The sequence below is a fragment of the Pleurodeles waltl genome, chromosome 4_2 (assembly GCF_031143425.1).
Source record: "Pleurodeles waltl isolate 20211129_DDA chromosome 4_2, aPleWal1.hap1.20221129, whole genome shotgun sequence".
Taxonomy (NCBI): domain Eukaryota; kingdom Metazoa; phylum Chordata; class Amphibia; order Caudata; family Salamandridae; genus Pleurodeles; species Pleurodeles waltl.
In genome coordinates this window covers 75,344,265-75,416,353 of record NC_090443.1, presented here as the reverse complement: position 1 = coordinate 75,416,353, position 72,089 = coordinate 75,344,265, and the positions used below count along the sequence as shown (strand labels likewise).

Here is a 72,089-nt window from a genome sequence, read left to right as displayed (position 1 = left end):
TATGCACTCCAGCTCCTATTCAGGGATATGAAGCACTTCATAAGTGCAATTGCAATATAATTCAATTGATTGTTGACTTCTGCAAACTGTAAAATAAAGACTTGCTTTTTTACTATGGAGATCAGAAGTGCTTATGAAAATTAATTAATCATTTGGGTGCTCTCTTAAGGTACATTTAGAGGTTCTAAAAAAGGGGCATAACAAGCACAAAAAGGAAGTATCTGTCTTGTATTATTTACCCAGAGCTGGCTAAGTGGCTAGTGGCTCTGATAAATAATAATCTATAGTGCTGTTTCCATGGCAGAAGCTTTTTCATATGCATAAGTTATGGTGTACTTACTTATGCAACTGATATAAAACACAATGAAAATTTGCACATCATGGGTGTGACTGATAAAGAATCAAGCAGGACTGGCCTGAGCATGACTGGTATAGTATGTGAAAGGATATGAGAAAGAAGTAGGAATAACATCTACCTCGCCTTTCTTATCTTCCCATCTTACGCCTGTAACATGGAATTCCAGCCAGATTCTGCCAATTGTGGCGTGGAAGGATTTTGGCATCCCCTAGCACAATTTCCTGTTGCTAGGAGGACATCTGGCTAGATTTTTTCAATGTGGGCAGTCATGACCATTCATAGTCAGAAGCTTGAAGCTCGAGTAGAAATTTCTACTCGAGAGGCAGCAAAATCAACTCAAGTAGCCCTCTGGTGCACCTCGCGGTGCCATTCACACTGATTTCTCAGCGCACACCATGCTCCCGGCTCTAAATCAGAATGCAACATACCTATTTCCACCTGTTGGCAGAACTTCGTTGAATCTTGCAGTTTTTGGTAACTCCGCAAAGTCCAATTCCACAAGTACCACCCACCTGAGTTAAAATAGCCATTTCGGGTTGCATGGAATACTGGCCCAACTAACATTGCTCTCCACCTAGTTGACACTTACAGCAAGAAACATGTGTATCCCACCTAAAAGATGGCATAAGTTACTTAGCATCTGTTTGTAGAATGTAGTGCGCTCGATTCACGTGCTCTGCATATTTCTGCCAGCTAGTGTTGGGCCTGGATGTTACAAGTTTTTTTTGTGTTTTTTTTTACAAAGTCCTTTCAAGTCACAAGATATAAATTGACTTTGGCCTTATTAGGAAATGCCCCAAAGCACCAGCTCCATTGTTAGATTGTTTTCCACAACTATAGATTAAGTAACAGTGAAAAAGTGAGGGCCATCCCAAGAGCGTTTAAAGATAAAGTATATACTTAATGTTCCAGAGATGTGTGAAAAAAAACACTGGCCTTAGGAAGGAGGTGGGTGCAAGTGAATCTACAGCACTACAAGCTAGAGATAGATGCTTACAGGGTAACATATTCCATTTGTAGCATGAGTGGCTAAAGATAGCCGTGGTCTGAATATACTGCAAAGCAGTATTCCACTTAAAAATGTCTACTCAGGGAATGATGCAGATGTCTGAAACAGTTATAAATACTGTTTGTACTGTCAACGAGCCTGCGGATGAGAGAATATCCACACAGTAGTGTTTAGTAATGTTTCCTAGAAATGCCTTGGTTGCCCCCCTTCTTCATAGTAGAATGAGGGGAACCCTTTTTGGGACTCACCTAAGAGATGCACATGTGCTGTTGCTTGCAACGCTCTATTATCTCTTTACAAAAAAAACAAACCTCTACAAGGGTTTTTAAGTGTGTCCATTACTTAACATTGGTACTTTCAGCCCACCAATTACTTTCCATTAGTTGACTTCATCCTCAATCATATTTCCTTGCTTTTTATTGGTCAGCGCGTCAGGTACACTTTCTTCTTTTATGTGCAGTTTTCCATGTGACGAAGTAACAAGCACAGATTAATTGTGTTAATAGTGGTGTTTAGCTTCTTGCACTCTGACTGAAGCACTTTTTTTTGCTGCTTCTCTTTTGTAGTTTGTTGCTTCTTCATTGGTGTTGCTTATCCTTTGATGCTTGTTGCTCCATCACTCCAATTCTGTTGCTTGTTGCTCCGGTCACTTGTTATTTCAAATGTCTCTCATTCGACTGCCTCCTGCTGTACTACCTCACACAACAGCAAAGTGTGAGCCACCTAGATCAGCAATTAGAGCTCCCATTCTTGACCTGAGCATGGCGGAGAGTGTTTATGTGTGCTTGTTCTTTAGCTTTCTGCTTTTCCCAATAGAAATAAATAAAGATTTCTATCTTTTGCAAAATACTTTGATCTGATTACGAGCAGTGTCCGCAGCTGTGTTAAATCAATGTTTTTAGAACCACCTCACAGTTTTACAGACAGCTCCCTCTAAACACAGAACGATTCCACACAATATTGTGATCCATAAAGAGATGTGGACTTTCTGCTCACAGGAGCCTGTGCTATGCAGGGAGGTCTTGCATCTCGTGTTTGTATTCTTGGATGCCCATTATCTTCTGTTGTTCTGCTTGCGGCTGTTTGGAGACTGTGCCTGTCCATTTGTGCACGTGGTGTTTATTAGGCCAAAGCCATAGCTAACTTGCACACAAAATAATTGACACCGCTTGTTCCTAAATTTTTTTTAAGTGCTCCGCTGGATGCTCATCTGATTTTGTAGTATACCTTAAACTAGATATATGGAGGTTTTCTTTATCACTACGTGAGGAAATTCTGGTTTACTTTCGAATTTCACTGTCTAAATTTGTGCGTATTTACTGGTAAAATCGGAAAGAGAGGAATGCAAAATTGCCTCACATTTGTGACAACCAAGTGCTGTTTTGTGCATCACCTGGGGTTTTGGTGCTATTTAAGCAGTTAACGTAAAGTAACATGGATAGTTTCTCAATCAAAACAAGAATGAAGTACATATCTTGATTGTGTTGCATCTGCTTCAGTTCACTTGCTGAAATCCAATCCACCAAATGGGAAGATGAGTCACTGGACCAGAATACTATATTTGTTTCTGGTAAACAACTCCACTCCTTTACGTACATTACTCTTGGTATCTTCAAAAATAGTACTGAAATTGTTTTGAGGTGGCCACTCCAGTGTGATGGTTAATTAAAACAAGATTTTGTAATGCAATGGGTCTCACATTTGCTCGAGTAAGAGCTATTAGTGTTGTAAATTCCTAATTGTAGGAAAGTACCATCTTGCCTGGCATGTTACCCCCATATTTCACTGTATATATGTTGTTCTAATTGTATGTGTCACTGGGACCCTGCCAGCCAGGGCCCCAGTGCTCATAAGTGTGCCCTGTATGTGTTCCCTGTGTGATGACTAACTGTCTCACTGAGGATCTGCTAACCAGAACCTCAGTGGTTATGCTCTCTCTTTGCTTTCCAAATTGTCACTAACAGGCTAGTGACCAATTTCACCAATTCACATTGGCATACTGGAACACCCTTATAATTCCCTAGTATATGGTACTCAGGTACCCAGGGTATTGGGGTTCCAGGAGATCCCTATGGGCTGCAGCATTTCTTTTGCCACCCATAGGGAGCTCTGACAATTCTTACACAGGCCTGCCACTGCAGCCTGAGTGAAATAACATCCACGTTATTTCACAGCCATTTACCACTGCACTTAAGTAACTTATAAGTCACCTATATGTCTAACCTTTACCTGGTAAAGGTTGGGTGCTAAGTTACTTAGTGTGTGGGCACACTGGCACTAGCCAAGGTGCCCCCACATTGTTCAGGGCAAATTCCCCGGACTTTGTGAGTGCGAGGACACCATTACACGCGTGCACTGTACATAGGTCACTACCTATGTACAGCGTCACAATGGTAACTCCGAACATGGCCATGTAACATGTCTAAGATCATGGAATTGTCACCCCAATGCCATTCTGGCATTGGGGAGACAATTCCATGATCCCCCGAGTCTCTAGCACAGACCCGGGTACTGCCAAACTACCTTTCCCGGGGTTTCACTGCAGTTGCTGCTGCTGCCAGCCCCTCAGACAGGTTTCTGCCCTCCTGGGGTCCAGCCAGGCTTGGCCCAGGAAGGCAGAACAGAGGACTTCCTCAGAGAGAGGATGTTACACTCTCTCCCTTTGGAAAAAGGTGTCAGGGCTGGGAAGGAGTAGCCTCCCCCAGCCTCTGGAAATGCTTTGATGGGCACAGATGGTGCCCATCTCTGCATAAGCCAGTCTACACCGGTTCAGGGATCCCCCAGCCCTGCTCTGGCGTGAAACTGGACAAAGGAAAGGGGAGTGACCACTCCCCTGACCTGCACCTCCCCTGGGAGGTGCCAAGAGCTCCTCCAGTGTGCTCCAGACCTCTGCCAACTTGGAAACAGAGGTGCTGCTGGCACACTGGACTGCTCTGAGTGGCCAGTGCCAGCAGGTGACGTCAGAGACTCCTTCTGATAGGCTCTTACCTGTGTTGCTAGCCTATCCTCCTTCCTAAGTAGCCAAACCTCCTTTTCTGGCTATTTAGGGTCTCTGCTTTGGGGAATTCTTTAGATAACGAATGCAAGAGCTCATCAGAGTTCCTCTGCATCTCTCTCTTCACCTTCTGCCATGGAATCGACCGCTGACCGCTCAGGAAGCCTGCAAAACCGCAACAAAGTCGCAAAGACGACTACTGCAACCTTGTATCGCTGATCCTGCCGCTTTCTCGACTGTTTTCCTGGTGGTGCATGCTGTGGGGGTAGCCTGACTCCTCTCTGCACTAGAAGCTCTGAAGAAATCTCCTGTGGGACGACGGATTCCTCCCCCTGCAACCGCAGGCACTAAAAGAACTGCATCACCGGTCCTCTGGGTCCCCTCTCAGCACAACGAGCGTGGTCCCTGGAACTCAGCAACTCTGTCCAAGTGACTCCCACAGTCCAGTGACTCTTCAGTCCAAGTTTGGTGGAGGTAAGTCCTTGCCTTCCCATGCTAGACTGCATTGCTGGGTACCGCGTGATTTGCAGCTGCTCCGGCTCCTGTGCACTCTTCCAGGATTTCCTTTGTGCACAGCCAAGCCTGGGTCCCCGACACTCTAACCTGCAGTGCACGACCTCCTGAGTTGTCATCCGGCATCGTGGGATCTCCTTTTGTGACTTCGGGTGAGCTCCGGTTCACTCTTCTTCGTAGTGCCTGTTCCGGCACTTCTGCGTGCTGCCTGCTTCTGAGAGGGCTCCTTGTCTTGCTGGACGCCCCCTCTGTCATCCATCCTCCAAAGGGGAAGTTCCTAGTCCTCTTGGTTCTTGCAGAATCCACAGCTTCTACCATCCGGTGGCAGCTTCTTTGCACCCTCAGGTGGCATTTCCTGGGCATCTGCCCAATCTCGACTTTGTTGCGACTCTTGGACTTGGTCCCCTTGTTCCACATGTACTCTCGTCTGGAAATCCATAGTTGTTGCATTGCTGGTGTTGGTCTTCCTTGCAGAATTCCCCTATCACGACTTCTGTGCTCTCTGGGGAACATAGGTGCACTTTACACCTACTTTTCAGGGTCTTGGGGTGGGCTATTTTTCTAACCCTCACTGTTTTCTTACAGTCCCAGCGACCCTCTACAAGCTCACATGGGTTTGGGGTCCATTCGTGGTTTGCATTCCACTTTTGGAGTATATGGTTTGCGTTGCCCCTATACCTATGTGCTCTCATTGCAATCTATTGTGACTGTACATTGCTTGCATTGCTTTCTATTGCTATTACTGCATATTTTTGGTATTGTGTACATATATCTTGTGTATATTTGCTATCCTCATACTGAGGGTACTCACTGAGATACTTTTGGCATATTGTCATAAAAATAAAGTACCTTTATTTTTAGTGTATCTGTGTATTGTGTTTTCTTATGATATTGTGCATATGACACCAGTGGTATAGTGGGAGCTTTGCATGTCTCCTAGTTCAGCCTAAGCTGCTCTGCTAAGCTACCCTTTTCTATCAGCCTAAGCTGCTAGACACCTCTTCTACACTAATAAGGGATAACTGGACCTGGTGCAGAGTGTAAGTACCCCTTGGTACGACTACAAACCAGGCCAGCCTCCTACACTAACTGGACTTTTCTTGCCACAAATTGAAAAGAAAAAGTAAGAGAGTTGACAAAAGTGAGCCGATTCAAAGTGCCACACCCGCCATGAGCATCAGCACGAAGGAGACACACACAAAAAAAGTTTGCTCACAGTCAAACGTATCGGCAAAAGTGCAATTTTCTATGTAACAGGGTCGATGGCCAAGGCAGTAACAAAACTGCCCCAAGGAGGGACAAACGTAAAGCATTTACCAAGGATAATAAAGGACTTTTAAAAGACAAGCCCATGAACGAGTGATGGGCGTGCGGTGGGAGTGGTTAAAAGCCCACAGATAGATTTCAACACGGCAGAGCCCCTGCGCGCTTGACCTAAAAAAATATATGTATTGCAACTGCTTATGACTGCCATATCTAAGCGGTACCATGTCTTTTTTTTTTTTCAGTCTTGCTTTAGCCAAGATCTTTTGTCTTTGAGAAGAAAATAAATATATACAATACATAATTACGAATAGGGGGCTTTCAGTCTGTCCTCTGAACCAGTAGTCTGCTGTAGTGTTATCCACAGTTTGCTTTCGTCCACCACAGAAAAGGACAAAGTCAGCCCACTTCAGCCATTGGCCTACCTGACTGCTGCTAACAAAATTCTACTGTTGCACAGACACACGCACCTTGGAAATTGTGGAATCTAATCTCTCAGGCGTTCTGAACAAGCTAGGAGTGTTATGACAACCGAAGCAGCTGTTGTAGTCTGTTACACCATAAATTCTCACCCATACTTTAAACATAAGGAGTTTTAACTAAAATCTAACTGCTATGGTGTAACTGAGGGAATGTAGACATTGAAGTCTGCTATTGCCATTCACCCTCTCCCAAACACCCCCTTGTGTTGCTTCTCACCCTGCCAGCAGTTTAAAAAAAAAAAAGCCAATGCTGACCATATCATAGCACTTTCTTTATATTTTCAACCATGCTGCTATAAAACAAATACTGCTAAAGAAAACAACACTGGCAAACCTATTAGTGCACTCGTAGGCAAGACCTGTTGGATATGTCAGTGCTTGCTGCTTTAAGGTAACATGAATAATTAGATTTAGAGCTTCATCTGAATTTGCCAGCTTTTGATATTGGGTGTCCATTACAAGTTTAGCTAAGGTGACAAAAAGTTGCTTAGTTTTGAAAAAAGGTTTAGTTCTGTCAATGTAGTACTTTAAGGCTCTTTTGATATCTAGGGTGTGAAGAACCCTCTAGACTACAGAGTCGGGTGAGGGGAAAAAAAAAACAGGTAGCTCAACTGTCTGATTAACCCTTTTGGTGTGTCCGACAGCCAGGAGCCGTCCAATGCTACAGTGCTCATGTGCATCCTATGGTTCCCAGCCGTTCTCACACATGGTGTTTGAAACCCATCCGATGAGGGTAACCAGAGATATTTATTTTTCAAAAAAACATCCTCGTGAGATAGGGGAGAGATTCCTCATCTCCTGAGGTTTTCTTTTTTTGGGGGGGGGAAATGACAATCCACTCAGCACATAAAAGTCATTTCAAAGAAAACGAAAGTAAAATGAGGCGATCTTCTCATTTCACTTTCTCTGCCTCGGAGCTCATTGGGCTCTCTCAGCCATCAAGCACCAAGGCAGGCGGGAGAGGTATCATTGGAAAGGGGAGAATGTCCCCTTTCCAATGGTACCTTTCCTAAGTGGATCCTGCTGGGATCCACTACCTAGACACCTAGGAGGGGGGCTGCCCAAAATGGTCTTACCAATGCCCCCCACCCCAAATATGTGAATAGTCTTTCTGCCACCGCCTCCCCTGTGGGCAGATGGGGGCAATAGCCCCAGATCTGCTCCCCCCAGGGGGTGGGGGAGACCACTAGGCACTAGGGATTTTTCTTTTCAAACTTTAGGGTGGGGGGCTACCCAAAATGAGCTAGGCAATGCCTCCACCCACCCCAAACATGTAAAGTCTTTCTGCCCCCTCCCACCCAGGGGATTGATCAGGATTATTACCTCCGATCTGCCCCCCTCCCACTTCAAAAGACAAATTGAGGTTTTTATTTCAAGTGTTACTTTCTATAAAAAGATTTTGAAGCATCTACACAAAATATCCTGTGCTGAATTCAGAATTTTGTCCACTTTTCAGAAATGCATAGATTTACAGGATCCGCCATTGGTTTCACACCTATTTGTCACTAACTGGAAGAAGGTTGAAAGCACAAAAATGGGGAAAAAAATGGGGTATCTCCCAGTAAAATGCCAAAACTGTGTTGAAAATTTTTATTTTGCGATTCTAGTCTGCCTGCTCCTGAACGCTGGTGATTTGAGCACCGCAAACCCTTTGATGATGTAATTTATATGGGGGAAAAAACAGATGCTTTCTTCCGCAGCATGCCTTTCCCAAAATGTAACTGTATTTTGGCTAATTTCTCAGTCCCCTCCAGGGGAATCCACAAACCCTGGGTACCTTTGGAATCCACAGATGTTTGGGGAGGGGGGGAGAGAACGACACAAATTTGCCATGGATAGCTTATGTGGGCAAAAAGTTATGGGGGGCCAAGCATGAACTACCCCCCCAATAGCCAAAATAAAAGGATTGGCACGGGGAGGCTTAGCAGGGAAGGTGTTAACAAGGAAGGTAGAGGCCAACTTTTGAATACATTTTGGATTAATTCTGAGATCCCTATCCAGATTGACCTGGTTAAAATGGTCCTGCAAAGTGAGGACTTACAATTCACCTAACCACCTTAATGAAGTGATAGCTATGAGAAAATAAGGAAAGCTACTTCCAAGAAAGAAACAGCAAAGCTCATGAATGGAACTGCTCCAATGGGGGACCTGAGAACGTAGTGAATACGATAATGTTCCATAGGATAGTTGCACAGTAGATGGAATCATTCTTTTAAAGACTTCCATAAAAACCTTAATAACAGGGATTTTGAAAAGAGAAGAATGATCTTTATTTTGCATGTGTGCGGCAATGGCTGCAAAATGTAGGTGTATTTGAAGACTGATTTCGAAGATGAAGTAAATAAACTAGGTCTTGGACTGCAAATTTAAGAGGGTCTAGATTTTTGGAGCTACAGTAATGGACAAACGTTTTCCACTTTGCATAGCAGGCTCTAGTAGTAGGCATACATGCTCATTTTATGAAAGATTTAAATAACCAACTTCTAGGACCCTATGGGTAAAATGTAAGTTTCCTGGTGCCTGCATATCTGTTTCCCATGTTCCGGAGTGGAAAAGCCCAGTCTGTTGGTGAGCTTCTCGTGCTGGTTTACAGAGATTTCTAGTAGGGTGGAGAACCGTCACTATCTGGCCCATGTGGTGGCTACCAGGAAAAGAGCAAAACAGATTTGCAGCAACTTCCTGACCACATATGGAATCAGTGGAAGGGGAAGAAAAGTATAGACAAATACCCTTGGCCAGTTCATCAATAGTGCATTGCCCATGGACTCTGGGTGTACAAACATGGAGGCAAAGCTCTGACATTTTGTGCAGCAAAAAGATCTTTTTGTGGATCCACCCCATCACCTATGAAAAGAAGAGAGTAGGACTTGCAGGTGGAGTTCCCACTTCCAGACCTGTTGGAGCGTCCCTCTGAGCAGATCTTCAAAGTTGCAGTCCACTATTGGAAGTTACTCAGACAACACCAAAGTCCTCATCCTGGGCTCTAACCCCACTGCCTGGGACAACTCCTGCCCCTCCCCCACCCCAACCACACACAAATCCTCTGCATCATCCTTGACTCATCGCTCACTATGAACCACCAAACCAATGCAGTTTCGCCCTCCTGCTTCCACGCACTCACCTGCTTCGAAGATCTTCAAGTGGATCCCTACCAAACTCAGAAAAACAGTCACCCAAGCGCTCGTCAGCAACAGGCTCCACTACGGCAACGCAGTCTATGCCGGCACCACCAAGAAACTCCTAATGAAACTGCAGAACATCTAGAAAACGTCTGCCAGACTCATGCTGAACATCCCAAGTCGCAGCCACATCACCTGCCACCTGAGAGACCTTTAATGGCTAACCATCAACAAAATAATTAACTTCAACCTCCTCATGCATGCCGAAAAAAGCCCTCCACAATGCCAGATCTGTATACCTCAACCACCACCTCTCCTTCTACACTCCCACCAGACATCTACACTCCTCCCAACTGGCCCTGGCCACCATCCCACAGGTCCGCAAGGCCACAGTTGGAGGACGATCTTTCTATCTAGCTGAGAAGACCTGGAACTCCTTGCCTGTGCACCTCAGGCAATCACCTTCGCTTCTGCGATTCAGGAAGGACCTCAAGACCTGGCCCTTCGACTAAACTGCAGATATCTCCCCCTCCCTCCCCCCCACACCCCAACGAACCCCCGATACATCCCCCATGAACCCCCAACACCACACCACCCCCTCCAACACAAGCACCTTGAGATACTTACGAATGAGTAGTCACACTTTATATATATATATGTATATATATATATATATATGGAAAATGTCACTTACCCAGTGTACATCTGTTCGTGGCATGTTGCGCTTCAGATTCACATGCTGTGCATTATCCTGCCATCTAGTGTTGGGCTCTGAGTGTTACAAGTTGTGGTGGACCCATGAGTAGTGTTAATACAATAGTGAGGTTCCATGAGGGAACTGGTTGTGTTCTTGGGGGTATGATTTTTTTAGACCCTCCATAAATGCTTTTATGACTGGGATTCTAAAGAGTGATTTTGAATGTGTAATCTGCAGATATTGCTGTGAGATGTATTTTAATGGACGAAAATGCTAACTTCGATTTTTGTAAGTGTAATAAGTAGCTTACAATGTTTTTTGTGGTCGCATGTAGTGGTTGAATTTGATTATTATGGCAGTAATAAACAAATCTTTTCCATTTATTTGCATAGCAATGTCTTGTAGTAGGTTCCCTAGCTTGTTTAATGACCTCCATACATTCTTGTGTAAGGTCAAAGGGCCAGATGTAGCAAAGGATTTGCGCCTCGCAAACGGCGGAAATCGCCATTTGCGAGGCGCAAATGCCTCTTTGCAATGCAGAAATGCATATTGCGAGTTGGGACCGACTCGCAATATGCATTTCAGAATCGCAAATAGGAAGGGGTGTTCCCTTCCTATTTGCGATTCCGAGTGGAATGCAATACCATTTGCGACCGCATATGCAGTCGCAAAGGGTATCGCAGTTACCATCCACTTCAAGTGGATGGTAACCCAATCGCAAATTGGAAGGGGTCCCCATGGGACCCCTTCCAGTTTGTGAATGGACCCAAAACATTTTTTTCAGGGCAGGTAGTGGTCCAAGGGACCACTGCCTGCCCTGAAAAAAAACCAAAACTAAAGGTTTCGTTTTTTTTTTTTAAGTGCAGCTCGTTTTCCTTTAAGGAAAACGGGCTACACTTAAAAAAAAAAACTGCTTTATTGAAAGCAGTCACGAACATGGAGGTCTGCTGACGACAGCAGGCCTCCATGTTTGCGAGTGCCTAGACTCGCTATGGGGCCGCAATTAGCGACCCACCTCATGAATATTCATGAGGTGGGTCATTGCGACCCCATAGCGAGTTGCAGACGGTGTCTGAGACACCGTTCTGCATACCAATTTGCGAGTTGCAAATTGCGAGTCGGAATGACTCGCAATTTGCAACTCGCAAATTGGATTTTCCTACATCTGGCCCAAAATGTCCAAATTCTAAGACTTCAGGAGCCAGATTGCTAGATTGAGCGATGCTGGATTGGAGTGTCTGATCTGTTGTGTGTGTTGAGTTAACAGATCTGGTCTGTCTGGTAGTTTGATATGAGGTACTACTGACAGATCTAGTAGTGTTGTGTACCATGGTTGGCGAGCCCAAGTTGGTGCTATTAGTATTAGTTTGAGTATGTTTTGACTCAATTTGTTTACTAGATACGGAAGGAGTGGGAGAGGGGGGAAAAGCGTAAGCAAATATCCCTGACCAACTCATCCATAACGCATTGCCCTTGGAATGAGGGTGTGGGTAGTGGGTACCTGGACGCGAAGTTTTGGCATTTTGCGTTTTCTTTCGTTGCGAATAGGTCTATTTGTGGTGTTCCCCAGTTTCGAAAGTAAGTTTGCAGTGTCTGGGGATGAATTTCCCATTTGTGTATTTGTTGGTGATCTCGACTGATATTGTCGGCTAACTGGTTTTGAATTCCTGGTATGTATTGTGCTATTAGGCGAATGTGATTGTGAATCGCCCAATGCCAAATCTTCTGTGCTAAGAGACACAGCTGTGATGAGTGTGTCCCTCCCTGTTTGTTTAGGTAATACATTGTTGTCATGTTGTCTGTTTTGACAAGAATGTGTTTGTGGGCTATTAACGGTTGGAATGCTTCTAATGCTAGAAACACTGCTAGTAGTTCTAGTTGATTTATATGAAGCTGGCTTTGTTGAGTGTCCCATTGTCCCTGGATACTGTGCTGGTTGAGGTGTGCTCCCCACCCTACCATGGAAGCATCTGTTGTGATCACGTATTGAGGCACTGGGTCTTGAAATGGCCGCCCTTGGTTTAAATTTATAGGATTCCACCATTGAAGCGAGAAGTGTGTTTGGCAGTTTATCAACACTAGACCTTGAAGTTGACCCTGTGCTTGTGTCCATTGTGTTGCTAGGCACTGTTGTAAGGGCCGAATGTGTAGTCTTGCATTTGGGACAATGGATATGCATGAAGACATCATGCCTAAAAGTTTCATCACAAACCTCACTTGATAGTGTTGGTTTGGGTGCATGTTTAGTATTACGTTTTGGAATGCTTGTACCCTTTGTGGACTTGGAGTGGCAATCCCTTTTTGTGTGTTGATTGTTGCTCCTAAGTATTGTTGTATTGGACATGGTTGTAAGTGTGATTTTTGGTAGTTTATTGAGAACCCTAGCTTGTGAAGGGTTTCTATGACGTATTTTGTATGTTGAAGACACTGTTTCTGAGTGCTGGTTTTTATTAACCAATCGTCTAGGTACGGGAATACGTGTATGTGCAGCCTCCTGATATGTGCAGCTACTACCGCAAGGCATTTTGTTAATACTCTTGGTGGTGCTGTTATCCCGAAAGGTAACACTTTGAATTGGTAATGTACTCCTTGGATTACAAACCTTAAGTATTTCCTGTGGGAAGGATGTATGGGTATGTGGAAGTACGCATCCTTGAGATCTAATGTTGACATGTAGTCTTGTTGTTTGAGCAAGGGAATCACGTCTCGAAGTGCTACCATGTGAAAGTGATCTGATTTGATGTAAAGATTTAGTGTTCTGAGATCTAAGATGGGTCTCAGTGTTTTGTCCTTTTTTGGTATTAGAAAATACAGGGAGTAAACACCTGCTCCTTTCTGATGGTTGGGTACTAATTCTATTGCTTCTTTTTGTAACAACGCTTGGACTTCTAGCTGTAATAGATCCAAGTGCTGTTTGGACATGTGTGCTTTTGGAGGCACATTTGGTGGTAATTGTAGGAATTCTATGCAATAACCATGTTGGATAATGGCTAGGACCCATGAGTCCGTAGTTATGTTTTCCCAATGTTTGTAATAATCTGTGAGTCTCCCCCCCACTGGTGTTATGTGTTGGGGATTTGTGACGTTGGAGTCACTGTTTAGTTTGTGGGGTTTTTGGGCTTTAGAATTTCCCTCTTGTCTTAGAGAACTGTTGTAAGGAAATGCCTCCTTGGCATGGTTACCCCCTGACTTTTTGCCTTTGCTGATGCTAAGTTATGATTTGAAAGTGTGCTGAGGCCTGCTAACCAGGCCCCAGCACCAGTGTTCTTTCCCTAACCTGTACTTTTGTTTCCACAATTGGCACACCCTGGCATCCAGATACGTCCCTTGTAACTGGTACCCCTGGTACCAAGGGCCCTGATGCCAGGGAAGGTCTCTAAGGGCTGCAGCATATCTTATGCCACCCTGGGGACCCCTCACTCAGCACAGACACACTGCTTGCCAGCTTGTGTGTGCTAGTGGGGATAAAAAGACTAAGTCGATATGGCACTCCCCTCAGGGTGCCATGCTAACCTCAGACTGCCTTTAGGTATAGATAAGTCACCCCTCTAGCAGGCCTTACAGCCCTAAGGCAGGGTGCACTGTACCATAGGTGAGGGCATAAGAGCATGAGCACTATGCCCCTACAGTGTCTAAGCAAAACCTTAGACATTGTAAATGCAGGGTAGCCATAAGAGTATATGGTCTGGGAGTCTGTCATACACAAACTCCACAGCACCATAATGGCTACACTGAAATCTGTGAAGTTTGGTATCAAACTTCTCAGCATGATAAATGCACACTGATGCCAGTGTACATTTTATTGTAACATACACCCCAGAGGGCACCTTAGAGGTGCCCCCTGAAACCTTAACCGACTACCAGTGTAGGCTGACTAGTTTTAGCAGCCTGCCACTCACCAGACATGTTGCTGGCCACATGGGGAGAGTGCCTTTGTCACTCTGTGGCTAGTAACAAAGCCTGTACTGGGTGGAGGTGCTTCTCACCTCCCCCTGCAGGAACTGTAACACCTGCCGGTGAGCCTCAAAGGCTCACCCCCTTTGTTACAGCACCCCAGGGCACTCCAGCTAGTGGAGTTGCCCGCCCCCTCCGGCCACGGCCCCACTTTTGGCGGCAAGGCCGGAGGAGAGAATGAGAAAAACAAGAAGGAGTCACTGGCCAGTCAGGACAGCCCCTAAGGTGTCCTGAGCTGAGGTGACTGACTTTAAGAAATCTTCCATCTTGCAGATGGAGGATTCCGCCAATAGGGATAGGAATGTGCCCCCCTCTCCTCAGGGAGGAGGCACAAAGAGGGTGTAGCCACCCTCAGGGCTAGTAGACATTGGCTACTAACCCCCAGACTTAAACACACCCCTAAATCGAGTATTTAGGGGCTCCCAGAACACAGCAAGATAGATTACTGCAACCTAAGATGAAGGACTGCTGAGCTGAAAAACCTGCAGAGAAGACGGAGACACCAACTGCTATGGCCCCAGCTCTACCGGCCTGTCTCCCCACTTCTAAAGACACTGCTCCAGCGACGCGTTCCACAGGGGCTAGCGACCTCTGAAGCCTCAGAGGACTACCCTGCATCTAGAAGGACCAAGAACTCCAGAGGACAGGGACTCTGTTCCACAAAGACTGCAACTTTGCAACAAAGAAGCAACTTTGAAACAACACACGTTTCCCGCCGGAAGCATGAGACTTTGCACCCGACGCCCCCGGCTCGACTTGTGGAGAACAAACACCACAGGGAGGACTCCCCGGCAACTACAAGACTGAGTAGCAAGAGTTGACCCCCCCTGAACCCCCACAGCGACGTCTGCAGAGGGAATCCCGAAGCTCCCCCTGAACGCGACTGCCTGCTGCAAAGACCCAACGCCTGGTAAAGACCTGAAGGATCCGACCTCCAGTGCAGGAGCGACCCCCAGGTGGCCCTCTCCCTTGCCCAGGTGGTGGCTACCCAGAGGAGCCCCCCTCCCCTGCCTGCATCGCTGAAAAGACCCCTTGGGCTCCCATTGCGAACCTCACGCCCGTTTGCACACTGCACCCGGCCGCCCCTGTGCCGCTGAGGGTGTACTTTTTGTGTTGACTTGTGTCCCCCCCGGTGCCCTACAAAACACTCCTGGTCTGCCCTCCGAAGACGTGGGTACTTACCTGCTGGCAGACTGGAACCGGGGCACCCCCTTCTCCATTGAAGCCTATGTGTTTTGGGCACCACTTTGACCGGCCCTGAGCTGCTGGTGTGGTAACTTTGGGGTTGCTCTGAACCCCCTACAGTGGGCTATCTTGGACCCAAACTTGAACCCTGTAGGTGGTTTACTTACCTGCAAAACTAAAACACTTACCTCCCCCAGGAACTGTTGAAAATTGCACTGTCTAGTTTTAAAATAGCTATATGTCAATTGTGTGAAAACTGTACATGCTATTTTGCTAATTCAAAGTTCCTAAAGTTCCTAAGTGAAATGCCTTTCATGTAAAGCATTACTTGTAAATCTTCAACCTGTGGTTCTTAAAAATGAACTAAGAAAATATTTTTCTATACAAAAACCTATTGGCCTGAAATTGTCTCTGAGTGGGTGTTCCTCATTTATTGCCTGTGTGTGTACAACAAATGCTTAACACTACCCTCTGATAAGCCTACTGCTCGACCACACTACCACAAAATAGAGCATTAGAATTATCTATTTTTGCCACTATCTTACCTCGAAGGGGAACCCTTGGACTCTGTGCATGCTATTTCTTACTTTGAAATAGTACATACAGAGCCAACTTCCTTCAACTGTCCACCCCTATATTGTCCCCGAAAGCCGCCTCTTTGGTATTGGCCCTGGTATGTGGGTCTGGCCTGTGAGGTTGAAGGTTCTGTGCTTTGGGCCCGAAACTCCCCTCTAAAGTGTGGCTTCCTAAAGGTGCCTCTGCTCTGTGGGGAGTATAGTGCGCCCATGGCTTTGGCCGTGTCTTTCTTTAGCTTTTCTATAGCTGTATCCACCTCCGGCCCAAACAATTGTTGTCCATTAAAAGGCATATTCAGCACAGCCTGCTGGATCTCTGGCTTAAATTCGGAGGTGCGTAGCCATGCGTGTCTCTGAATGGTGACCGCCGTGTTTACTGTCCTGGCGGCTGTGTCCGCTGCGTCCATAGCCGATCTTATTTGGTTGTTGGAGATACTTTGGCCCTCCTCTACAACCGGTTGAGCACGCTTCTGAAACTCTTTGGGAAGGTGTTCAATGAAATGTTGCATTTCATCCCAATGTGCCCTGTCATATCTTGCCAATAAAGCCTGTGAATTGGGAATTCGCCATTGATTGGCTGCTTGTGCTGCAACCCTTTTCCCTGCTGCATCGAACTTCTGACTTTGTCGGGTGGTGGTGCATCCCCTGAAGTCTGTGTGTTTGCCCTTTCCGGGCTGCTCCTACTACCACCGAGTCAGGAGTTAGCTGTTGCATAATGTACACAGGGTCCGTAGGGGGAGGTTTGTACTTCTCCACCCTAGGTGTGATGGCTCTGCCTTTGACTGGGTCTTGAAACGCATGTTTCGCGTGTTTTAACATGTCTGGTAACATAGGCAAACTTTGGTATTGGCTATGTGTTGATGACAAGGTATTGAATAAAAAGTCATCCTCTATAGGTTCAGAGTGCAGTGCTACGTTATGAAAAGTAGCTGCTCTGGAAACCACTTGCATGTAAGCAGTACTGTCCTCTGGTGGTGATGGTCTTGCCGGGTAGCAATCCGGGCTATCAGATACTGGTGCATCGTATAGATCCCATGCATCTGGGTCATCTTGGCTCATCCCTGTGTACCTTGGTGATTGCATCATTGGGGGTGTTGCAATTGGGGACAGTTGCGGTGAGTGCAGTGGCGATGGCTGTGGTGAAAAACGTGGTGGTGTTTTTTCTTTAACCACCTTTGCTTTTGGCTGTTTTTCAGTTTCCTGGAAAGAGAGTTTCCGCTTCATTTTAATTGGGGGGGGGGGGGGGGGGGGGAGGAAGAGTTCTTATTTTTCATGTGTCCTTCTGTAAATGGAGCCTTCTCTGTGTATAGTCTGGCTCTCCCATCTCTAGTTCTTGTCCAAACTTATGGCCTTGTAGTGGTGATGAAAGGCCTTGTTTGTCGGTATAGGAGCTTTGTTTCGGCACCAAAACTTTTTCCAACAGTCTTTTTCGGCTCCGAAGAAACTTTTTTAGGCTTTGGGGTGCCGACATCTCGGTGCGAGTATACTCTGTGCCGGTATCTTGACCGGAGTCGTATGTCTTCGGCAGGTGTGTGCCCTTTTTCGGTGCCAATGCTTGGTCACCGTGCTTACGGGTTAAGCCATGGCCTGTCGGCGGTGGCGTCCCCTGGGTTTTCATGATTTTTGTTTGAGTTTTGGCCAGGGCTGTTTTACTCAGTCTGTAGCCTCGCCGGCTGCTCACTATCGGGCTCGTCCAAGTCAGGAATGGAGAACGTCTCTTCTTCGACGTCGGGGTGTCCAGCCGGGGTCAACGCCATTTGAAGCCCTTGAGCTCTCCGGTCCCGTAGCGTCTTCGACCGAAATGCCCGACAGGCCTCGCAGGTATCCTCTGTGTTCGGGGGACAAACAAATTACAGACCAAATGCTGGTCTGTATAAGGATACTTACCGTGGCATTCGGGGCAGAAGCGGAATGGGGTCCGTTCCATGAGCCTCCAAGACGCACGCGGTCGGGCCGACCAGGACCCTCCGGGGAATGGAAGCCCCAAAGGGCTACCGGAGCTGCTCTTTTCTTCAGTGTCGATGTGCTATTACTAACCTGATACCGAGCGCAAACAATACCGTCAAATTTTCCGATAGTTAACTAACTTTTCCGAACCGAAACAGAGCGAAGAGGAACACGTCCGAACCCGATGGCAGAAAGAAAACAATCTAAGGAGTCAACGCCCATGCGCAATGGAGCCGAAAGGGGAGGAGTCCCTCGGTCTCATGACTCGAAAAGACTTCGAAGAAAAAACAACTTTTAATACTCTGAGCCCAACACTAGATGGCAGGATAATGCACAACATGTGTATCTGCAGCTACACATGCCATCAAACATATATACACACACATCAGATGGTGAATCACCTTACGCCAAATCTTCTGCACAAGTGCCAATAGCCATGGGGCGTGAAAGTCCCAATTTATGGAGGTAATACATGATGGTCACATTGTCGGTCCAGACTAATACCAATATGCCCTGAACGTTTGGAAGGAAATCTTTGAAGGCTAGGATAGTTGGACAGCAAGGCACTCAAGGGAACTAATATGAAAACCTTCTTGCTGGGAGGACCAGAGACTGATATCAATGAGATGCTCTCCCAGCCATTGTGAAGGTCCCTTGCAGAATGGGGTCTATACATGGCTTCTTCTACCCCAGATTGTTGCTGTTCCATCATTGCAGAGAGCGAAAAGTACCCCGCTGATTTCTTATGAACAAAATTAACCAAAAATAACCATTTAGACGACTGCTTACTGGTGAAAGGCAAAAAGCCATAGAGGCCTCCTAATCTCTTGACTTTGTTAGGCAATAAGGATGCACTTGTTTTACAAGTAAGATGAGTGTGAGGTACATTTGGACCCCATGTGCATGCTGTGCAAGATGTCAGCTCCCATTTCGGGAAGGCTGGCAATGATCAGATTAGACACATCGGTCTGCACAAAATACTTTCAACCAACTTAAAAAAAACAGTTGACAGATTGTGCAAGTAGACTTGACAGAGGGGTGATTACTAATCCACTCCCTTACCCAGAAGTCTTAACATGAGTAAATCTCAAGTCTCTATTCCATTTCTAATGTAATTGCTGGTTTACAAGAACATTGCGCATATACAAGGCTGCTTGAGGGCAATACAAATCCCCAGGACACAATCCAAATTGGTCTAAAATGTGGCTGGAGTACAGAGCCCATAAAAACTGCATTGCAACTGGAACATAAACTAATCAAGGACTGCACTGAAGGCCCTCTGAAAGGCTTTAGGTTTCCACCTTGGCAAGACAGAATACAATGATTTCTGTCCTAAACAAGTACAGGTTAGAGATGGAGCATCATCTGATGACAGTGCTGGTGTGGGCCAACGCTAGTCTGCAGTGTTTTACCAACCAAAGGTTGGACCAGTACCAAATCTGGGACTAGAGGCCACACACATTTAGTATACATCAGAAACTACTGGGAGATTACATAAGCATACGGATGCCATGTATGCAAATGCCTTTTTTTGTATGGTCACCTCCAGGTTTTTCAATTGATACTGCTGGTTTTTCGACACAGTGCACTAAGGCCCACCAACTAGACCTCAGTTCAAATGCCCCCACCCCAAAGTTTGTTACATTGGCCATACCCAAATGGCATAGGCTTACTTACCTGTGATATCCAGGGCCTGTTAAGTTATTTACGACCACCGAGGATTGCAGACACCCAAACTCCTCACAGGAAAGGAGACAACAGGGGCATGCACAGGGAAAGCCACAAAAGGCGATATTCAAAGCTGAAGCCGCTTTTGAAGAGCAAACTTTGGGGGGGGGGGGGGGGGATGGGACTTGAATACACCTGTGAGAAGGGCAGTCCCCCCTTTTAAAGCAGACTAGCTGGCATTCAGGAAAGAGGGGAACCTGTTAAATGTGTTTAATGGGTATGTGGCCTGTCTGGGCTAGGGAGCTCTGTATGGCAAGAGAGGGGGTGTGCCAGCTTGGGTGTGAGCAGAATGGTGCATCTGGGGAATCGCCAGATACCACTTCTCAGAAAGAGGTTATCAGCAGATTAGGGACCTGGTAGCTTATTGGCTACCAACCTCATCTTACCTGAAGTGCATTTTCTGCACATAATTAGGGCACCCCACCACCAAGAAGTCCGATCCAAACAACAGGAAGGACTGCCCTGTTGCACAGTAGAACTGGCATAGAGAGGTTGTACCAACGTAGACTGCACTGGTTGAACCTGGTCACTAGAGAAAAAGAGACTGCCTGTTGTGTCCTGCTGGAAGAGAAGACACCTCCAGAGCCCAGCCAACGACAAGAGACTCCAAGGGCCAGTTAGCTGACCTTCTGGTCACATCACAAGTACACAACAGCTGAGAAAACTGATGGGGCAAGCTGGTAGCCCAAAATCTTCAGACTGCCAACATGCAGCATCACAGACCATGACCTGATGCTCAAGGTCGCGCTTGAGATCGCTGCGCCTGGGAGAGCGGGAGGGCAGCTTGGTCACCCAAAAGCAGTTACTGTCCAGAGGACTTGGCTGTGACTGCAATACCGGGTGACTGGACTTCAACCGGCACCGAGAGGACTTTGAGGGACATCAGGACTGCCTCACCCCTTCCTTGACCACGAAGTAGCCACAGAAGTTCCCAGTTGACTGCATTGGATCCTTGAAAATCTTCAGCATCCTCCATCCCTTGCATCAGGATCACTTCTATAGAAATCCATTGCAAAGGGGAGAGTGCCTGGAACTGCCTCACCTGTAAATGTAAAGATTAAGACCTTGCAGCCCCCCCTCCTCTGACAGGCTCCCTACTTAGGTTGGTTGTCTCAGGTAACTGTAAGTGATCGTATTACTGCTATCCCATCTTTTGGGTGAAAACATACTTAAGTGTGAAAATTGTTGAACTTGTCAATGCTTGTTCACAGCTCAGTGAAAGGCTTTAACTATACCTTATACATATCTCAAGAAACCTCCAGTGGATCTTTGTTGTCCCATCTAAAAATAGAGTATTTTTATAGTGTTGGATTTCTTGTGTCTTGATGATTACTTTAATTGTTTTGGTGCTGTTGAAATGCTTTACACTTGTTCTTTTGGCTTGCAGCTCAGAACCACCCATGGTTGAGCTGAAGGCTTGACAAAGACCAAAAGGGTCCTAAAGGGGCTTTTAAGTATTACATTGCGTAGTTGCACAACACTAATATACAGCCTATTTTTTTGCGTTGGTATTCAGCCGAGCAGTAGAGTCCCAGTGGAGTACAATACTTCAAGTGAGATCAACATCTGTGCTAGCACTGCAAACCCAGAAAGACAATGCACGTCTCATCGGACACTGAGGTTTTATTCGAAACATTAAATACTCTGTAGACAACAGGGCTTTTTAAGCTGGGCGGTCCTCCAAGAGCTTTACAGACAGATACCAAAACATTGTCAGAGAGGGGTTTGAGTGCTTTTGGGTAATTTTATAAAGTCTTTAAGCGTGCTCCTCTGCCATTTTCTCTGCCTTGGCAACAGCTTCTTCAATTGGGCCAACCATGTAGAATGACTGTTCAGGTAGGTGATCATAGTGTCCTGGGAGAGAAAAGCAAATATGTGAAAAAAGCAAACCAATGTACTAACCGCACACAAATTCCAACTTCATAAATAAAATGTTACTTATAGATATTCATGAAAAAGCAAACTACTTTTTTGGAGACATCCCCAGAAAGAAGGAAACTAAGCATGATCCTATGCACACAAGTGCAGATAGCAAAGGACAAAGTAAACAGAACTGGCTACATTTTAAAAATCCTATTCAGAGTTAAGAAAAAAATGGGTGGGCATAACTTGTGTAATTTGCAGTAGCATAATTATGCTAAATTATCCAATGTGAGGAGTGTAACCCTACATTTAAGGTCAACTGCGGACCGGAGGATGCATTTTCCACCACGTGCGCAATGCAACGAAACAAACAGCAGCCGCTACTCAACCACTGTTACTGTGCTTTTGTGGTAGCCATTTTTGCCCCCAAATTACTTTGCATTATAGGAGCGGGCATAATCGGACAATTTTCAAAATTGAAAAATTACTCCAGTGTAAGTAAATTTCTTTTTTTAAGTTTTGTACATCAAAGAGGAGAACATGGGAGTAGCGAGCTGCATATAGTGCACAAATAATTCACATTTATATCTGTCCCATCTCACTGCCTGCAAAGCAGCTGCCAGTGTTAGGTCAATTTCTTCCCTACGCAATAGACTTGCCCGTGTGTTCTTACCTGAAAGAATTTCCTTGAAACCCTTGATGGTTTCCTTAAGGGGGACTAGTTTTCCCAAGTGACCGGTGAAAACCTCAGCTACCTGGAAGGGCTGTGATAAGAATCGCTGGATCTTACGGGCTCGGGCAACAGTCAGCTTATCTTCCTCAGACAACTCATCCATGCCCAGAATAGCAATGATATCCTGGAGAGATTTGTAATCCTAGAAAGACAAAGGGGGGGGGGGGACACAATTAAATTAAATAAAAGAAAGAAGAAACACCACACCCACACAGCAGAAAGGAGCTTTTCCCAGTTTTATTCTTACAAAGACATCTTGCAACAATATTGCGTATCCGAAAAGCATGTTCAGCAATCTGCAAGCCTATTGCGTGGATATGGTTAGGACCGCACTGATGCAATTACTTCCATGAAAATTGTATTCAGGCAACAAGCAAAACAGCTGTGAAAGCAGAGGACTTTAGCTATTACCCAGTGTGAGGGAAAACTTCCTGAAGCAGAACAGTGGAATCTTAATCTTAAACTATTGTCCCCACTCGGACTAGTCAGTCAGGTGCATACATAGACAGAGTATTTACACTGAAGTAGCTGGATGTGAACAACTTCTGTGGTTTCATGTAAGGTCTGCCACTTTGAGGCATACTTCAGTTTTTCCTAGTAGGTTTGATCCCAGATATAGGTTTCGTTTTTCAGAGAAGAGTTGCAACCATAAGAGGATTTACTGACAGACATGTGTGGACTAGCTACTTCATCTTATTTGGTAAGGCACCACAGACTTACTGCACAGACAAAGTGGTGCTGCTGCCCACAGTCTCATTACCCTGTGGTATGAGGCTCCACGAAAGACATCGGTTGCTGTAGGTATTGCGAGGCTCCAGGATAACAAAATGTCAATCTGACTACAACTACCAAGTACCTGGAAAGGAACGGCCCCTTGGTGACTGCACTTAGTTCCCTAAAGACAAACCTGTTTTTTTTTTTTTGGGGGGGGGGGGGGGAATGTTTTGCCTCTGCATACATGGCAATCATGCTTATGCCCCAAGGGGTTCTTGCAACAGGACTGAAACCCAGAATTAGGCTTGATGGTCCGAAGGGCACATGAAGTATAACTGCTGTCACTTCACTGGGCTGTTGACAACAGTAGCAATAGGCTATAATGCCAGGACTATTCACAGTCACCTAACTGTAAGAGTGGTCTGACCTTTGTGTTTTTAGGTTGAGCGCACAAGCGCTTTTTGACCTGTTAGTATTTTGTGGGCTTTTAAGCACACCCATCACTTCCACTCGTTCATGGGCGTACCTTCCAAAAATCCCTTGATGTCATTGGTGACTACTTTTAAGTTTGTCCCGCGTTGGGGGGGGGGGGGGGGGGGGGGGCGGGAGGTGGATACCGACTTGCAGACTGACCCTATAACATGCATTACCACCGATATGGTTTACTGTGAGCAAACTACTTTTTCATTTGCGTCTGTGTTCATGGCGGCCATGGTGCTTTCCAACATCTCACATTGCCGTGCCCAGCAGCTCCCGCCCATCCGAGCTTCCTGTTCATATCTGCACATCCCCCCCATCACCCCTCCCATGTTGCTCATTTCCTTTGTCTCTCTTATGCGCTAATAGTGCTTTAAATCGGCTAGCACTGCCGTCCCCCCCAGCACCTCTCATCCATCCCCAAGTTTCCTGTTAGTGTCTGATCATTCACATCACCCCTCCCATGTTGCTCATTTCTTATGTGCGTCTCCTTCGCGCTCCTGGTGGCCATGGTGCTTTGAACCGGGTCGCACTGCCGTCCCCCAGCACCTCCGGCCCATCCCCATTACCCCCTCCCACATAGTTGCTCGTTTGTAGAGTTTAAGCTGCAGTGTTGGCTCTGTCCCTCTCCCTCTGCTTTGTCTCTGCAGCCCTATGGCTACGGTGCGCAGAATGGCTGGTCTCCAGTTGGGGGCAGACTCAGCCTTCCCTCTACATGGTTATCAGATGTCATCAGTAACAAGCTCCGTGCGCCAACTAATCATGCATGATTGTTAAAAGGAAGCTGCGGTCTGGAACAGTCAGTGTGCTCAGAATTTAGTGTGGACGAACAGTTTGCTGGAATGACTTAATGTTTTGGGGTGACATAGCATTTAAGAACATCAGGCAGTATACAGGAAGAGCCTGTAACAAACACTCCACATAGGTCAGTCTGTGTTGTACTGTTACAAACTACCTCAATAACCTGGTCATTTATATGCTTCTTTGTAACCGCTATAAGTTACGTGGTGCCTCCCTCATAGCATGTCCAACTGATTCTGGATGGTTTTTGGAATGGGTTTCTTTACCCATTTGTTCTTTGATATAAATTGGTTTGTCTTATTTTTAATTGACTGATGACAGCAACAATGCTCCGCTATCTCCTCCTGGCCAGTACCAAACCGGACGAACAGGGGACTAGCTGCAAATGGTTGGTTGAGCGCTGCGTGAATGGCAGGGTTGACCAATTTAGGTGGCAAGAAAGGTCCAATTATGCATTTACAAGGCCAATAGCTCTAACTCTCAGAAATGCAAAATGCATTGCAAACGCTTGTTAAATTGGTCTGCCAGTTCCCCTGCAATAAATCCATTACTTCCTTTTAAGTGGGATACTGTTGCCTCGTTTGTAGTGTTACAATTGTATGCAGAAGGCTATGTATAAAGGAGGACTATACAGGAATGTACTATAATGTCCAGAACCACATTTGTACTTAAGATGGAGGATGAAGAGATAACACCATACAGAAATTGGGCTCGGGGGGGGGGGGGGGGGGGGGGGCATATTATTTTTAGATCTCTCTCCCCCCCCACCTGAACTGAAGGGGCTAACAGTCATTCAGCTCTCCCCTGCACACTAAAACATCTTATCCCATGGCAAGCAAGTGGACATTTGTTTTACATTTGGGCCATGAGGGTTTTTTTTTTTTTTTTTTTTTTTTTAAACTTTGAGACGCTGCCATGTAGAAAAATCCACAAGACCTAGACACATCTGAAAACTAAACATCTGGTTGATTCCAGGGTGGTGTGCTTCACATGCACCATTCCCTTAACCACAATGCCCTGCAAACCTACAACTTTGCTGTAAAGCACACATTTTTCCCACATTTTTGCGATGGAACCTTCCAGAATCTGCAGGAACCCACAAAATTCCTTCCACCCAGCATTGTCTAATCTATACCGATAGAATTTCTGCTGCACTTGTCAGCCTAAAAATGTTTTGTTTCAAACTGCCCTTTTGGACCCACTTTGGTTCCCCCTCAATTTCAACGCGTTTTTGGCTCTTCCCTGTCACAAACACTTGGCCCACCTACACAAGTGACGTATAATTTTTACGATGAGACTAAGGGGAACGTTGGGTGGTAGGAAATGTGTCCCGGTGCAGTGATCCCACACAAATGTGGGGAAATGTGATTTTTAGCTATATTTGAGGTTTGCTGAGTATTCCGGGGAAGAAAACATTGGGGGAGCCACGCAAGTCACACCTCCCTTGAACCCCTCGGGTGTCTAATTTTCAGAAATGTCTGGGTTTGGTAGGTTTCCCTAGATGGCTGCTGAGCCCAGGACCAAAAACGCAGGTGCCCCTCTCCCCTGCAAAAACAGGTAGTTTTCTATTTGATCATTTTGATGTGTCCGGATAGTGTTTTGGGGCATTTCCTTTTGCGAGCAGAAAGCCTACCCACATGTGAGGTACCATTTTTATCGTGAGACTTGGGGGGAGGGGGGAGAAGGGGGATGTGGCTCCTCTCAGATTCCAGAACTCTTGTCACCGTAATGTGAGGAAAAAAGTGTTTTTTTTAGCCACATTGAGGTTTGCAAAGGATTCTGGTAACAGAACCTGGTGTGAGCCCCACAAATCACCCCATCTTGGATTCCCCTAGGTCTCTAGTTTTCCAAAATGCACAGGTTTGGTAGGTTTCCCTAGGTGGCAGCTGAGCTAGAGGCCAAAATCCACAGGTAGGCACTTTTGCAAAAAACACCTGTTTTCTTTGAGATAGAAAAAAAATCTGACATTGCAGTAAAAAGTTAGAGTAAAACGTAGAGAAAAATGGCATTTTTTTTTTTTATTTCAGTTATTTTCTGTAGGAAACCCTTGTAGGATCTACACAAATTACCCATTGCTGAATTCAGAATTTTGCCTACTATTTAGAAATGTTTACATTTCTGGGATCCAGCATTTGTTTCACACCCATTTCTGTCACTGACTGGAAGGAGGCTGAAAGCACAAACAATCGTAAAAATGGGGTATGTCCCAGTAAAATGCCGAAATTGTGTTGAAAAATTGGGTCTTCTGATTCAAATCGGCCTGTTCATGAAAGCTGGGAAGCTGGTGATTTTAGCACTGCAAACCCTTTGTTGATGCCAATTTCAGGGGAAGGGAAAGGGAAAGGAAAAAAAAAAAAAAAAAAAAAAAAAAAAAACACACACCCACAAGCTTTCTCCTGCAGCCCTTCTTTCCAAATGTTATTAAAAAATAAAAAAAATTCTGTATTTTGGTGGGTAGCTTATGTTGACAAAAAGTTATGAGGGCCTAGGCGCGCCCTGCTCCCAAATAGCCAAAAAAAAAAAAAAAAAAACTGCCACCTGAGGGGGAAAAGGCCTGCCAGCGAAGGGGTTATATATAAAAAAAAAAATATATATATATATATATATATATATATATATATATATATATATAAAAAAAAATAAGTCTGCCCTCGACACCGAAGATCCAGCTATTCCGCTTTATAATGGCTAGCTTACTTGGCAAAATTGTTGGCAGAAGACTTCTGATACAACTCAGAACTTAGTTGAATAAACCAGAATTTCAATATGCCTCAAGCAGGATTTCAGGCACGTTAGGCCCAGAGCCAGTGGAGACATGAGGCAGACTATCCAAGCTGGACAAGGGTAATCCAAGGGAAGGCTACATGATTTGATGTAATAACTGCCCATGATAACCCTGAACACCTTGCGATTCACTCGTTAGGAGGTAGGCACTAGGTCCCATGTTTTGGCTTGGATTACTTCATTCTTAACATTTTAGCCCAGTAATTTAACTAGGACCAGTCAACTCAGAAGCTAAAGATCTAAATTACGGAGGTGGCAGCACACCTGGAACATCTAACAGTAAGGAAATACACTGAATAACATACTAAAATATATTTAGGGTCCCATCAGTGTATCTGTATAACCATGGAGGGTCTAGAAAAGGATTAGCCTTTATACTATGGGGCCAGAAATGATCTAGGGGCACTCATTCTCCACCAAATCTGTAGCCAGGTCTCTGGCTAACAGGGCCTTTGAGTACAAAGGGAACCAGGGTGAATGTGTAAGCAGGAGACGGATGTAATTATCATCCTCACATCCATGCTGGCTTCTAGTCTCCAGTGAAAGATTCAGCAGCGGCGAACTCATTGCTTATAGGACATGTGAACGAGGGAGTCGTTTTGTACTGTAAGGGTGGGTTCATAGAACTGGCAAACTTCTGTTATTTCTGTCCTCGGAGGGTATGAACTAATAGTACATCGATCAGAAATGCATCCATACTGGACTGGGAAATCAAATGTAGCCTATAACAAAACTGATTTCTAGTTACGTCTCCGGTAGTAAGCCAAGTGGTCTTACTAATATTTGTAACTGCTTGCTCCAACATCCGCATCTCAACTGGTCCCTTATTTAACAGTAACATCTGAAGCCTGCAATTTAGTGATTCCACCAATGTGATGCACTTCTATTGTTTCTTAAGCAATATCCTGTGGTTTGTTATTGTGTCCCAGGCCACAAGACTACTGTGCTTCAATAGGAAAAACCAATAAATTATTAGATTTATTGAATTTGAATGAAAAGCACACAACACCACTGGAGTCTCTTGCGCTGGAACCTGGAAAAGAATGCTTTAAGAGTAGGACTGATCTCTGGTCAAACCGCAATGTTTAAATTGCTTTCCTCATCTGGAACATCAATAGTTGTTTTATACAAAAATTACTAAAGCCTTCCGGACTATTTTAACACTACAGGATCTAATAACATTAAATAGATAACAAATAATGGCTTAATCAGAGAGAAGTCAAGCTAAAGTAGACCGCTTCAGCCTTTTTTTTTTTTTACCTGTAGAATTTTCTGCACTCCACGGGCCACCTCATAGTGCTCAGAGCCAACAACGTTGGGGTCCATGATACGAGAAGTAGAGTCAAGGGGGTCAACCGCAGGGTAGATGCCCAACTCAGAGATGGCACGGGACAGTACAGTTGTGGCATCCAAATGGGCAAAAGTGGTGGCTGGGGCAGGATCTGTCAAATCATCGGCAGGTACGTAGATAGCCTACGAGAAAGTGATAATGGAGTATAATTTCTATGAGCGAGAAAAAAAAAAAAAAAACACACACACACACACGGCCACATTCCATGGAGCCCAAATGAGTCTATGCAGGCCTTAACATCAAAAATTGCACTCTTTTAGTTCTATAAGAGAGTAATTAACCATTTGTGGTTCGGTTTATGTAATCTACAACCAATACAATACAGCCCTTGATTGTAACCAGAACGACATTTATCGCTGAATGTTAATTTGTTGTATAGGTTGTGTAAAAAGCACTGATTGTAACTGGTATGCTCTCAATTCACCATTACTATACTTTTGTCAACCAAACGTACTTTGACAGGATTAAAAAAAAAAATCCATCATTACAACAGATTCTCATTTCATTATGGTTTTCTTTCAGACGTTTCTTCAGTTATCACCAGTCCACTTAGCCTTAGGGAGTGCACAATAAATTACTTTCTGTATACATTTAGAAAGTAGTCTAAGGGATTCAGAAACCACAATGTGATAAAAATGAGCACTTAATAGGTGAGAAAAACAAAGTTGCAGACTAAAAGCGTAAGTTAGGCTTTTGAATTTGCCATTAGAAATTATTGTCCATGCCTTAACCAAGAAAAACAGACTGACTTATAAGTTCGCACAGTCGACTAAATTACCTGCACAGACGTGATTGATCCTTTCTTGGTGGTGGTGATTCTTTCTTGCATGGTACCCATGTCAGTAGCCAGAGTTGGCTGGTATCCGACAGCAGAGGGGATTCTGCCCAGCAAAGCAGACACCTGAAAAACAAAGGAGACAAAGATTTACAACCAAATCTGTTGGGAAAAAAAAATATATAAAAAAAATCCACCGCTCTATTCTGTTTAGTTTCCTTCTCAGATTGAATAATTGGCTTCAGATAACTCAGAAGAACGAAAGTCAAAGATTAATCATCATAGAAAAAAACTCAAACCCAATGAGCGAGGACTACATTTAAAGAAACAAAAACACGTAAAACAGAAGTAGCAACACCCTGCAACAACGTGAAAATGAACATAAAATTGATACATACCCACTCCAAATGATTGTTAAACCACATAGTGTCGTCGTAGTTTTGCTTTGGACTCACCTCTGAGCCAGCTTGTGTGAACCGGAAAATATTGTCAATAAAGAGCAGCACATCCTGGCCCTCCTGGTCTCTGAAGTACTCCGCAACAGTCAAACCAGTCAACGCAACACGAGCGCGTGCACCCGGGGGTTCATTCATCTGTCCGTATACAAGGGCCACCTGACAGGAAGAAAAAAAAAAAATCCCCGTTAGGTTCTCTTTTCTTGAGACAGAAATCATTATCCTGTATCATGCGACACTAAAAGAACCAACATCTCCCACCATTTTAAGGCTACACTTGCATCTGTGCCTCACTATTTTTCACCGCAGACAGGAAACTTCTAAAAGGTTACCAGGTCATCCCTGAGGTGAGGGCGAGAGTTGGGCAAATCATGAGAGCTTGGGACCATCCGATGGGAAACTTAAGTTTTAAAGACAACAGGGCGCATTTTTTTTTTTTTAACTCCAAAGTATAGTTGATAGGATTATGAGACAATAATATATATTAAAAAATAAAAAATAAAAACCCCACACTAGCACGCCACACCAACTTCCCAAAAAGTACACAACCCCAATTCATACAATCCATCTCCGGAACAGAGAATACAATTGTTTACAGCTGTAATCCGTCTTGGGCTCTGGAAGAGTTAAATAACCCTAGTGGTAAAAATAGTTCTAAGTACTTGAGGTTATTTACACACACGAAAAATAAATGACATTCAAAGTATTTTATTCTGCTATGCGACACCTGATTTTTTTTTTCTGTACATTTATAGACTAACTATACCTGATATATTTCTGTCTGCTATACCCGTTCCAAATTATACTAGCACTTCCCTTCATATTGAAGCCATTTTTTTTAAACCAAATTGGTGGTTGACATGTATTAAGTTCACTACAAAGCGAGGACAAATGGTACAAGCTAAGAAGCATGGTAACAGTTGTTCCTCAAACGAAGCTTCTCTCGGGTCTGTAGCAAACCTCAAAACATTAACAACCATGTAGCACACTTGAAACTTTCAATTTCAAAATGCAAGATTTAACAGTTTGACAAATGTAACCCAAAAGCCTAATGCTTAAAATATTAAATAAAATCTGTATACATACATTTAAAAAACATTAGATTAATAGCATACCACATGAGCAGTTGCGCACTTTATGTAAGCAGTTTTACTAAAACCTATTTTTGGCAAATCCAGTCACAATACAAGCGGTCAAGGCATCAGTGCAGTCCACTAAGGAAAAGTACTAGACATTAGCCCAATTAGATTTTACATAAGGGGCGTTAATGTTGTAATATTTGTGTCTTTAAAGTAACTAGTATATGCTTGTGTTCTTAATTAAGCCCATCACTGCAGCGAAGACACTGTAGTCGCAGATAATTTAATTCAATGGGCATTGAAAACCTCTGGGAGGATCTTTCTCAAAGTGTGGAACACATTGACTAACGGTGGAGTCAAGTGAGGTTTCCCTTTGTGTTGAATTGGAAGTGTGAAGAGGATGAGAGAAGGATATCAGCCGAGCTCAATACTGCCCTTTAATGCAACAAGTCTGTTTCCTACAAAATTATTCACTGAAAGAATAAAATGTTTCAGATCAAAGAAAAAAACATTCCTAGATACTTAAATCAAAAAAAATAATTAAAAAAAGGAAAAACGAATCTGGGTGCATTGTGAGCACATTCTTTAGAACGTAATGCTAGCTACTCGAAATAAAGGCACCAGGACATGTGCTCACCTTGGATGTGGTGTCCTTCAGGTTGATAACACCAGACTCAATCATTTCATGGTACAAGTCATTTCCCTCACGGGTTCGTTCACCAACTCCAGCAAAAACAGAGTACCCACCATGGGCCTTGGCCACATTGTTGATGAGCTCCATGATCAGCACAGTTTTCCCAACACCGGCCCCACCAAACAAACCTATGCAGAAAGCAAATAAAGTTAAGGACGGGCAAAAAAAAAAGGGAGAAATCAAGTGCCTTTTGCTCAATTTCCTTCTCAGATTAAAGGTTTAGCTTCACAAAAACTCAGAAGAACGAAAGTCAAAGATTGTTCATCACGGAAGGATGTTATAATTGTATGTATAAATCAAGATGTGTTGCAAAACCCTTTCAAATTAAAATTCACTTGAAACGATTTTAACAAAACAAAACAAAACGAAAAAAAAAAAAAAAAAAAAAACGCATTTCCTCAACATACCAATTTTTCCACCTTTGGCATAGGGAGCTAGCAGATCAACAACTTTGATGCCAGTAACCAGGATCTCCTGCTCAACACTCATTTCCACAAACTCTGGTGCTTCAGCATGAATGGCTGCAAACCTGTAGTGGAGAACACATGCGATTAAAATGCAGAAAAGGAAGCTAGTTTGCGGCTCTGATCTCAGCCATTCCCCTTCTCAGATAAAACTATTGGCTTCAGGAAACTCAGAAGAACGAAAGTCAAGTTTAATCATCACTGAAGGAATTTGCTGAAGTGTGGGCAGTCAAAACTACTGCCATCCTAGTTGCCTTCTTGCACCTATACTACTTCCTGCTTTTCAAAATGCATGAGAAAGGGGTCAGTCCTTCACTCAAATTTTAGACTCCAACCAAATTTGCCAAAGAAGGTTGTGACATCCCCCAATGATATTTATCTACTATAAAATAGAAGCACGGCCTCTCAGTCACAGAACACAAGCAGCTGGCCTTTACAGAGACCCTGTTCACAATGCATGCTCTGTAGATTGCTACGTATACTGCTGTCCATAAAAGCTAGAGTAAATGTAAAGACCAACAGGCGAAGCAGCTTGCAGCAGCCCTGGTTGTAATCCTCCTGCCAGTTAGTGTTGGATACTGAGAGCAGCAAACAGCCATCGTGATGCCCTGGGAAAGCAAGAGGGTGCTTTACATCCCTATACTGCAACATTTGCGATAGAGGATAACAAAAAAATAGAGCGTGTCAAACACCTAGAGCAGGGATACTCAATGGACAGCCTGCACTGGATTGCTGCTTATTCAACCCAGCAGCAATATTAAAGAGATGCTAAATAAGTGCAAGCTTTTATCTAAATCGGTATTTATACAAACAGAAGAAATAGCTCATCTATGGATGTGGTTAGGTTAAGATTCACATAGGAAATGCCACTTATTTGGTTCATGAATAACTTAAGCTGCTCAAGAAATCCCAAGGAATCAGATGTTTGAAAGGTCTATCTCGGGAGAGAACTGATCCAGGGGCTCAAAGATTGAGCAAAGCTTTTTTGTAGGTGTACACATAACTTAACCTTGAAAATTTCACCAGCTGACGAAGTCAACAGACCGATTCGAATTTAGAAAATTCTTAATGGGTTGATTCATACAATATTAATAAAACGAAACCTTTATTTTGAGGCATTGTAGCATACATAAAAGCATCGCACAAAACACAAGCAAATACAATTAATAACCTGCACAAACTAAAAAATACCTAAAAGTGCATTAAAATACATTTAGAACATGGACCTCCGTGCTCATGCAGCAGATCTTAAAAAAGACCCTATGTGCAAACAGCTTCCTCGTTTTTTTTCTCCTTTAAATCTAAAAGTGGGCCTACATTTTCCAATATTACAGCAATAACAAAAATGAAATTTAAAAGTCTGGTAAAAAAAAATATATATATATATATATATATACATACATACATATATATACACACACACACACACACACACACGAACCAGGGTTTGGCCAGATACATCACCACAAGGACGTGGCTTAGTTATCATAGTATCTGATCAAAAAGAGAAAGCAGAGAATGCTAAACGATTGTGGGCACACCATGTATAATCAGTGGCACAATCGATTTTGCTCAAATTAAGATAGCTATCTGATCACATTAGGATTTCCATCCAAACCCTTCAGCCACTAAGATTCCTCAGAATTATAAAATGCATTTGCCAGGGTCTTATTTACACTGACACATGGTGACGGACCCATAAAAACAGAATGCACCCCAATTTTTATAATATTCGGCCTTCACATGCGATCCACGAATTTAATAACCCTCTATTCTAAGGAGGGACCGTCCATTATAATATCTCTTGATAGAGCAGCCTCAGGATTTCACCAGATTGAGAGCCACAATAGGATCGGCCCTAATCAAAACTATGCAAGAGAGTCCCAGTTCTTTATGAAACATTAAATGGAAAGCTGATGTGGGTCCAGTATTTGCAGAGTGGTATATAACAAAGTATAAGTAAGATTCAGGATAACTAAACAGTCATATCGGATTTAATATAAAATAACCAGAAGTTCAGTTAAATATGTATTATGCACATAAACATATGACTCAAGGTTCAAGTCAGTTTACAGGAATTAGCACAAATAAAAAAAGTAACCACCTGTGTGCTTCTGTTACACCTAAAAATTGTACTGTACTTGTGTGCAATGGACAAAAAGTTATTTAGCTAAATACATAAACCTGTAAGTGACTTAAGTGATAAATTAGCATGTATCCATTTATATGTCAACCAATGTCTAATGATCATGCAATCAAACCACTTGGTGTGTCCATCACTGAAGTTTGAGCAGCTAATGTTTGGAAGAGACCTGGCTATTGAATACATTCTGTCCACAGGTATCCGCACGCAAACCAGTCACTGCATTTTCCAATATCTGCATTTCTGAACCCAACACACAGCTTCCTATCAATGAAGGGGCTAGAATCAATTTGGGCTGTTGGGCTGTGTTCTTTTGGGCCAAATCAACAAAACTTCCAATTTAAACTCTTGGTTATAAATCAACATACAAATTACGTACCACATTAACTTATCAAAATATTAAAGAGAAGGCAAGACGTACTGTTTGGTAGTAATTGGGCCTCTCTCATCAATGGGTTCACCAATCACGTTCATGATTCTTCCCAAAGTTTCAGGACCAACGGGGATTCGGATAGGAGTGCCAGCATCCAGCACCTGTTGCCCCCTCACCAAGCCTTCTGTGCCATCCATGGCAATGGTCCGAACTGTGCTCTCACCTGGTATGACAATCAAATATCAAAAACAGCCCACCACAGAAACGACGTGCCCACTAACGCAGCAGGCCTTCTCAGAACATTTTAAAGGCTTCAGCAAGCTCAGAAGAACGAAAGTCTGTTGTTAAATCATCAGGGAAGGACGCTGTGAAATCAATTTTGTATGCATCGATCTATCGTACTCACCTAAATGTTGAGCAACTTCCAGAACCAGCCTGGTATCCCTGCCCTGGACTTCAAGGGCATTAAGAATAGGGGGGAGCCCCTCATCGAACTGAACATCCACAACAGCGCCGATAACTGCCACGATGCGGCCAGTGGCAACGCCAGCTTTGGGAGCAGGAGTGGTCTGCGCTGCATAGTCTCTCCCTGAAGAGCAGAAGACAGACGTTACAAAGAAGCAGTTTCTGTTATGTCTACTTTCTCACGACAGCACGTCGCCCGAAAACATAGGTTTAAGATATTGAGTTGTCATGGAAGTAACTTTTGAAATCCATTAGAGCATACTGCGTACATTTAGGCCATGTTAAGAGTGTAAATGTAGGTGTTCAAACGTCTACACGGACCTAGATCTAAGGGCTACGGCTAACCTCATGATAGTGTGGTGCGGACAATACCCGCCCTCTTAAAGGTCACTGAATAAAAACTGTTTTTCTTTTTTACTGTATGCATGTTTACCCTACTACAACACAATCCTTTTCAGGAAACGAAATAATTTAATGTAGAGAGAAAAAAAAAGGTAACTTTGAAAGGCAAGTATGCAGTTGTACATACGCCACACAACTGTACCCACCATTTACCTAACATGCAATTAACAGAAAAAGTAATGATAATAAACCTCCACTGAACCTATCTTAACTGCAATCATTTGTTCCTGCCTAGGAATGGAATCAGATATAAGTTGGAGTGCACCCTAAAACACAGGTGACTGCAAAAGTAATGAAAAAAATGAAAGCGCTACCACCCCCCCCCCCAAATTTTAACACCTCTGACTGAAATTGTATCCATCCATCCAATTACCCAGGACTACAGAATCTCTTATCGTTAAGTCTTGTAGTACTTGGTAAGGCTTTTAAAATAGGAGATCAGCCTCTTCCACGAAGTACAAGCTAACACCAATGACCTTGGAGGCTTCCACAGCGGTGGTCAAGATGGGAGACTTGGCGTACTCAGCCTACGACCACTGTCCGAATAACAAAAACGTAGTTCCAAACTGATATTCAACAGCCTCCCACAACTATAGTGGCTGCGAGTGCACTACATGAACCATGTACTCTCAAAGTAACGTGAGTAAACACATTGAAAAGGCCAGGCAAGTATAGGACAGAGGTCATAGTCCCATCGTCAACAGGTCGGAGGACATTAAGGGTAGAAGCAGCATAAGTAATTCTTAGATGGCAACATGGCCCTTAATTCTACGAGCTGGGAAAATGACCTTATAAATAGACAACAATGACCAATGTACACGAGCAAAGCAAACTTCGCAGTGCATCAGCAAATATACTTTTTTTTAGCACATCCGTTGTCATCAACTAGAGCCAATTAACAAAAACAACAGCTTGAAGATTGTGTTGCAGTTCTTGGACAAGAAACAGACAAAGTCCAGTTATATGCAAAATTGACCACGAACCTCTCGCGCTGGAAAGGTTTTTAAACTCACCGTGGAAAGGCTATTATTACGTTCCCAACTACCTGGGTCCCCTTATACTGTTAAAACAGTGGGACCAATGTACGACCTTGATAGTTCTGCGGAAAGTTCCCGGGGTATAGAGTTCAGAGACTGCTTCAGCCACAGCCCTATTAAGAAACACATTCATTCCCTCCCTGCAAACCCCGATCGTTCGTCCACACAATCTCAACCGAGCTGTCACGATTCAGTAACTCACATCTCCCATTCCTATTCAAAACTGCATCCCATCCAACTCTGTACTATAGACACAGTACGCTAATAAATCAGGGACAATCCCACACAAGTAGCAGACGTGAATGTGTGCTGGAGAGTGTTAGCGGGCAGGCCGGGCGCGCAGATTAGTCTTTTCCTTCTGGGAGGGCGCTGGAGACTAAGGCGTGGGCATCAGCACGTTAAGAACGAGATGACAGTTATAACCTATAATGCACCAAAAGTTTGTGCAAGTAACAGCCACAAGTACAAACGAGGTCTGGGCGAGGCCTATGCGGAAATCAATGACAGTTGTAGGTCATGATGACGATAAGGACCCATAATGTTTTGGATCAGTTTCTATCACTCCAACCTTTCCTCCTTAATACTCACGGGAACATGCCGCAGCAGGACCACCCTTCAACAACGGGGCCAGGCCTCGCAGGGCCCCAACGGAGCAGCGACCTACAGACCCCAACATGGCGACAGCAGAGAGAGGAGCGAGCGGCGAGGGCACTGCAGGAGGAGAGAGAGGGGGCGGGGTGAAAAAGGGCCGGTGAGGCGGGTCCTAAAGCGTCACTCAGTAAACTCGAATGTGCTTGAGCCCAGGAGCACAGGATTGGTTCGAAAATAGAGTCCGGGTTGTATTGGCTAAGAGTAAGCGGCTTCCTGACTCTATTGGACTAAAAAGATGTCCTGCGGAAAAATAGCGCCCGATTACTTCATATTAGGGGAATGTCCGTGAAACCGAGCCTAGGATGCGGCCATCTTGGAAAAGGGATTTTGTTTGAACCTCAAAGGACGTTTCAGTAGAAACAAAAGAGGGGCAAGGACAAAGGTCATGAACGTGGCAGTCATTTTTACAAGAAATAGATCGTAGAGTGGTCACTAGTGTCATAGCTGCCATGTTTTGTTTAAAAATAAAAAAAATCCTAGTTTTTGGATCAAGAATTTTCAATTCTATTAAGGATAGGGAGGCAAGGAATATGCTTCTCTTGCTCTACTGCACAGAAAACAGCAGCCAATGAAACACGTTAAACATAGAAAACTACGTCTCCCAACATGCACAGTAGTCCATATCACTGTCCAATCATATGTCACATATATATATATATATATATATATATATATATATATATATATATATATATATATATATATATATATATATATATATATATATATATATATATATATATATATATATATATGTCACATGCAACAAAATCCTTCCTCTTTCCTTGCAATGAGCCGCAACATAACCTGACTCTTCAACTGAGTGAACCAAACTCCATAAATTCTTCTGAGAGTTGTCAGCCAACAGGGCTCCAACTTCCGAACAGGACAAACCTCCAAACTAGACTTCAAGCACCTAGGATAACCAAAACGTACCAGTAATAACCAGACCAAAAATGGATCAACTGGTGTGTATTAACAGACATTTCATTCTATAAAATAAATGATATAAATTCAAATCAATAAACTCAATCCTTTGAATTATATGGGTGGGATAATCCTCGCCTCTGTGTCCTTAATAGAATTGAAAATTCTTGACATGAAAGTTAAACATTTTTTTCTTCTATGTCAGGACCGGAGACTTCAGATTATACTAGTTCGAAGCTGATCTACCACTACTGATGCTACATCCACTATAGGTTAGAGGTAAAACACTTTGAGTAAAGAATCTGAACACCAGTCTGCAGCTGCCATAGTGTCCTCCAAACGAGAACCTGTAAAAAAAAGCTTTGGAGGCCATAGCACCTCAAAATGAGTGTGCTCCAAATATAGAAGTATCTGTACCAGCTTCATTTAACAACAATCTAACCCACCATGCTAGAGTAGCTGACGAAAACGGACCAAAAGGCTTCTGCAAGGAAGTAAGTAATTGGCCTTGGAAATCACAACAAACCTCACAAGTAGATTCTTCATAAGCTTTCAAACATTTAACAACACATAACCTTTGGTGATGAGGAAATGTCGGGTATGAAATACATTTAGAAGCTGTCTTTGTTCTTTTGGAAATTGTAAAAGACACCCCTAAAGGAGTAAATACTCTACCTGCCAAATCCCGTGCTTTCACATCCAAAACACGGCAGCAAGATATTAAACAAAGTAGCACAGTAAGCTTCACTGCCAACTGTTTGCTTGAAAATTTTTCGTTGCAAGGCCTGGCTCTCAAAAAACACAAAACTACATCAATGTCCCATAGAACCGAATACTTTGGTTGTGGAGGTTTGACCATCCTGATGCCACGCAACAATATGCTCCACTACAGGTTTACCCTCAAGCTGGGGATGGCCAGCCAAAATGTAGATTTTCCTAGTTTTAATGACGGAAAGTCTTAATTTTATTAAAGACACGGAGGTGAGTATTATGCATTCTTTTCTTGCTTTAATTAAAACAGCAGCAAGTGAAGAGAACAACAATTCCCATGAGCATGGCAGAAACCAGCCAATGGGAAACAAAAGGTAGTCCAATACCAGCAACCAATGAACAACCACATAAGCCATTATGACGTAACTGGACTGCGAACAGCCCTCTTTTCTTGCGCTTAAAGATCAGCTGTTACGAAATAAAGGAAAAATAGCCGCCAAAATTAACAGAGCCATGATGAATGACAACAACTCGGTGCAGAAGTTCATGAGGCCAGGGAACTGCCGATGAGGGGAGGCACACTGATGATCCGCCAAGCAGAGAAGAGGATATGGAGAAAGCGTTGACGATGATGATCCTTCCGCACCATAAGAAGATGGCTTAGGTAGAAGGTTGGACCGCTGGTGCCACTAAAGGGAGGGAAGACAAATAAACAACGGTAGTTATCAGGAAAACAACGGGTGGGATAATACTCGCCTCCATGTCTTTAATAAAATTAAGACTTTCCGTCATTAAAACTAGGAAAATCTACATTTTATGGCAAGACCGGAGGCTCCTATTATGCATGTTTAAAGCAAATTAATAACATTCATAACCGTATTATCAACTGGTTTACAATAAAAAAACTCTAAACACATTATCATTAGACCAATCTGCAGATCTAAGAATGTCCTCCAGACGTGACCCCGCCCAAAAAGCCTTGGATGCCATGGCACCCCTGGAAGAATGGGCTCCAAATATGGAAGTGTCAATGCCAGCCAATGACATAATCCACTTAACCCAACGAGCCAAAGTAGCAGCGGATACTGGCTTGTAAGGTTTCCGAAAGGAAATAAGGAGTTGGGAAGATGAGGACGTTCTTAGATACGCAGTCATATGTTCATATACTTTCAAACATTTTGCTACACATAATTTAGGACGATCAGAAAAATAAGGGTAAAAAACAGAATGCAAATTTGTTTTTGTTCTTCTAGAAATGGTGAATAATACTCCAGAAGGAGTAAACTGACGAGAAGAAATATCTAAAGCTTTAACGTCAGAAATTCGTTTAAGAGATACAAGGCACAACAACATGGTGAGTTTAGCCGACAACATCTTTAAAGTAAGAGCCGGGTTATCGGGCCAGGAAAGGAAGAAATTCAGTACAATGTTAACATCCCACAAGATTCTGTATTTGGGAAGCGGGGGATTAGAAAATTTTACTCCCTTTAGAAGTCGGCAAATAAGCGGGTGTTCTCCCACTGGCCTTCCATTGACGAGGTGGTGGTTCGAGGAGATGGCAGACCTGTACAGATTAATAGTATGGAACGCTTTGCCCTTGCTAGCTTCCGCAGCGAGGAAATTCACTATAAAAGTAACATCTGCTGAAAGGGGATCGATGTGTTTTCCCAAACACCAGCTGTGCCATAAAGTCCAGGCTGACTTATAGGCATTCCTTGTTCCAGGGGCCCAGGATTGTTTGATATATTCTGAAGCTTGTGATGTAATGCAAGGGAAAGACTGGTAATTCCCGAAATTTTCCAAGCTGAAAGGGAAAGAAGGTTGTCTAGAATGAGGTTGTGAGGTCGCTGAAGAGGGTCCAGAAGAAGGTCCGGGAAAGAAGGAATGAGAAAAGGAAAGTCTATGGCCAGTTCCAGAAGAGTTGGGAACCAAATCTGGGATTGCCAAAAAGGAGCGATAAGAACTAAGGTAGCTTGTTGACGCCGGACTTGAGCAAGCACTCTGCTGATCATAACGAAGGGAGGGAAAGCGTAAGAAAGGGACTTGGACCAGTCCTGAAGGAAAGCATCGTAGGCCCGGGCTGAAGGGTCCGGTCTCCAACTGTAAAATTGGGGGAGTTGTGTGTTGAGGCGGGACGCGAATAAATCGATCCACATGGGCCCCCATCTGTCTTGAAGAAAATGGAATATTGCGGGGTGGAGCTTCCAGTCGCTTGAATCGCGAAGATGACGTGAATGCCAGTCTGCGATGGAGTTGAGAGATCCCGGAAGATACTCTGCCTGGACTGAGATTTGGTTTGCGAGACAAAACTCCCAAAAACTTTTTGCCAGTTCTGCTAAGGGTTTGGATTTTGTACCCCCGAGATGGTTGATATAGCGGACCGCGGAAATGTTGTCCATCCTTAAAAGGATAGCGCAGCATACCTTGTTCTTCGCTAGGCTTCTGATTGCAAAGGAGCCTGCAAGCATCTCTAAACAGTTGATGTGCAATCTGGACTCCTCTGGTGACCATGGCCCTCCAGTCGAGATTGGTCCACAGCGAGCCCCCCAACCGGTTAGGCTTGCATCGGATTCTAATACAAGATCTGGGGCTGATGGAAAGATAGTCCTCCCGTTCCAAGCATCTAAATGGTCTATCCACCATTGCAATTCTGTACGAGAATCGTGATCTAGGGGAATAACATCTGCGTAAGAAAGTCCTTTGCGGAGATGTTGAATCTTTAACCGTTGGAGAGCCCGGTAATGCAAAGGGCCTGGGAATATGGCTTGAATGGACAAGGAGAGAAGACCGACGACCCGGGCAAGGGTCCTCAGGGAAATGGTCGAATGACGAAGAATTTGAAGGATCTCTGACTTTATAGACTTGATCTTTGCAGAAGGAAGAAGCAGCGTGGACGAAACTGAATTTATAAGGAAACCTAAGAATTCTATAGTTTGGGTAGGAAAAATAATAGACTTCTCTTTGTTGATGATAAAGCCAAGATCTGCCAAAAGAGAACACGTAAGGTTGAGATGGGATGAGAGTAGATGAGGAGATTGATTCATGAGGAGGATATCGTCTAGGTGAATAAGAAGTCTTACCCCCTGTGCCCTGAGGTGTGCTATCACTGGCTTCATGAGTTTGGTGAAACATCATGGAGCTGACGAAAGACCGAAAGGAAGAGATGTAAAGTGAAAGAATTGGTCTAGCCACTGAAATTGAAGAAACTTCCTGTCATCCAGGTGGATTGGAACTACCAGGTAAGCATCCTGTAAATCCAAGCGGACCATCCAGTTGTTTTGAAGGAGAGAATCTCTGAGATGGAGAATGGTTTCCATCTTGAAGTGACGGTAAACCACAAATTGGTTGAAAAACTTGAGATTGATAACCGGCCTCATTTTCTTGTTCTTCTTTTGAACTAGGAAAATGGAACTGGTGAAGCCTAGAGGATGGGGTTGAGTAAGAGCAATAGCTCTCTTTTGAAGAAGGGTTTGGACTTCCGAGGAAATAAGAGCAGACATATCTGTAGAAAACCGTGGAAGTGGGGGAACCACCGATTGTATTGGAGTTGAGTAAAATTCTATTGTGTAACCTCGAACGGTATTGAGAATCCAAGGATCTGAAGTAATTACTAGCCAATTTGGGAGAAAATGACAAAGTCGACCGCCCACATGGATGAGAGAAGGAAAAGGATTTACCAGTTTGGTTGGCATTTCTGTTGTTCCTGAAGCCTCTGGTACGGAAACCCCTGGCTCTTTGCGGGTAAAACTGGGGTCTGAAGTCTTGGTATGAAGAGTTGTAGATGTAGTTGCCACGGGAGCCTTGGTTGTAATATGGACTGCCGGCAAAGCGGCTCCTGCCTCTGCCGGCCCTGTTGAAAACCCGTTGGTTGAACATTTTCTTTAAAGATTGTTGAGCCTTATCGATTGAAGTAAAAGTAGCAACGTACTTGCCCAGTTCTTTGATAAAGTTATTTCCAAATAAACAACCTTCTGTGTTGGTGAGCGCTTGGAGTGAAGCTAAATGAACCAGTTTGGGGTCCAGTTTGAGCAAAATCCCTTTGCGACGTTCTTGTGAAATCGCAGCATGGGCATTGCCTAACAGACAGACAGATCTTTGGAACCATAGGGAAAGTTCTTCAGGGTCCACCGCGGAACCATCGATTCTGGCGGACTCTGCCATGTTGAAAATACGGGTGAGAGGGCCAATGACGTCTAATAATTTGTCCTGGCAAGAGGACCAGGCTTTATCTACCCCTTTCCTGGGATCCTTGCCAAACTTAGTGAAGAAGGTAAGGATGGGTTGGTCAATGGAAGGAGTAACGGATGCCTTGTGCTCTAGAGAGGGACAAGGACACTCGGATTTAAGTTTAGAGTGGGTTTGCTTATCTAAAGGACAAAATAACTTGGTTGAAACATATTCTCCCACATGAGTAGCCGGGAACCATTCAGTTGAATTGGGGTGTAATATGAAGGAGGGGTCAAACATAGGCAAACCTTCCGAATCTAGGAGTGGAGTGATATTGGAAGAGGAAAATTTAGGTCTTTTTGGAATAGGTGCGGCGTCACAATCATCTTGATCAGATAGATCAGCATCTGAATCCGCATCGGGTACCTCGTCATCAGTATCTGGAATGGAGGTGATAATTAAGGGAGACAAAATATTATTGGATTTTGCCTTGCGTTTCTGAGCAGTACCCTCAGTGACTCTTTTCTCCTTAATTGGAGCCTTTTGAGGAGCCGCGTCCTCTGCCATGGGTGAGGAAACCTCACAAACTTTCTGCGCCAAATTATGTGAACTCTTGGTAATGAGTGAAGGGCGCTGTCTGCACTCCCCTGCAGACTGGGCAGTAAATGTGTTATTAAACATTCTCAAAACTGAAGATTCTAAATTTTTTGACAAACTATTCATGGAATTATTAACAGCTTGTTGAACAGAATTTTGAATAAAATGATTAATATCTTGCTTAATGGCAGAAACCTCTTCAGGGTCCACCTGACGTGAGGTTGAACTGCCAGAATCCATGTTTAAACAAAACTGGTTAAGAAGGGGTTAATGGAGAAGGGAATGAGAGACCAAGGAACAGCTCCGCCCTAGGGCGTGTCAAATGCTGCCTACTGTGTGTCCTGAGAAACGCCGACGAGCCTGAAGGAAGAGGACGTGCACGGAATAACTGCTGTAAAAGCAGTTGAATTTTTGTGAAGAGGAAAAGCGTCGGTAAGCGATGCAAACTGCTAGGAAGGCGATGGAGGCATACGGGAATGAACCGTTCCTCGCGCGTCGTCCAATTAATGGCGCGACGCGAGGAACGGTTAAAACCGTTTAAGTAAATCGAGCACGCGCCGGAGAGCGTGAGAGCACGACGCTAATGCAGCAACATGCCGACTGGAGAATAAAACAGTGTGTTATCACACAGCAACAAGTCATAATATTACGCGCTAGACAAAAGGAAAATGACCATAACTATAACAATAATGCACCATAATAAAAGAGGAATAATAAAAGACGACTTAACTGGATTGCGAGCAGCAAGAAAAGAGGGCTGTTCGCGGTCCAGTTACGTCATAATGGCTTATGTGGTTGTTCATTGGTTGCTGGTATTGGACTACCTTTTGTTTACCATTGGCTGGTTTCTGCCATGCTCATGGGAATTGTTGTTCTCTTCACTTGCTGCTGTTTTAATTAAAGCAAGAAAAGAATGCATAATAGGAGCCTCCGGTCTTGCCATAAAATTGCAGACCTAAAATTCTTAATGGTCCTATAAGCTAAACCCTGGGCTGCCAAACCCGAAAGGAAATTATCTATCATATTAATGTCTGTTCCCACGGGATTAATACCCTGTTCACCACACAAACCAGTCCATCTTTTCCAAGATGACTCGTACCGCTTGTGAGTGGAAGGGGCCTAGGATTGAGACAATAAAAACAACGCGTTGTCCAAAACTCCTGACACTTGCCAACGTCCCCTGAAAGTCTCCATGCCATGAGGGACAACTGTCCTGTTAGTATCAGGGGTTGAGATAATACCGCTGGGTCTAGCCACAGAGATGGATGAGATGAGATGCCAATCAGATGGGCACATGACAGTGCCATCGCCACAAGGAACCATGGGTGAGCCTTCCAAAGAGGTGTCACCAAAACAATCTCAGCTGATTGTCTCCTCACCTGACAGAGTACCCTCTGAATCATGGAGAACGGGGGAAAAGCATACAAGAGCCCCATCTCCCACGAGTGGAGGAAGGCATCCGCCTCCATTGCTAGGGGATCTGGTCTCCAACTGAAAAACTGGGGCAGCTGAGCATTCAGGGGTAAATCAAAAATATCGACCGAACATGGACCCCACAACAGATTCAGGTTGGAAAAGTTCAGAGGGTCCAGTTTCCAATCGCTGCCATCTCTCAGGAAATGAGAGTTCCAGTCCGCCACTTGGTAGGACCATCCTGGAATGTACTGCACCCTCACCAAAATCTGGAGTTGGAGACAAAACTCCAATAACTCCTTGGCTATCTCCACTAAAACCTGTGACCTGGTACCCCCTAGACGATTTATATAATGTACAGCTGAAATGTTGTCCATGCAAAGCAGAATGCTTTGCGAGGGGAGAGGGACTGAATCACAAATGCCCCCACCAGAAGTTCTAGGCAATTGATATGGAGCTTCTTCTACTGAGAGGAGCACTGCACCCCCTTTTCCACCAAGCCACAGCGGGCTCCACAGCCCCAAAGCCTGCCGCTCGACTCTATCACTACCTCTGGATTGGATGCAAAAATTTCCCTGCCATTCCAGGCATCCATATGATCTAGCCCCCAGGTTATCTCTACTCTGGCCGTTTCGGACAATAGAATCTGTTCTGAATACAATAGCCCTTGCGAAGATGCAAGATCTTTAAGCACTGCAGAGCCCAATAATGAAGGTGAGCCAGAGTCTTCAATGATATAGTCAGAGAAACAAGGGCTCTCCTCAACTCCTTCTTGATAGAGGTCTGCTTCAAAAGGGGCAACAGCAGTTGTGCTCTGATAGAATCTACCCGGAAGCCTGAAAATTCTATGTTTTGAGACTGAGTCAAAATTGATTTCTCTGAGTTGATGAGGAAACCCAGATCCTGAAGAAGTTGCATCATACATGCCAGGTGCGTTAGTATGGTACCTTTGATTGAGCCATGATCAGAATATTGTGAATGTAGATGATAAGGCGGACACCTCTTTTCCGGAGGAATTGAACCACTGGTCTCAAGAGTTTGGTGAAACACCAAGGGGCTGACGATAGACCGGATAGGAGGACAGAAGACTCATACCATTGATTTCCCCAGAAGAATTGAAGAAACCTTTGATGCGGCCCATAAAACGGAACAGTTAGGTAAGCATCTTTGAAATCTAGCCTCACAAGATAATCTCTCTCTTGTAAAAGATCTCTCAGCAGATGGATACTTTTCATCTTGAAATGACAATAAACTATCCAGGAATTGAATTCTCAGAGATTGGGAACTAGACAAGAGCCTCCACCGTTCTTTTAACAGGGAGATTGAACAGACAAATCCTGAAGGATGAGGACTTGATTTGACTATGGCATGCTTGCGAAGCAGCGCAGAAACTTCTACATCTATTAAATTGCTCTCTCCTTGGGAAAAATGTAGAGCTTGAGCAGGCCTGGATTGTTGGGGAGAGGCGTAAAATTCCAGCCTGAACCCCTGAACAGTTTGCAAGATCCATGGATCTTGAGATATACTCTCCCAAGCATGTGCATACCCTCGTATTCTACCCCCCAGAATTACTTCTGAAAACAGAATGAGTCTCACCTGCTGTAGTGCCATCCAATGCAGAGAAGCCACCTCAGTTACAGCCTCGGAAGCCGCGGCCACAACCCCCTCTAGATCTGGAGGGGTAGAATCCACGTGCAGGCTTAGGAACTTCCTCATCCTCTTTGGGAATAGCCTCCGGAGACCTGATAATATCCACTGCCTGGCACGCGACCCCTGAAGTGACCGGCCCTGACAGAAAGGCACCCACTAAACATTTTCTTCATCGATGTTTGGGCTTTGTCTAAGGCAGAAAAGGTCCCAAGTCTTTAACAAATGTATCCCCAAACAACATGCCATTTGCCATGGTTTCGGCCTCATTGGGAGACAGCTCTGCCAACTTCGGGTCAATCCTCATGAGGAAAGATCGTCTCCACTCTGTAGACATCGCACAGTTGGCATTGCCCAGCAGGCATATGGCTCTCTGAGTCCACTCCAGGATTGTATCCAGATCTAAGGGCATAATAGATTCCTTCGCCTGTACTACGAGCTCCAGGATTTTTGTGATAGGACCGCAAATGTCAAGCAACATGTCCTGACATCCTTTCCATGCTCAGCCCAGACCTTTTTTGGAGCCTTTGTGAACTTTTTAATAAAGGTTGGTAAGTTCGGATTCAACTCAGGCGTATCCGCTACCTTACCCAGTAGTGAGAGGCGTTGGGATTCGGAACGCAAGGCACTGTGAACTTCCCGATCAAATAATTTACGGAGCCATTCCTGCACATAGTGTGCTACCTCACCGCAGGAAACACACTCAGTAGAGCGAGGATGGATAATGGATTATGGGTCAAAGGATAAAGTCAGTTGCGTCTGGTTATCCTCCTCAATGTTTCAGGATTTGTGCTTGCGCTTACCCGATGGCTTAGGGTCATCATGCACTTGATCTGAATCAGAAGAATGGGGAGAGGCAGACTGGGAGGCATTCAGCGTGACTGTGGATAGCTCTTGAACTGATCTTGAGGCTTCCAAAGAATTGAAGGAATCATATTAATAGTCGTTTAGCACTGATGCAGTCATCTTCCAAGAATCTCCGTCAATGATGCTGGACCTACAGAGGCTCCCTGGGCTAAGCCCACATCAGATGTCAGGTCATCCCTAGAAACATTTAAAATAGGGATCCGTCCCTTGAGCTCTTGATGACCATATCTCATCAAAGGGTGAGTAAAATGCTTTAATGCCTTAATAAGAGCATTATTCATCGAGTCCTGAACATGATTGCCCAAGGCCTCAACTAATCTCTCCTCCATATGATGCTCTTCATTCATCTCAGGGGATTCCTGATAGTAATCTTCCTCATCGGTGTAGTACGCCATCATCAAGACTAAGAGGAATGGAGGATTTCAATGGGGGGGGGGCACACCCAGCAGGTGAAGCAATAAATTCAGCACAAAGTGCTTAAATATGGCACTGAATATAATGTGGAGGCAGCACCTGCCTATTTACCCCGAGGGTAAAGCACTACACCGTTTATGCACCCAGTAGTTAGGGGCGTGGATATTCGGAATGCAAGGCACTGCAAATGTCCCAATCAAATCCTTTACAAAGCCTGTCCTGCACATACTGTGCTACCTCGCTGCAGGGAACCCACTCAGTAGATCGAGGATGGATAATGGATTATGGGTCAAAGGATAAAGTCCATTGAGTCTGATTATCCTCAATGTTTCAGGATTTGCTCTTGCACTTACCCGATGGCTTAGGGTCATCGTGCACTTGATCTGAATCAGAGGAATGGCAAGAGGCAGACTGGGAGGCATCCAACTTGACTGTGGATAGCCCTGGAACTGATCTTGAGGCTTCCAAAGAATTGAAGGAATCATATTCATGGCCCTTTAGCACCGATGCAGCCATCTTGCAAGAATCTCCGCCGATGATCCCGGACCTACAGAGGCTCTCTGGGCAAAGCCCCATCAGATGTCTGGACATCCCTAGACACATTCGAAATAGGGATCCGTCCCTGGAGCTCTCGATGACAATATGTCATCAAAGGGTAAGTAAAACGCTTTAATGCCTTGATTAGAGCCTGATTCTCCGAGTCCTGAACATGACTGCCTAGGGCCTCAACTAATCTCTCATCTATATGATGCTCTTCACTTATCTCAGGGGATTCCTGATAGTAATCTTCCTCATCGGCATGGTATGCCATCATTAAGACTAAGAGGAATGGAGGATTTCAATCGGGGCACACCAAGCAGGTCAACCAATTAATTCAGCTCTAAGTGCCTAAATATGGCACTGAATATAATGTGGAGGGAGCACCTGCCTATTTACCCCTAGGACAAAGCCCTACACCGTTATGCGCCCAGTTAGGCGTTCTAGGACAGCTTTTGGAGCCTGTGGTACCAAATCACAATATGCGCTCATAGAAACACTCGAAAACGCAGCGTATCGCCCAAGCACATGCGCGGCACCAGGAATGGAAAGAGATGATGTCCTCTGCCTACAGCGGTCTCTAGAAGCCATGCCTTAGACACTGACAATGGTTTGTCGCGGAGCACAGCTCTGCTCAGAAAAAATAATATTAGAACGCATAAAGCGTTCCACGAGTTGCGCGCAATCCAACTCCTTTCAAAAGCTTAAATCAGATTGAGCTCGACCGTCAATACAAAAAGGCACAGCAATACGCCGGGATGGAGTCCTGCTCCATGTTGCCAGATAATAACAAATAAATACATATACAGTGTAAATCGCAGGAAAGGAAAAACAGTTATCTTGTGCTGCAAGCAGCGAAGAAAGAGGAAGGACTTTGTATATATATATATATATATATATATATATATATATATATATAGAGATATACATATATATATATTATATATATGACATATGATTGGGCATTGATATGGACTACTGGGGATCTTGGGAAATGTCGTTTTCTGTGGTTAAAATGTTTAATTGGCTGCTGTTTTCCGTGCAGTAAAGAGAGAGAAGCATAATCTGAAGCCTCCGATCCTGACATAGAATATGTGTGGCATTTCTGAGTTTGTAGTGTGCCTATGTGTGACACTGCGTGACACATGTGTGACACTGTGTGACAATATAAACTTTTCTAGCATTTGCAACAAATAATTTTCACTTCTATTAAGGACACTGAGGTGAGGTTTATGCTTCTCTCTCTAGGCTTTATTTTTTCAGCAGCCAATAACAAAAGTTTAATAATAAACACTACTTTTCCCAATAAACCTTCTCAGTCACTTGATCAGCCATAGAGCTGACCCTCCATAACCTCCTGACTGTAGGTATGCTTTTTTTTTCTTTGCTCCACGAGAGACCAACCAACTCAAACAAGTCTAGAACTCAAAATGAGGAAAATCGCTTTGAGAACGTATAGTCACCAGATCCTGAACACAACAACTCCTAAGAAGAAGACCAAAGTCATCAGATTCCAAACAATTCCCAGGAACCAAGGCAACTGAAGATGCTCCAATCATTTTGTCATCTCAACCTTAGGAATGTAGAAACACCATGTCTCGGATTGATCATTCCTGTTTCGATCACTTGTCATCTTGCCCTATAAGGAAGAAAATACTGAGCCATAAACATTGCTTTGTACTCATCCAAACCATTTATGAATTTCACAGGATTATTTAGGGAGAACAATATATGAAACATGAATAAATGTAATTTAATTGTACATTGTGTTATAACATATGCGGTTTATATCTTATTCGGATGGGAGAATCCTCGCCTCCTTGTCCTTAATAGAATTGAAGATTCTTTGTCGCAAATGCTAGAAAATGTTATATTCTATGTCAGATTATGCTTGTTTAAAGCTGACCATTACTACCTAAGCTACATCTATAATAGGTTTGTAATAAAATGTCTTAAAAGTAGACTCAGATGACCAGTCAGCAGCTTTCAAAATGACCTCTCATTGAGAGCCTAAGGAAAAAGACCTGGAAGCCACAGTGCCTCTCGCTGAGTGCGCCCCATATTTAGAAATATCGATACCAGCTTCAGCGATAAGCCATTTCATTCATCTTGACAAAGTAGCTGATGTCACTGAACGAAAAGGCCTCTGTAGTGCAATCAATAATTAACGTTTCATGTCAGTTCTAAACTCCCCGGTACTTACCTCACGTGCCTTCAGGCATTGAAACACACATAATTGAGGGTTCTCCGGAAACGCCGGCTAGGATACCAATCTGGAATTGCTCTTAGTTCTCCTAAAGATTGTAAACGTGCCCCCTTCAGGGGTAGACTGCCTTCCCACCAGATCCAGAGCTCTCACATCCGACACTCTCTTACATGAGATGAGACACAGCAACATGGTTAACTTGGCTGATAACTGCTTCCTAGATATGTATTTATTGCAGCCAAGAATCTAAGAATTAGAGGACTAGTTTCACATCCTATAAAGTTGAATACTTTGGCTGGGGAGGTTTTAACATCTGGATACCCCCGAGTAATTTGCATACAATGGGCAATTGTCCAATAGGTCTACATCTATAAAGGAGTGCCCAGCTGAAATAGCTGATCGGAATTTGTTTACCGATCTATAGGCCATGCCTGATGCAGAAGGAGAAGAATTACAATTTAAAATCATGCTGCAATCTGGTGTAATGAGATCTGTACCCCATGAATCGCACCAATGTTTCCCTGCAGATGCGTATCTCTTGTGGGTCCCTGAAGACCATGCTTGACTAATGTATTCTTGAGCCTCTAGCGAAAGGCCTGGGATGCTCCATCAAGGGAAAAGCATAGGCTAGGAACAAATGCCAATCCTGGAGAAAAGCACCAGTTGCTCGAGCCTCCGGATCCGGTCGCCAACTGAAGTAAGTTTGAAGTTGGCGGTTCAGGCGAGAAGCGCAGGGCCCCCATCTGTGAACTAGCGCATGAAAGACTTTCAGGTGAAATCTCCAGTCATTGAAGTCTCGAAGGTGGCAAGACTGCCAGTCTGCTATTACATTGTGCTGACCCGGAAGATATTCTGCTGTCACAGAGATGAGGTTCTGCAGGCAGAAGTGCCAAAAATCTTTGGCTATCTCTCTCAGAAGTTTGGACTTGGTCCCACCCAGTTTGTTCATGTAGCGGACCGCTGAAATGTTGTCCATGCAAAGTAGAAAGTAGCACTTTGCTTTCCCCGTTGAAAAACTCCAAACCGAAAATAAACCCACCAGAATCTCTAGGCAGTTAGTTGTGTAGGTCCAGTTCTGTTGAGGACCACCAACCGCCCATGGAGATCTGTCCGCAGCAGGCTTCCCAGCCCCATCAGCTGGCATTCGATTCTATTATCATCTCCGAAGTGGAGCCAAAGATGGCCCTGCCATTCCAAGCCTCCACATAATCTAACCATCAAGAGATTTTTGCCCTGGATCTGGGATTTGTCATCAGCGTTCAGAAATCAATACTGATTCCATCCCTTCTGGGGTGGAAGAATCAGTTGACTGGACCAAGAGTTTATCTGGAATCCCAGAAAGTCCGGACACTGTGATGAAATCAGTATCAATTTCTGGACGCTGATGACAAATCCCAGATCCTGAAACAGGGAGATCATCCATTCCAGGTCAGTTATGGTCCTCAGCAGGCATTGGGACATTATGATAATGTTGTCCAGGTAAATAATGAGGCAAACTCCTTGGGACCTTAAATACTCCACCACAGGCTTCATAATCTTTGTGAAGCACCAAGGAGCGGAGGAGAGTCCGAAGGGAAGGTCTTTAAACTTGTAGCACACGTCATTCCACAGAAACCGCAGAAAACAACGGTGGGGAGGAAAAATAGGGATGGTCAAAGAAGCATTTTTAAACTCTAACTGCACCATCCAATCTCCTTCCTGGAGAATATCGCTCAGAAGGTGAATCCCCTCCATCTTGAAATGACGGTAGAGGATCCACTGATTGAATTCCCGCGGATTGAGAACTAATCTTGAACCTCCGCCTTTCTTTTCCACTTGAAATATGCAGCTGATGAAGCCATAAGAGTGTAGAGATGTTATTTCTATGGTGTTTTTTTGAAGCCAGAATTTCTGAATTTTTAAAGTTCTGGTTTAGACGGGAAAAATACATCGCTTGTGGGGGGGTTGAGTTGTACCGGAGTCTCATAGAATTTCAGTTTGAAACCCTGAATAGTTGCTAGTACCCTCAGATCCTGTGAAATTCTCTGCCATTTGTGTACAAACAGTTTTGTTCTCCCCCCCAAAGATACATCTGATAAAGGAATGATTCTCACCTGCGGTGCCAAAGTCCTGAAAGGAGTTTTGGCCAACCCTGGTTCGCCTTTCCAGAATCGCCCTCTGAAGCTGCGAGTTCTGGATGGGTAGAAGGTGTTGGACTGGCCTGGATGACAGCCTCTGCCTGATTGGTAGTACTCTCATTGGGAGTAGTTTCTTTGCGGGCCTTCTAAATATCCCCAGCCGAACGCTCGCCCCTAAAGCATCCAACCCTGCTAAAAGGTGGACAAAGGATCTTTTTAATTGATCCCTGTGCTTTGTCCAGATTGGAATATGTCGCCACAAACTTTGAAAGGTCTTTTAGGAAAGGAGCTCCAAAGAGGAGATCTTGCCCAACAGGACCTGCCTCTGAAGAAGCCAGGTCAGTGAGTTTAGGGTCTAATTTCATTAGAATGGAACTGCGCTGTTCACTAGGTATGGTGCAATTGATATTTCCTAATTGACTAACGGCCTGCTGGGCCCATCCTACTAAAATCTCTGTGTCGATGCGGGTCTTCGATTCTTTTGAGTGATTGGCCATTTCTAGATTCTGAGGGTCCCTGTCATGTCCAAGAGTTTGTCCTGGAACGATTTCCATGCTCGATCCAGCCCTTTCTTTGGGTCTTTAGTGTATTTCTTAAGGTAAGTGACAGTGGTGGGATCCATTTCCGACATATCCGCTACCCTGTCCTGAAGATTGGGTCTAGGGCATTCCGACCATAGTCGGACGTGTATATCTTTATCAAAATCTTGGCCAATGTGTGCCTTCACATAGTCTGCAAGTTCTTGTGGTGGTACCTAGGTTGTAGATCTGGGGTGAATGATGTCCCCCAGTTTGAAGGTGAGTACCGTAGGTTGTTTACAGGCTGTCAGGTGGTAAGTCTTACTCTTATGTTTACCTGTTTCAGGGTGTCACCATGTTCTGAGGCCCAAAATGAGGATGTGTCCATGTCAGCCTGAGTGTTTGAAGGGGCGCATTAAGAATGTTCGCTTGCAAGGCATACTGCTGGTTTGTCAAATGCATCCGTTATCCTGCTTAGGCTTTGATATTTTCTCTGTGTCCTGGAGCTCGTCATTACGGGGAGGTAACCAGCCCTGTTGCTGAGCGAAACCATAAAGATGGTGTTTTAAGGGAACAATGGCCTTCACCAAAGCACCATTAGCTGTCTGGCGTACTCCCACATCCAGGACGTGGACCTGATTTTGCTCAAATGACCCAGCTGGGACTTCCTCATAGTTATAATTGTCTTCCCCTTCTTGATAATCCCCAGACATTGTTATTTGCTTATACTGATTTATAGTATAAGACTTATATTAGTGGCTTAGGTAATAGCCCCTATTAATAAAGGTGAGGATCCAGCTTTATAGCCACCCATAGGGTTCTTCCGGAGAGCACTGTAGCTGCAATTGCACCAAATATTTCACCCAAAGCCATGCCAGATCAGAAGCTGTTAAATAGTGGAGAGAAAGGCCTGAAAATGCTCTGGGCAGAGCCTCTCAAAGATTTTTACAACCCTGCGGATCTCTGTCTTGCAGGGCATCTCTGGGAGCTTGCCGCCTCAGGGGATCAATGAAAGACGTTTTCGCTCATTTGAAAAACATCTGCAATGGCTCAGGACCGGCTCGCGCATGGGTGGACTGATCCTGAATGTGGCAGTCGAAAGAGGACGACACAGCCTACAGTTGCGTTGTCCCAATGATTCCTACTCCACAGCAATCAGAGCAGAGGTGACTCACGACTTGCTCGGAGGGGAGGGCCAAAATATCTGCTAAAAGGTAAAGTGCGTTGCACGTATAATGCCGAACAAGTGAGCACGCATGTTTGAGTTCAAACAATTACTGAAACCAATCAACACGCTGTACCAAATACAATAACATCAATTATTTGTGAAAAGTACTGACAGCAAATATATCAAATAATGAAAAGGCACTTAACTGACTGCAAAGCAGCAAAGAAAGAGGAAGAGTACCTAGAGGCAGGAGGTTATATATGGTTAGCTCTATGGTTCAGATATCTCAAGTAATGCCATTGACACCCCTGACTACTATCCTCTTGGTGGTTTATGCCAGCATACATACCAACGTTTCAGAAGAGGAAAGGAACCTTAAAAAATAATAATCTGGAAAATGTATTTTCCCTCACTGACTTCACTTAAAGCAGAGGCAATTTCAGATGGGAGACGGTCAAAATTAAGCCATTTTTGGCTTAAAAAAACTGGGAGTCCCAAGACATGTATGCGTCAGAGCTCCAAAGCTTTCAAAATGTTTAGGAATAATAATTTGCATTGTTAGAAATATCACAAATTGACATTTCATGGATGTAATGGTTGGAGTAATGCAATTTAGACTCCATCCTTAACACATCATCATTGCGCAAATTACGCATTTACATTTGACCTTATATTTATTGTGGCCTTTTATATTATTAATGTAGATGGATGTCAAAACACATTAATGCAATGTAATCACTGAACGCTTGAAGCTTTTTAAACCTGCATACTAGTGTTCATATAAAGTGCTTATATAAATTCATTATTCACGTTTCATATTTACTTTTTAAGTTGCATTTATTGGAGTAAAATGTATTATTCTTCGCAATTATGTTTAATTGAAAATTAATGTGTGCATGTATAATCATGTATTCGAAATGCACATTAAGGCTCTGATTATGACATTGGCAGAAAATGCTGCTTATCGCCGCAGTGACGGCCGCCAAAATACCGCCGCCGTGGCGAATATCCGTTCACCATTTTATGACACACACACACCAAACCGACAGAATACCGCCACATACACAAATCCGCCAGCCCAAAGATCAGTGCTAAAGTGGTGGTACGAATACTAATACTGTTATGCCAACAAAACAACGCCCACCACATTATCACCCACGAATCATCACTGCGGACATTCAATGTTAGTAAACCATTGGCGGTAAACACCGGCGCCCTCAGAATGGCCACCCAAGTACAAAACAACACAACATTAGCCAATGGCAGAAACACACACCTGACACTCATACACACACCACACACCAATAGCACTGTAAAACACACACCCACGTTACACACCACCCTTTACGTATACCAAAAAGCGCCACAAGACTAACACGAAGACCACTTAGACAACTACACACACACACCATATCCATCTGTCACGCACTCCACATCCCACACCCCACTACATCACGTAACACCCTCTGCACAACACACACCACACAACACCCATGTCCCCACTAAGGCACCCCGTTTCCCTTATGAGGAGTTGCAGGTCATGGTCGGGAAAATAGTCAGGGTAGAGCCACAACTGTTTGGAGCACAGGTACAGCAAATATCCATTGCCAGGAAGATGGAGCTAAGGTGGAGAATCGTGGACAGGGTGAACGCCGTGGGACAGCATCCAAGAACAAAGGGACAACAATAGGAAGAGGTGGAATGACCTACGGGAGAAGGTACGTTCTGTGGCAGCAAGGCACTAGCTCGCCATCCAGAGGGTTGGCGGTGGACCCTCACCTCCTCCCCCACAGCATAGGAGGAGCACATCTTGGCAATACTGCATCCTGAGGGACTCACTAGAGTTGCGGGAGGACTGGACATTGGTGAGTCAAGATTTACTACATGTCACCCCCATACCTGCATGCCATCACACCCCCTCACCCTCACTCCCATCACTCCACTCCATCCTACACACTGCACCTACACATCTGACTAACCCCAATGCCAAGCCCTGCATGCTATTCCAATGCATGGACAGCCCTCCCAGCCCTGCATGGGCACCCATCACCAAAGCATGCAAATAATGGAGAACTAACAATCCCACAATCCATCACCATACTCAAACAAAGGTGGCAGGGCAACAGCAACAATAGAGGGGAAGCAAGGGATGTACAATATGTTACATCCCCACAGGTGCCCCCGCCAATCTCAGCGACAAGAAGGTGCCACGACTAACCATTCCCCCAACAGAAGATGCCCCCAGTGGTGACAGTAACTCTGGGCTTCAGGATCTGGATGAACTACCTGGCCCATCAGGGACCACTTGTCAGTCAGCCACCCCAGCCCACTCACAGTCCACCACAAAGCCTCCCCCCTCAGCATCCAACACCACAGCACCCACCCAATGTCCCCACACCTCTGTCCCCATGACACGTCAATCAGCAGTATGCCCACCTGTACAGGAGCCCCAGTCCACACCTCACCCCCAAGACATTCAGGGACCTGGGGTCAGTGGCAGTAGGCCACACCGTTCAAGGGACAGAGGCACAGGGGAACAGGGACACTAGGTGGACCGCTGTGCACCAAGAGGAGGACAGGCCCAGGGATCCGACTCTCAAGGAGGCACTCATTAATGTCCTGGGGGCTTACTAACAATCCCAGGACAAGATGGGCCAGATCCTTACCAACTTGCAAGAGAATACGCAGCTGCAGGAGGTACATCATCAGGAGATCAGGGAGTATTTGCAAGCCCTCAACACCACCATGGTCTCCATAGCAGGGGTGCTGGCAGGTATGGCCAACATCATGAGGGAATGGACAGCACACCAGTGGGCCGCTACCACTAGCTAATCTACTGACCAGCCCTCCACGTCCACTGCAGCTAGTGGGCAGGAGGCCCTGCCACAGTACCCACAGGCCACCAGCACCCCTCCTCCTGCAGAAGGTAAACCACCTTGCAAATGCTCCCTGCGACCCAGACAGAAGCCAGAGACACCTGCAAAGACCAATACCACCGCCAGGAAATGAGACCCTACTGAATGCCCCCCTTGTGTCCTACCTTGTCACCATGTCCACTTTGAACTGCATTTGCTCCCCTTCCAATGGCCCCTTGGACACTGGACCTGTGCTACAAACAGACTGGAACAATACCTTGGACTTTCCTCAACCATCACCCCGTTCCATTGCACTTTTCCATCCATTATTTGCACTACAATAAACACCCTTGAACACAACCTAAGTGAAAGTGTTTTATGTGATAAAAATGTGCATATATGGAAACAGTCACATCATGTTCAAATGATCTGCACACTGTAATAGCATACATTTTATGACCTGTATTTGTCTGTAGTCATCACATCAGTACACTGTTGTCATATCACAGCATCTGCAAAATGAGAAGCCATAGTGGGCAGTAAATAGAAATTCAAAGGAAGTGAATGCCATCCTGCTACAGCCACACAGAAAACATCATTATTCAGAGGAATGGTCAGTTCCACTGTCTCACCTGTGTGTCATTGGAAGTATTGACGTATAACTGATGTTCTGTTGTCCACATCCTCATCCTCTGCCTCCTCATCCTCACTGTCCTCAGGGTCCACTGCTGCCACAGGGGCATTTCAAGTCTCCTCCTCCTGCACATGAGGCACATGTTGTCTGAGGGTCCGGTTGTGCAACATGCAGCATGCCACTACTATCTGGCAGACCTTCACAGGTGAGTAGCACAGGGATCCCCCTGTCAGATGGAGGCGTCTGAACCTGGCCTTCAGGAGGCCAAAGGTCCTTTTAATAATTTTCCTGGTTCGCCTATGTGCATCATTATAACGATTCTCAGCCCCTGTCCTGGCATTCCTCACAGGGGTCAGGAGCCGCAATAGGTTTGGGTAGCCAGAGTCACCTGCAAGTATTAAGGGACAAACATTAGCCTTACACAATGGTATAGGGTCAACACCAGAAGGCATACACTGACATACATTGGGTGGGGACTCTGGCTCACCAATTAGCCACACCCTGTGCCTCTGTAGTTGTGCCATCACATCTGGGATGCTGCTATTCCTCAGGACAAAGGCGTCATGCATCGACCCAGGATACTTGGCAGTGACGTGGGAGATGTACTGGTCAGCTAGGCACACCATTTGCACATTGAGTGACTGGAAACTCTTCTGATTCCTGAACACTTGCTCATTCTGGCAGGGGGGACAAACGAAACATGTGTACCGTCAATCGCCCCAATAAGGTTTGCTATATGTCCCATTGCATAGAATCCAGCCTTCACAGTGGCCAAATCTTCCACCTGGGGGAAGGCAATGTAGGTGCACATGTGTTTCACCAGAGCAGACAAAACCCTTGCCAACACGACTGAGAACATTGGCTGTGACATTCCTGCTGCCAAACCCACTGTCACTTGAAAGAGCCAGTTGCTAGGAACTGAAGAACAGATAGAACCTGCACAAGAGGGGGGATCCCAGTGGGATGACGGATAACAGATATCAGATCAGGCTCCAATTGAGCACACAGCTCTGTGACTGTGGCCCGGTTCAGTCTATAGGTGAGTATTATGTGCCTGCCTTCCAGTGTAGACAAGTCCACAAGGGGTCTGTACACGGGGTCTTGCCTCCTCCTCCAATTCCTCCACAGTGGTAGGTATCTAAGGGACACAAGAGTGAGTAGGCTGTCACAATTTGAACAATGGAACCACCACCTCAGTGTATATAGAGCAGTAATGTGATGGGACATTGGTAATGGCAATGTATGTGCAAATTATAGATATGGCGCAGTTCTCAATTATCTGGATATTGTCCACCACCATAAAATGGTGACCGCCTGTCCTGTATGTAGGGACAGGTGGAAGTGAGCTAACTCTGCTGGCGTTGCCTCATGGCGGAAGGCTGTCTTGCACCACCGTGTTATTCCTCATTGGATAACATGGGGCTCTATGGGGTACAGTGGCCAATGGGGATCAACAGCAGTGGTAACGGTGTAAACTGCCACGTATATGACCGCCATTTTCTTCCTATAACCTCACTTGTTTCCTGACTTTCCACAGGACAACACCTACATTGCGTGTGCTGCTGTGACCTGTGTCTGGATCCTGAGATGGCCTGTGTGACCAGGGAAAGGGCCCCTGCCTTCACTTCAGAGGAATTGGAGCAATTGGTGGATGGGGTCTTACCCCAGTATGGGCTGCTGTATGGGCCTCCAGACCAGGTGAGTACTCCTTGGGCACAAGGCATGTGACAAGGTTGCGTGGAGATGTGTGTGGAAGCATCATGTCATTTGGGGGGGTCGTATGTCTCGTGGTGGTGTACATGGTGGGCGCTGGGTGATGTGTGTGTCAATGGGGATGGAAGGGGATCTGTGGGCCACATGTGTAACAGGCTGGATTGTTTGGGTAATGGTGTCCTCCTGTCTGCGTTTCCTCTGCAGGTCAGCGCCCATCAGAAGAAGGGATTGTGGCGTGCCATCGGCAAGGACGTGCGTACCCTGGGGGTCTACAGCAGGCGGAGCATCCACTGCAGGAAGAGGTGGGAGGACCTGAGATGCTGGGCCCGGAAGACCGTGGAGGCCCAGCTGGGGATGGCCACCCAACAAGGATGGGGTGCCTGTCGGAACCTGACCCCCCTGATCGCCCGCATACTGGCAGTGGCCTACTCAGAGCTGGATGGGCGCTTGAGGGCATCACAGCAGCCAGAAGGGCGTGAGTACAGTGTGGGTTACAACTATGATTGGTAGGTGGCATGGGAACCTGGTGGTGGGTGTCAGTTAGTGGGTGCCCCTGAATGCCACCTCAGAGAACGCAGTGTGATCCAGCTCAAGGGTAATGGTTGTATTGCTAAATCTAGTAACCTAGCTAGGTTGCATTCCATGTCAGACAGGGCTTAGTGACTCTGAGGAAGAGTGCAGTTGGCAGTGTTTTGCTCTCATCTTGCTGTGGTACCTAGAAAATGTAATGCCAGTGCGATGCATGGTGCTCAATCCTGATCCCTGTGTGCGACGGTAATGTGTATGCCATCTGTGCTGTTGATGCAGTAATTGACCCAGTGCTCCCGTTCTCTCGCCCCCCTTTTTTCCTCTGTCATGCTTTCCATGTGTGCATTAGCATCATCTGGCAGAGGAGCAGGGGCACCAGCAACAGAGGGAACTGCATCCCACAGGACCCAGGAGGCAGAGTCCACCAACGCTGAGATGATCAGTGGGATGGAGGCGAGGGGAGCACCACGGCGGAGACAGGAGGTGACAACACTGACTCGGATACCTCCTCTCTTGGGAGCTCCCTGGTGGTGGCAGATAACTCTGGAACCACCCCAGCTACAGGTACAGTGGCCACCCCTGTACCAGCACCGCCCACCCAGTAGCCCCTCACCAAGTTGCCTGTGCCGGCTCACCCAGGAGGGTGGGCATTTCCTTCGCCCCAGGCACATCAGGCCCTGCCCCAATGAGCCCTTCTGCTATGAGTGAGGAGCCTTTTGACCTCTTGAGATCCATCTCTGTAGGGCAGTCAACCATTGTGAATGCCATCCAGGGGCTGGCATCCCAGATGCAGCAATGCAATGCATTCCTAGAGGGCATTCACAGTGTATTGGCGGCCCAGCAGAGATCGTTCCAGGCTCTGGCCTCCTCTCTGATGGCAGCCATTGGCCCTGTTCCTACAGTCCCCCCTCCAACTACCACTTCCCAGTCCCAATCTCCTAAACCCCAAACCATCCCATGCACACATACAGACAAGCATGCACACAAAACATCACACAAGAGTGGCACAGACAACCACAGGCAGCACACTTCAGTCCACAAGCACTCACACAAACAACAGACAGTTGCACACACAGCAACATCCACTGCCTCCACTGTCTCCCCACCTCCTACTCCTCTTCCTCCTCGCTCACTGTCACATCCGCACTCACACCTGCATGCACTGCAGCAACAGCTACCACCACCATCACCACACCAAGCAGCACACACACCTCACTTGCAGACATCTCCGTAACATCCATCCATGCATCCCGTGCCCTCTCCCACCCTGTATGCCCCACTCCTAAGAGACACAAACTCATACACTGAGACACCCAACAGCCATCCACCTCACATCAGCACACTGCCCATGCACCTGCTCCCAAAGTCAGCATACATACACCTCCAACAACCACTCCCTCAACCTCCACTCCCATCCCTCTTCCCTCATGCCGCCCCACCGTCCCGAAGAAGCTTTTCTTTGCCCAACTTGGCCTCTTCCCCCCCGTCCTGCCTGTAAGAGCAGGATCACAACAACCCAGCCCAGCACCTCAGCCAAACAGTCCACGGGGACAGTGGAGGCACATCCTGGTCGAGGCAGGAAAGGAAAGGATCCCACTCCACCAACCAAAAGGGGGGAGGACCCCACTCCACCACCCAAAAGAGGGAAGGATCCCACTCCCCCACCCAAGAGAGGGAAGGATTCTACTCCACCACCCAAGAGAGGGAAGGATCCTACTCCACCACCCAAGAAAGGGAAGGATCCCACTCCATCAAATAAAAGAGGCAAGAGGCCCTCTCCAACAGCAGTGGACAAGGATCCCTCGCCTCCAGCTGGGACACAACAGCCCTCACCTCTAGCTGGGACACAGCAGCCCTCACCTCCAGTTGGAAAACAGCAGCCCTCACCTCCAGCTGGGACACAGCAGCCCTCACCACCAGCAGAGGGCATGTAGGCCACCCTTCAGGGGCTGTTGTACACAAAGCCCCCTCCAGAACCAGTGGGCAAGTCTCCCAACTCAGAGAAGGTGACCTTGCACTCCCCAGCTAATTGTACTGGGTATGGAGCCCCCTCAAGAACCAGTGGACAAGTCCCCCAACTCAGAGACTGTGACCTTGCACTCCCCAGCTAATTGTAATGGGCATGGAGCCACCTCCAGAACCTGTGGGTAAGTTCCCCAACTCAGAGACTGTGACCTTGCGCTCCCAAAGTAATTTTAATGGGCATGGAGTCCACTCCAGAACCAGTGGACAAGTCCCCTACTTCAGCTGAGGTGCTCCCTACTCCCTTTCCCCCTGAGGTGCCTGGCCATTCACAACAAGATGCCCCTGCACAGTGTAGTGCGGATTACGACAGGGAACGAGATGGGCCTTGGACTGTGCCCTGTGGCCATGTGGGCCTTTTGTACTTTGGACTAGCCATTGGCCCTTTTGGAAGAGTGAATCAAGTATTTTTGTCATATGGACAATATGGTGGCTTTTGGCATACAATTACAATATCAGTACTGCCTAACTGTTGTCCTGGCATTATTATGACGTGGGTCCTGTGACATTGTTTTTCCTCTGCAGCTGGTTGTGTGTATTGTGTGTGTGTGAATGATGTGTGTTGTGCGTGTGTGTGTCACTCTCCTTTTCGTCCCTCCCTCCCTTGTGTGCTAGGAGGCAGTACTCACCGTCGTCTTCTTCGTTGGTGTTGGTGTTCCAGGTGGAGCATGGCGTAGAAGAGCATTGGGAAGACTTGAAGTTCCGGTTCCATGGCGGCGTTGATCTTCTCTGTGTCTCTGATGGTGAGTCTTTCATCTTCTGTGTTCTGTTTCCGCCAGGCTTTTGATGGTGTTGGTACCGCCCAGGAAATCATGGCGGTTTGCAATGTCTTAATATGATGGGCGATACTTTGTCTTCTGCCTGGCTGTTGATAGCTACCGCCGTGGTCAGTGGTGTTAACACCCTGGCGGTTGGTGTGGTACATTGGCTGTCTATGAGAGTTATCACCGCCATTGTCATAATTTGGTGGTAATTACCGCCAGCCTGTTGGCGGTATTACCACCACTTTAACAGTCACCGCCAATGTCATAATGACCAACTAAATGTTTAATTGAAGTCAGGCTAACTTAACTGACTGAAGGCCATAATTTTAAATTGTGTTGTGCCTGGATAGTGTGTTATTTTTCTTTTCAGGTGCGTTTCAAGGCTTCATTAGCTAGTGAAAAGGAGTATTGTCTTATGTGTTAGTCTTGCTGATAGTAAGGTCTGAGAGAATAAATATTGGTAAGAGATGTGAAGATTTAATGAGCATCTGAAGCCTTCTATTCATAATGTACCAGGAACGTAAGATGCCCAGGGTCGTACTGTCCAGGATTTGTGGGTTGAGAAATTAAGCAGTGTTGCAAATGCAGACAAAGGATCCGAAGCTGACTGGTTCTTCAAGGGGAAAATAACTTTTGTGTTAAAAATTCTGTTTGTTTTAATTAATTCTCATGCTGTTAGAAGTTAAGGCAGGCTTCCCTTAGACTTTGAAGGGTACAAACCTTTCTGCTTACCTTACTTCATACCAAAAACGTACTCCTTGTCTTTGGAGGACATCTACTGAAGCCTTTGCAAAGCTGACACCTTCTCACATTTCCAAATTTCCCTAAACTCCATTCCAAACATCCTTGCCCAGGCCTGGCCCCAGACACACTCCAGGGGGCCGAAGACTGCATTGTGTGAGAACAGGCACAGCCCTTTCAGGTGCAGGCGTCAGCTCCTCACTCCTCACTCCAGCCCAGGAAACTCATCAGGATCTGCAGGCTACACCCCAGCTCCCTTTGTGTCACTGTCTAGAGGGAATTCACAAAAAGCCCAACTGTCGGTTTGACCCAGACGTGGATTCCACAGGCAGGCAGAGAATGGTTAAGCGTGAAAATGCTCACTTTCTAAAAGTGGCATTTTCAAACAAACAGTCTTAAAACCAACTCTACCAAAATATGTATTTTTAAATTGTGAGTTCATAGACCCCCACAAGTCCAGATCTCTGTCTGCTCCCAATGGGAAACTGCACTTAAAAGATATTTAAAGGCAGTCCCCATGTTAACTTATGGAAGAGATAGGCCTTGCAATAGTGAAAACCAAATTTGGCAGTATTTCACTTTCAGGACATGTAAAACACACCAGTACATGCCCCACCTTTTAAATACACTGCATCCTGCCCATGTGGCTACCTAGGGCCTACCTTAGGGGTGCCTTACATGTACAAAAAGGAAAGGTTTGGGCCTGGCAAATGGGTACACTTGCCGGGTCGAATTGGCAGTGCCAGACTACACACACAGGCACTAAAGTGGCAGGTCTGAGACATGTTTACAGGGTTGCACATTTGGGTGCCACAACCAGTGCTGCAGGCCTCTAGTAGCACTTGATTTACAGGCCCCGGGCACACATAGTGCACTTTACTAGAGACTTACTAGTAAATCAAATATGCCAATCATGGATAGACCAATCACCAATACAATTTAGACAGAGAGTATATGCACTGTTTGGCAGTGGTAAAGTGCCCAGAGTCCAAAAGCCAACACAAACTGGTCAGAAAACATAGGAGGAAGGAGGCAAAAAGGGCCAGGGCCAACACAACCCCCCCACCAGCCTAAAGCCAGGGGAGACCAATCAATACCTTGATGGACTACCGTGATTGGGGTGATAGAACATAGACCTTGACCTGCAACAGCAGGGATATTTTCCAATTGTATGCTTTTCTGAACCCAGTCGGATCCCTCTGTCCATACTCTCAGGGCCAACTAAGCTAACCCATGGGGGACCCTTCTCCTCTCCTGTGGATACCATCTGTGCAACACCTAACCTTAGTTTGCTCACGTATGTATCCCAGTGGGCAGACAGTACCATCATAGTCAACACAGTGGTATGGCCCACTCCACCCCCGGGGTGTGACTCCTGCTGCCCCCCAGGGGCAACTCTGTCCACCAGAACAGCAAGCCACAATGGCCCCTGACAGCTGTCAGCGACAGGAGCCAGGCCCCAGGCCTTTCAGAGCTCTCTAACCACTGTGACTTTGGAGAGTGGGAAACAGTAGCCGCAAGTGCCTGGCACGTTTGCCCACTCTCCCTTCCACCAGGTCAGAGATGGCAGCCTGACATTGGTTCTCCCCTCTGGTGCGCTGTACGGTCCCCCCAGAAGTGACACCTCAGAGTCCAGAATTGTCAGAGCACTTGTGAAAACAGCCCTGCACTATTCTCCCTCCAATGCAGGGATGTTAACCTCAAACTGTACTTCCAACCTAGGGTCTGTACCCTCAGGTTGGATTGAGGTCAGGGGCAAGGCTTCCGTCCTCTTACCCCTCCTTTTGGGGTTCTCCACCCCCCCATCGGGAGTGCCCCCCCCCAAAATCCAGAACTGTCAGGGTGCCAGTGGAATCAGCCTGGCACAATTCTCCCACCAGTGCAGGGGGGTTAACCTGTAACTGGTCTTCCAGCCTAGGGTCTGTACCCTGAGACTGGACCGGGGTTAGGGGTGAGTCTCTCCCTCTCCTGCCCCCCCTTCCAGAGTTCTGCACCCCTACACTATGGAAAGTACCCATAGAAGTCACACTGGAGGGGCGAGTGGGAAAACCACCCCACCCATTACGCCAGAGTTTACCCCCTGAACCTGACCATCCAGCCTAGGGTCTGTACTCTTAGACTGGACCACTGCCTGGCAACCCATGACTTCCTGGGGAGTATTTCCACCCTCCACAAGGGAAATACCTTCCCTAGGGGTTGTACAAGAGTCTGTCTGGCGCTGGTCTTCTGACCCCTGCCCATGTGGCAGGGCATGAAGCCCCTCCAGACCAGAAGTGGTGTCACCAGGGTCATTCCTGGAGAGCTCTGACCCCAGAGCTGACCCCTGACCCTCCAGGTTCTCCATTGGGGACTGCCTCCCCCTCTTACTCCTCTGTCTGGTTTCCTGCACCCCCTACTCTGAAGTGGTACTGCAAGACACCAGTACTGGCAGGACACAGGTGGCAGTTACCCCCACCCTCCAAGTCCTTCTGACACTATGGGGTCCCCTTCAGCAGATGGCTGTGGTGTGACTTACAAGTTCACCACTTCTTACCGCCCCCAAACCAATGGCTTAGTTGTGAGGTTTAACAAAACTCTCAAGGATATGATAATGGGGCTCTCTGAAAAACTCAGAAGGAGATGGGATGTCTGTTACCATGCCTCCTCTTCGGCTATAGGGAGGTCCCTAATATAGGAAGTTGGCATGGTGGGTGACGAGCACCTATGGTGTTATCACCTTATACCAGGTCCAAGTATCCTCTATTAGTGAGGTGTAGGCAGTGTCTAGGAAAACAGGGCTCTCTAGAGGTAGTTGTGGATGAACAGACAAGACTTATCTAGGAGACATGCAAAACGTATGCAATACCACTGTAGTCACACAGCACTCACTCACTTGAAAGAACCACACAGTGTTACAAAGATAAAGGTACTTTATTATTGTAACATAAATACCAAAATACTATATAGGCAATACCCCAAATGGAGGTAAGTAAACACACTATCATGTACACATTAGGACTCAGTGATTAGCATAAAAAGGCAGTAGAAAACAGTGAAAGCAACAGACAATACTGAAGGCCTAGAGGATGACCAAACTATATACTAAGTAAGTGGAATGCGAAAGGCGAGCCCCCAGCAAATGTAGTGGAATCAGTAGAGGGGAGCTGGAGGAACTAGGAAGCCCACAAGGTAAGTACCAAAGTGCCCCCAGCAACCAGGAGAAGAGAAGTAAGCATCTGGTTTTCCCCAAACCCACCAAAAGGACTTCAGAAGAGGATGATGCAAGATCCAGACAAGACTGCAAGAAACCAAGGGTGGATCCTGGAAGAGGAAGACCTGAAAAGGAAGGGGACTAAGGCCCTCATTATGACATTGGCAGTAAGTACAGCTTACCGCTATGCCGACTGCTGCCAACATACCACTGCCGCAGCGGATTACCGCTACCCATATTATGACACACACATAGCAATCCGTCACTATACAGCCACACACACAAGTCAACCAGCCCAAAGGTCAGTGATGAACTGTCAGTAGCAAAACCCACACCGTTACGCCAACAGAACTACGCCCACAACATTATGACCCACGAATCACCACAGCGGACATTCAATGGCGGTAAACCACTGGCAGCACATACCGCAGCACTCAAAATACACACACACATACAAAACAACACCACATTGGACAATTCAAACTACACACACCTGACACACATTCACACACCACACCCACACACCCATACACCCACACCAATATAAAACACACATTACCCACAACCCTTTACGACTACAAACAAATGCCACAAGAGAGATAGCAAGACCACAGACAAGACCACAGCCACACACCACCATCACCTATACACCTTACATCACATACCCAACACATCACCCTACACACCTTCACACACACCACTCACACTACATCCATGGCACCACAACGACACCCCAGGTTCTCAGAGGAGGAGCTAAGGGTCATGGTGGAGGACATCATCTAGGTAGAGCCACAGCTATTCGGATCACAGGTGCAGCAGACATCCATTGCTAGGAAGATGGAGCTATGGCGGAGAATCGTGGACAGGGTCAAAGCCGTGGGACAGGACCCCAGAACAAGGAATGACATCAGGAAGAGGTGGAACGACCTACGAGGGAAGGTGCGTTCCATGGCAGCAAGACACCAGATAGCTGTACAGAGGACTGGTGGTGGACCCCAACCTCCTCCCCCACAACTAACAACATGGGAGGAGCATGTCTTGGCAATCATGCATCCTGAGGGCCTGGCAGGAGTAGCAGGAGGACTGGACTCTGGTAAGTCAACACTTTCACCCCGTACCTGTATGCCATCACATACCCCCACCCTTACCCTTACCCTCACTCCTATCACTCCACCACCTCACACACACTCTACCATCACAACCCACCCCTCCCAGTACCAAGCCGTGCATGCAACACCAATGTATGGACACCCATCACAGACCTGCATGGACACCTATCACTAAAGCATGCACACCAGAGGGAAACAGCTAGCCCACCAAATAACAACTCTCACAAGGCAAAGCTGCCAGGGCAAAAACAACCATAGAGGGCAACACACCCATGCACAAGATGTCACACGCAGAAACAATAACACTGCATTTACATCCCCACAGGTTCCCCAGCCAACGTCACCGGCGAGGAGGTGCCAGCAACATCCAGCCCCCCCCCCAGGAGATACCCACAGTGATGACAGCACCTCTGGACGCCTGGATCTGGATGACCAACCTGGCCCATCAGGGATCTCCGGACAGTCTGTAACCCTGGCACAGTCGCATCCTAGCACAGAGCCTCCCCCCTCAGGAAACACCACCACAGTACCCACCCAGCGGGCCCATACATATCTTCCCCAGGACAAGTCAGTCAGCAGTGTGTCCCCCACTACAGGGACCCCAGGCCACCCCACAAACACAGGACGATCAGGGACCTGGGGTCAGAGGCACAGGACAACAGGGAAGCTGAGAGGACTGCTGTGCGACGGGGGAGAACAGGCTCAGGGAACTGACTCTCCAGGAGGCACTCACCAGGATCAACCCACTAGGAGCGATAGTGGGGCACAAATATCTGCATATAGAGATGCCAAAGGGTACAGTGAGTGGCCATAGAAGTGGGAAAATCAGCCTGCCAGTGACAATCTTTAACACAAAACTGTCAATGAAAAGTGAAGTTACAGTGTCTTACCTGTGTGTCATTGGAAGAATTATTGCATTATTGAACTTCTGTTGTCCTCATCCTCATCCTCTGCCTCCTCATCTTCACTGTCCACAGGGTCTACTGCTGCCACATGCCCATCTCCAGCCTCATCCTCCTGCAGAAAAGGCACCTGGCGATGTAGGGCAAGGTTGTGCAGACCTTCTTGGGTGAGTAGTACAGGGATCCACCTGTTAGATGGAGGCAACAAAACCTGGCCTTCGGGATGCCGAAGATCCTCTCTATGATTCTTTTTGTTCTCCCATGTGCCTCATTGTAACGTTCCTCTGCCCTTGTCCTGGGATTCCTCACAGGGCTAAGTAGCCATGAGAGGTTGGGGTAACCAGAGTCACCTGCAAATATTGAGGGACAACTGTTAGACACACACTAACCCTTAGGGCCCACCCCATACCCATACACCAACATCCACTGGGTGGGAACCAGGGCTCACCTATTAGCCACACCCGGTGCCTCTGGAGTTGAAGCATCACATTTGGGATGCTGCTATTCCTCAGGATAAAGGCATCATGCACTGACCCTGGATACTTAGCATTGACATGGGAGATGTACTGATCTGCCAGGCACACTATCTGCACATTCATGGAGTGAAAACTCTTTTGATTTCTGAACACCTGTTCATTTCTCCGGGGGGGGGGCAAATGCAATATGTGTACCATCAATAGCCCCAATAATGTTGGGGATATATCCCATTGCATAGAAATCAGCTTTCACTGTGGCCAAATCATCCTCAAATCCTCCACCTTGGGGAAAACGATGTAGCTGGGTATGGAAGACGGCGGAAGCCCAGCTGGGAATGGCTTCCCAACGAGGAAGGGGTGCCCGTCGAACCCTGACCCCCCTGATGGCCCGCATACAGGGGGAGGCCTATCCGGGGCTGCATGGGCACTTGGGGTCATCACAGCAGCCACAAGGGGGTGAGGACATTGCCCCAATTTACTACTTGCGTGTGGTGGGGTGGCATCTGGGTGGGGGATGTGGGCCGGTGGGTGCCCCTAGGCCAGGCCCAACATTGCAGGGTAGATCCCATGTTGGGTAGGTTCTGATGTGAACCTCTTCCAACCAAGCTAGCAGGCATCCACAACTGGGCAGGGTTCTGTGGGTCTCAGGTAGGCTGCAATTGGCGTTAGGTATCCCTTTCCATGGGCTGGTAACTAGCATTGTGACTGTTAGTGCATCGCTTAGTGTGTAGGGCTGTTCCATGTGTGTGTGTGTGTGTGTGTGTCGTGTACGCCAACAATGGTGTTGTTGGCGCTATTGACCAAGTGTATCCTTTGTCTCTCCCCCTGTTTGTTTTCTTACCCTGTCCTCATGTGCATTATCATTATCTGGCGGAGGAGCAGAGGCAGCGGCGACAGGGAGAGCTGCATCCCACAGCATCCCACAGGGCCCAGGAGGCCGAATCCCCCGGTGGTGAGGGCACCAGTGGGACGGAGGCGAGGGGAGCACCACGGCAGAGACTGGAGGGGACAGTTCTGACAGTGATACCTTCTCCGATGGAAGCTCCATGGTGGTGGCGGACACCTCTGTGCCCACCCCAACTACAGATACAGCCGCCACCCCCTTACCAGCACCGCACTCCCAGCAGCCCCTCAGCGTCTTTCCCCGTGCCCGCTCAACCAGGAGGGTGGGCATCTCCTTCGCCCCAGGCACCTCAGGCCCTGCCCAGTTAGCCCTGCTGCCCTGAGTGAGGAGGATATTGACCTCCTGCGATCCATCTCTGTTGGGCAGTCAACCATTTTGAATTCCATCCAGGGGCTGGCAGCCCATTCGCAACAAACAAATGCATTCCTGGAAGGCATTTACTCTGGCATGGCGGCCCAACAGAGATCAATCCAGTCTCTGGCCTCCACCCTGATGGGAGCCGTTGTCCCTGCTTCTAGCCTCCCCTCTCCAACTTCCTCTACCCAATCCCATTCCCCTCAACCCCAAACTATCCCAAGCACACAGGCAGACCAGCATGCACCCAGGACAACACACAGGAGTGGTTCAGGCAAACACAAGCACCACACATCATCCCACAGGCACTCACACAAACACCATCCAGATGCAGACATACCAACATTCAATGCCTCCACTGTGTCCCCCTCCTCCTCGTCATTCACCTCCCTCCCCATAGCTTCTACACTCACACCTGCATGCACTACATCGTCATCCACTAGCTCCATCACCAGCACACCAATCAGTACACACCCCTCACTGGCAGTCACCACCGCCACATCCATGCACACGTCCCCTGTATCCTCTCCCACTGTGTCTGTGCCCCCTCCTCCCAAAGTACACAAACGCAAGAACTCAGACACCCAACAGCCATCCACCTCACAACAGCATCCAGCCCATGCACCTGCACCCAAAATCAGCAGACAGACAACTCCTACAACCACTTCCTCTTCCTCCACTCCCAAACCTTCACCCTCTTCCCGCCTCAATGTCCCTAAGAAGCTTTTCCTCTCCACCCTTGACCTCTTCCCTACCACTCCCGCTCCCCCGTCCTTCACGTCGGGCCAGGGTGGTCAGAACCCAGGCGAGCACCTCAGTCACCTAGTCCACGGCCACAGTAGTGTCGACAGCTACTACAGGTGGGAGAGGATCCCAGGCACCAGGCAGCCACACTGAAAGGGGGCCTGCACCAGGTGCTTCAAGGAAGGGCAAGGAGGCACCACCAGCAGAATCTTGGAAGGGCAAGGAGGCACAACCAGTTGCGACAGGGAAGGGCAAGGAGGCACCACCAGCAGCGTCTAGGAAGGGCAAGGAGGCACCATCAGCTGCGACAGGGAAGGGCAAGGGGCAATCCCCGGCTGCTGACAGGAAGGACAAGGGGGCTGCATCAGCAGACAGGAAGGACAGGATGTATGGTGCTGGGACTCATTTGGAGCCCCCATCACCAACCGTGGTGGTTCAGCCGTCCGAGGCTGCAAAGGAAGGGCTGGAGCCTCCCCCCACCACTGCCAGCACCACCACCAGCACCACCACCAGCACCACTGCCAGCAGCAGCAGCCCCAGTGGGCAGCCATCTGAGGTTGCAGGGGAAGGGCTGGAGCCTCCCCCACCACTGCCAGCACCAACACCAGCACCATTGCCAGCAGCAGCCCCAGTGGGCTGCCGTCCAAGGCTGCAGGGGAAGGGCTGGAGCATCCCCCCCCCCCCCCCACTGCCAGCACCGACACCAGCACCGCCACTGCCACCACTGAGCAGCCATCACAGCCGGCGGACAGTGTGTAGTCCTGCATCTATGGGCTGT

The 72,089-nt window shown here is 46.1% G+C and overlaps 1 protein-coding gene and 4 non-coding genes across 5 annotated transcripts; all 5 read right to left on the bottom strand.

The window, feature by feature from the left end:
• Window positions 1–21,428: 21,428 nt before the first annotated feature.
• On the bottom strand, window positions 21,429–37,180 carry ATP5F1B (ATP synthase F1 subunit beta). Its single transcript, XM_069230763.1, has 10 exons — window positions 37,024–37,180; window positions 34,938–35,120; window positions 34,580–34,754; window positions 31,959–32,080; window positions 31,495–31,679; window positions 29,779–29,937; window positions 29,327–29,449; window positions 28,458–28,670; window positions 22,362–22,563; window positions 21,429–21,679 (listed from the first exon to the last, which is right to left on the bottom strand). Exons 1-10 carry the CDS (start codon window positions 37,109–37,111, stop codon window positions 21,582–21,584), a joined length of 1,548 nt encoding a protein of 515 aa, XP_069086864.1. The 5' UTR covers window positions 37,112–37,180; the 3' UTR covers window positions 21,429–21,581.
• Window positions 29,541–29,612, bottom strand: LOC138294370 (small nucleolar RNA SNORD59). Its single transcript, XR_011203385.1, has one exon. It is a non-coding gene; the product is annotated as a small nucleolar RNA SNORD59 (small nucleolar RNA).
• Window positions 31,753–31,825, bottom strand: LOC138294371 (small nucleolar RNA SNORD59). The gene has a single exon (XR_011203387.1). It is a non-coding gene; the product is annotated as a small nucleolar RNA SNORD59 (small nucleolar RNA).
• LOC138294367 (small nucleolar RNA SNORD59) lies at window positions 32,153–32,223 on the bottom strand. The gene has a single exon (XR_011203382.1). It is a non-coding gene; the product is annotated as a small nucleolar RNA SNORD59 (small nucleolar RNA).
• Window positions 34,821–34,893, bottom strand: LOC138294368 (small nucleolar RNA SNORD59). Its single transcript, XR_011203383.1, has one exon. It is a non-coding gene; the product is annotated as a small nucleolar RNA SNORD59 (small nucleolar RNA).
• Window positions 37,181–72,089: the final 34,909 nt, after the last annotated feature.

What these genes read in the sequence shown, in the direction of transcription:
- ATP5F1B (XM_069230763.1), bottom strand. Translation starts at nt 37,111, where the DNA reads ATGTTGGGGTCTGTAGGTCGCTGCTCCGTTGGGGCCCTGCGAGGCCTG. An exon ending in TGAAGGACACCACATCCAAG is followed by an intron (nt 29,938 to 31,494) that starts GTGAGCACATGT and finishes TCTTCCTGTCAG; the next exon opens with GTGGCCCTTGTATACGGACA. An exon ending in GAGTGCAGAAAATTCTACAG is followed by an intron (nt 22,564 to 28,457) that starts GTAAAAAAAAAA and finishes TTGTCTTTCTAG; the next exon opens with GATTACAAATCTCTCCAGGA.